The 72089-nt window shown below is 35.3% G+C and overlaps 3 protein-coding genes and 1 long non-coding RNA gene across 9 annotated transcripts; 3 read left to right on the top strand and 1 right to left on the bottom strand.

The window, feature by feature from the left end:
• Positions 1–21019: 21019 nt before the first annotated feature.
• Positions 21020–26368, top strand: LOC120076500 (kinase with adenine nucleotide alpha hydrolases-like domain-containing protein). 4 transcript variants are annotated; one of them, XR_005481561.2, is made up of 10 exons: positions 21020–21717; positions 21837–21919; positions 22292–22413; positions 22510–22722; positions 22826–23129; positions 23223–23324; positions 23582–24010; positions 24224–24991; positions 25176–25323; positions 26059–26368. XR_005481561.2 is itself a non-coding variant. In XM_039030346.2 (9 exons), exons 1-9 carry the CDS (start codon positions 21552–21554, stop codon positions 25209–25211), a joined length of 2223 nt encoding a protein of 740 aa, XP_038886274.1. In that variant the 5' UTR covers positions 21020–21551; the 3' UTR covers positions 25212–25746. The 4 variants fall into 4 exon arrangements, 1 of the variants encoding a protein (XP_038886274.1); XR_005481560.2 differs by having other exon boundaries at positions 26013–26368; XR_005481562.2 differs by having other exon boundaries at positions 21116–21721; positions 26013–26368.
• LOC150036677 (uncharacterized) lies at positions 23992–25271 on the bottom strand. The gene is made up of 3 exons (XR_016529367.1): positions 25133–25271; positions 24716–25000; positions 23992–24608 (listed from the first exon to the last, which is right to left on the bottom strand). It is a non-coding gene; the product is annotated as an uncharacterized LOC150036677 (long non-coding RNA).
• Positions 26369–27275: 907 nt separating the features above from the next.
• Positions 27276–28128, top strand: LOC150036676 (uncharacterized). The gene has a single exon (XM_090313318.1). It carries the CDS (start codon positions 27419–27421, stop codon positions 27947–27949), a length of 531 nt encoding a protein of 176 aa, XP_090169444.1. The 5' UTR covers positions 27276–27418; the 3' UTR covers positions 27950–28128.
• Positions 28129–38191: 10063 nt separating this feature from the next.
• ESP (separase) lies at positions 38192–59545 on the top strand. Of its 3 annotated transcripts, none has more exons than XM_039029556.2 (27): positions 38192–39026; positions 39290–39467; positions 39547–39660; positions 41450–41584; positions 41706–42169; positions 42914–43022; positions 43103–43228; positions 44159–44452; positions 44529–44645; positions 44740–44961; positions 45082–45192; positions 45379–45522; positions 45609–45977; positions 46073–46162; positions 47597–47860; positions 47962–48085; positions 48201–48917; positions 49244–49481; positions 49893–49995; positions 55960–56157; positions 56372–56415; positions 56501–56730; positions 56823–57066; positions 57442–57820; positions 57980–58219; positions 58332–58419; positions 58544–59545. In XM_039029556.2, the coding sequence occupies exons 1-27, from the start codon at positions 38374–38376 to the stop codon at positions 59062–59064; spliced, it is 6516 nt and encodes a 2171-aa protein (XP_038885484.1). In that variant the 5' UTR covers positions 38192–38373; the 3' UTR covers positions 59065–59545. The 3 variants fall into 3 exon arrangements, with proteins under 3 accessions (XP_038885484.1, XP_038885485.1, XP_038885482.1); XM_039029557.2 differs by having other exon boundaries at positions 45376–45522; positions 56826–57066; XM_039029554.2 differs by having other exon boundaries at positions 45376–45522.
• The last annotated feature ends 12544 nt before the right edge of the window (positions 59546–72089 follow it).

Raw genomic sequence — 72089 nt, 5'->3', positions numbered from 1 at the left:
TATTGTATCAAATACAATATAACCTATAATTTCTTTTCTCTCACCAATGACATTTAGTATAAATTAATTATATCACATATAATTAATTTAGACAATTCAAATCAATCAAAAAATTGATTCTCATGAATTTCCATTGAGCTAGAGAGGAGACCCCATGGATTTGTAGCTTGAAACTTCAACGGTACGTGAATAATTAATTAAACTCATTTGATTAAATTATTCACCATCTGTTAACTATCGGACACTCAACTAAAGACCAACAGCTGCACTCTTCGCACTACAAATATATTTTTGTGTCCATTGGATATAACCAGTCAACAGTACGATGACCCTTCACAAATTGCTCGTAAGTACAGTTGGACCTAAATTACCGTTTTGCCCCCATAGTTACATCTAACTCCTTAAGTACAAATGATCCCTCTAATGAACAATAAATCATATTCCAACTATGACTAAACCCCTCTCGTGATAGGAGAGGGTGTGACACCATATTGTTCAAGCCCCAAAATCAGTCATAATGGAGCAATTTATCTACTTACCCCGACATTGAGGAATGAGTGAATTCCTTCTTGTGAAGTTGTGTTCCCAGCTTCCCAATCAGACGAATCCTTAAATGGTAGGCTTATTGAGTCAGTGATCTGGCCACTCTCACCCATACAAATCAAAGGACCATCTTCATAGGCAGGAGTTCACAACTCACTCAAGATTCATGTAATTTACCTATGGTCATTTTGGTGAAATTAAAGTCTCTATTATGAACGACGTTATATAATGAGACTAATCATTTCATGGTTTATCCCTGCTTACATATCTCCACATGAATGATCAAGATCAGATCCTTTGTAGCACTTTACAACAATTGTAACATCTATAAAGCGGGTCATACTCATAGTGTCACCAGGATAAGGTATCCAGTCTTATCCATCTACTATAGACCATTTAGGTTATCACTTAAACATGATCCACCCGTATGTCTCTACATATATGTTTAAGCTACAAGATAACCTTAGATGTTAGGTTATTGGTTTGTGGTTAATGCAACTAATTTTAAAATAAAACATCACGTATGCTATGAAAATATATAGCATTTTTTATGTCATAGTGATGATAAATTCTAATAAAGTCATATATTGTTTATATTGCAGTTTATTTGAGTAACAAATTATTACAAATGTAGTTGTAAAATTAACTTCAATTATATATACATTTAATATAATCAAGTATACATTTACATCAAAATGAATTCTCAAGAGCCTAAACTTATATACTTCTCGTAATGTGATGCATCAATCACTACAACAATCCATATATATAAATAATCATATTTTTCTTGGGAAGGTTTACTGTGTTCTTCAGATTACATTAGAGTGAAGAATTATTTTTTCAAAAAAAAAAAAAAAAAGTAACTATCTTTCTAGTTTCTAGAATATATATGTATCCTTCGATCTTCATTAATGCAATGCAACATTTAATCTCCACAATCCCAATGATCTACTCAATTTCTTACCTTTGAGTGCTGCAAAAGGAACGTATATATACTATAAAATTCACTTTAAACTCATTCATAAAAAATTTAAAGACATCTCAATTAATACAAAACATAAAAAGAATGATAGTACCTTTATCAACATCATAGAAACCATGGAACTTAAAACTTATAAGATGGACATCGAGACCCCGTGTAGAAGAGCTCTATGCATAATAATTCCAAATCTTACGCAACAAAACATGGAGCTATAAATTCTAACCAATGGATTGTAAGTTAACATATCAAGCAACAATCCTAACATATAAATCTCACATAAGTACACAATTTCATATTTCTTTTCATAGCCCATCAATCTCAAAACATTGAAGCAATAGTCCTATAAAGCTTGAGCAAGAAGTGAAATAAAGGCACAAAAATCTCTTATAGTTCAAAGCATTTGTAATTCATGCCTAAATTATTTTTCATTCTACAACTTAGCTTGTCAAGCAAAAAAAATCAAAATGCATAATCGTGGCAAACATTGTAGTCTGTGGCACCTATTCTTCAAAGTCCTAAATAAAATTATTAATCGACCCATATCCAAATATCCACAAAAACACACAATGCCTAATCACACAATCTTTAAAAAGCACACAAATCCTTCTAGTATATCATTCAAGCCAAAAACACCATAAATCGAACAAACCGAAGACAAAAACAAAAACCTTAAATGTCAAGAAACCAACAACCTATGCTTATAACTCAAACACAATGCAAAAACCAAGCATTATTGAAGGTGGGGAGGGAGTAGCTTACTAACTATACGGGAAAAAAAAAAGCTAATAAAGGGAGAATTGTAACTCAAAAACTTAAAAATGAGGAAGAGAAATTCTAAAAGACGGGCATGGATGGACTATTATTGAAGTAAGAAAAACAAAGAGCATGATAGAAGGCTAGAAGAACAAAAAGAAACACCTAATAATCTATTTTAGAATCAAATACAATAAAACAAAACATATAACTTTCACTTTTCAAATCATAAGAGTATCCAAGTATTTGATTTCATCTAAAGTAACGATACTAACTGGAAATAATAACTAAAAAAGAAAATTTTCAAAGTGATAATAACATGTAGAATAGTCGAATCATTGCATGCATCTAGTTGAACGTTTCCCTCCTTTAAATAATGAGCACGCACTTGAAGAGAGCAGAGAAAAAAGAGCCCCAAAATATAGATGATTGAGGTTTTAATAACAGACTAAAAAAAAATAAAGGAATTCTTAAGTTGAACTTCAAACAAAAGTTAGTTTCACGGTGATAGCACGAGCAACATATTTTATATTTCACTTGTTCTTTAATTGAACTTTCAAAAATCAATAGTGCATTTTCTCTAGTAAAACTTATACCAAAAGGATGCATATTGGCAAATAGAAATTTAACAAGTGCAGACATGAAAAACTCGTCATCTGCAATAAAAACAAAACTCGGTAAATTACAATCCAACCAAATAAAACTCTCATATAACATTGAGCAACCCAATATAATCTTCTAAGTAAAACACCCCTCACATTCCACTCTTATTAATTATAAGTCATCAAAGATTAATGCAAACAATTACACTTAATCAAAACTACAATTATCATAACATAATAATGTCATAAAAAGAAAAGAAACATTCATCATTTTCCCATGGATTTAACTATTATAAGTAAGTCTATCTTTCACGAGCAGGTTTGGCAACGGGACTGGGTCTGGATCGGGGGGAAGGGGGTTCCCCGTCTCCATCCCCGTTCTCCTGGGGGGAATTTACCACTATCCCCGCTATCAATCGGAGATATGAGCCCTTACAGAGACCCATTCCCTGTTTCTCCTATTAATCCTTGCAGGAATTCCCCTATTAATTCCCCACGGGGCTTTTTTCGTTTAAATTATTATATCCTTTTCTTTTAAGTCTTATATATTTAACTTTTTTCGTATATGATAACATTTTTTTTAATTTGAGTCACTTTGTTTAAAATTGCACCACTTCATTAAAAATTAACAAAATTTAATTGACACAAATCCATGAAAGAAACATAATTCACTAACTCACAAATCCATGAAAAAGTTTTTCAACTCATATTAAATAAAGTTCAAATAAAATTTTGAAGTAAAATAAATTCAAATGTCTTATACAACAACCACAATCATAAACTTGTTTGTCATTCTCTCTTCACTGATGACTCTATGTTTAACTTTTCCTCCTTTCTTGACATCATTCTTTCCTTAGTTGTGAGTATTATTCCTATATTTAAAATATAATTAACAACTAATGTAAAAAAAAATAAGTAGACAACAAACTACTTAACAAAGTGTTAAAAGAAAATAATGTTAATAGTTGAGCATAACTCAGTCATCACTCCATCTTCATCAGAGTCATTTGGGTCTTCTAAAATAGTTGCTAAATGTTTAACCATTTTTTTCCTATGTTAGTACCTTATTTTGTCACATATTTGTAAAAAGAATATTTATTAATATGTTAAATAAGAAAGATAGATTGAACAACATAAACAAATTAACATACATGTCAAAACTTTGGTTGCAATCCAATTTTGAGGGCATATCAAAGCCTCTATTGTCTTCAGATGAAGTTTGTTATGATGTGGGCTTACAATCCTACCACAGGTACTGAAAAGCAAACTCTGATGCAACACTAGATAACGAGATGACTAATATATCTTTAACAATTTCTTCTAAAATGGGATACTTGCCTCCATTCAATTTCCATTAACTCAAAATTTTAAAATTAGATGATCAGGGTAAGAGAGGTTCATCTAAATATGCATTAAACCATCGCTTCTAATTCATCTTATTGCAATTTGATACAAATAAGTCATAATAATTAAATTTAGACCAAATAATCAAACATTAAATTCCAACAAAATAATAACAGCAATAGTAATAATAAACAACCAATCAAATCTAATCTAATTACAACACTTCAAAGTCTAAACAAAATTGTCAACTAAAAAAAAACGAAAAGGGAACCATTTTAATTAAAAAGAATGCAAACTAAACTCAGTTTTTTAAATTAAAAAGAAAAAAGAAAAAAGAAAACTAAACTCATGTTTGAGACGGAACTGATAGTGACGACACAACAATTAAAACCAGCGGTAGTGGACAATTCCAGCGACAGCTTCACTTCAGCCGTTCAAATCTGTTCAAATCTTCAAGATGATATAAACTGTAAAAGACTATTAGGGGTTTCAAAGTGTGGGATTTGGTTTAGGGCTTTAGTTTTGGGCTTTATTCTTGGACATAGGTCAAATCAGTATTAAATAAAATAGGTATGGGTGGACCAAATAAATTTTGGGTAAAATAGGTATAGGCTGGGCTAAGTAAATACATACACATACACACACACATATATAATATTATATTATATTTAAAAAATATATAAATTTGAAGGTTGGGGTCAAGGTGAGAACCTTAAAAAAACCCTCGATTTGACCCCTATCCCTGATTAAATCGAGGATTCCTCGACCCGATCAGTTCAGGGCCCCGCCCCTTGTCAATTTTTTTTGTCATCCCTATTCATGAGTTGTTCGTAATTACAATTGGTCAAATTATCGTTTTACCTTTATAATTACCTCTTACTCCTTAAGTACTGATCCCTCTAGTGAACAATATGTTTATGGTCTTACCATAAACCAAGTCTCTCTCGGGCCAATGAGAGGGCAAATACCCTTTGTTCAAAACCTGAAACCAATATTTAAAGGGACTACTCATCTACTTACCCTAAAGGCGGGAAGTAGTGAATTCCATCTTGTGTAGTTATGTTCCCAGTTCTCCACTTGGACAAATCCCCAACATGGTAGACTCATTGAGTGTTCACTAGAGGGATCAATAGCACTTAAGGAGTAAGAGGTAATTACAAGGGTAATGAGAGGGCAAATACCCTTTGTTCAAAACCTGGAACAAACATTTAAGGGAACTACTCATCTACTTAACCTTAAAAAAGCCCTCAATTTGACCCCTAGCCCTAATCAAATTGAGGATTCCTTGATTCGATCGTTTCGGGGTCCCAACCCTCGTCAGTTTTTTTTTTTGTCATCCCTATTCATGAGTCATTCGTAATTACAATTGGTCAAATTATCGTTTTACTTTTGTAATTATCTCTTACTCTTTAAGTACCACCGATTCCTTTAGTGAACAATATGTTTATGGTTCTACCATAAATCAAGTCTCTTTCGAGCCAATGAGAGGGCAAATACCCTTTGTTCAAAACCTAAAACCATCATTTAAGGGGACCACTCATCTACTTACCTTAAAGGTGGGAAGCAATGAATTCCATCTTGTGTAGTTATGTTCCCAGTTCCCCACTTGGACAAGTCCCCAACATGGTAGACTTATTGAGTGTGCACTAGAGAGATCAGTAGTACTTAAGAAGTAAGAGGTAATTACAAAGGTAATGAGAGGTCAAATACCCTTTGTTCAAAATCTGGAACCAATATTTAAGGGAACTACTCATCTACTTACTCTAAAGATGGGAAGCAGTGAATTTCATCTTGTGTAGTTATATTCTCGGTTCCCTACTTGGACAAGTGATGCGTTATGTTTATGCAATGAAATAATAATGCTTATGAGAGTTAACGCTTAGTTTTCTTTAGTCAAACCCAAGTACAAATCTGACCAAAGTTCCTGGTGAGTCCAGGATCGAATGCAGGGATTGCTCGTAAGTATGCGATGAAACTAAAAATATGATCTTCGCGTGAGTTAAAAATATTCAAATGAGTGATTGAATAAGTAAACTTAAACCTAAATATTGAAGGAAATCGGATTCACGATTTCCATGAGCAGCAGAAGAAAGATAATTCCAAATTACAATCATTAATAAACAATGCATTTACAATCGACTTCAAACAAGCAGTTATACAATTCATACATAAATTACAACATGAAAAACTCAAATGCACAAAGGGAAAAACTGTATGAATAATTGCAGAAGCGTCTCCACGCTCCGTTGTGCACGAACGCTTGAACAACAGTGACCTCGAACGCTTGATATACACAACCGCAACACCGCAACAAACACATCACGAATACTTCGCACTCGTCCTCAACGATCACCTTGGCCACGAACTCCTCAGCAACACGAACGGCCTCCATAGCACCACGAACGACCTCCACAGAATCTTGATGGTGTCGAGTTGAGTCTAACACCACCAACAAGGCTACCTTGGTATTATCGGTGTGAGAATCTAGAAGGTGGGCTCTGTTCGAACTTGGTATGAGGCAGACTATAACACACATTTTAGTCTTAAATAATGCGCTGATACAAATATGGATATGGATACAAATTTGATGAATGTTTCTATCTTAGGCATACGCATAGCGGTAAATGATATATATGATACTACTTTTAGATATGCGTTATGAACGAATGTTCTTGTAGTATGTTGTGCGTTGTCACAAGTTTCCTTGCGTTGAAACCAAGTATAATTTCACTGCAAGTTTCTCGGTGTGATCCGAGGTCGAACATAGGGACTGTTTTAGGTTATTGCGTTATGCTTGTGATACATGCGATCAGAGGTTTTTCAATTTATAAAAAAATTTGTGTACAAGAAATTAAACATGCGATAAAGTAAAGTAAAGCGGTAAAAATGCGATAATAACATAAATTGCATTAAAGTAAATCTAAGGTAAGATGATACAAGATACAGGTTTCATGATACAAGATACGGAGGTCAAGGCTGGCTGTGAAGATTATGCAAAGATCGTGTAATACGGTGACAAGTCTTATGTACGAAGCAGAAAGAAAAAAGATAATTAATACAAACATCGCAAGTTTCCTAATAGCGCTAAAGATATAAGTACGGTTCCGTTTTTCCCTTGGCATACATCTCTCGGTGATCGACCATGTTCCCACATCTCTGTGGTGAAACAGGGATGAACGTAATGAACGCAAGGTTGCTTACATCTCTAAAAGTACTACTCACTTTAGTTAACGCATTCTTCTAACCTTCTCTCGACAGATCAGAATGACATCTTTACTTCTGCTCTCGCAGGTGAAGATGTTGTCTAGCATGCTTTAACTAAACGCATTTATCTCTTTATCATAGATTAATTTACTCGTTACCAAGGTATTAAGAAAACTTCATGGAGAAATCGATAAACGTAGGAGTGAAGTGGAAATGGAAACGATCGAGACATTCAATAAAACTATTTAGCGTCTGCTACATGTTTTGTGAATGAAAAGGCTAAGAAGATGAAATACACTTGTTGAAAATAGAGTTAGAAACAAATACAAATGAGCACCAACGTCTTAGCGCCGATCTTGATAGAGATTTGCTTGCCGATGTGGATGGATCGTGCAGAAGGATGAGCTTCCCTCTCAGACTTGCTCAACTGGTAGCAGGGATTTAAGCACAGAGCTTCACGGCGGGGATCTGGCAAAATCGAACTGAGACTCACCTCTCGGTCGTGTCTCTTCTCTTCCCGGATTTCTTCCGTTCAGTACTTAGCTTAGCCTTTTCTCTCAATAATCCAGCAGCAATTAGCCCTCATATCAATTATACCCGTATCAAGTATATCTTCTCTGAATTCTATGGGGGTATTTATAGGTGAAAATCTTTGACTCTTGGCTTGTGAACCACACTTCTTGTTATCTAAATTTCGAAGAAGGAGGAATAAATATTCTTTCTGTTATGCAATCAGACTGTCAAATCTGCACAATGGTTAGTTGTACACATGTCGCAATCCTCCGCCTTTGCTTTGCTAAGCTGTATCTTTCGATCAGTTGCTTGCATGCGGTGTTGTATTTATTACCGCATGCAGTTCAAATTTAGCTCAGGATCGACTGTCGCATTGCGCTGTCATTGCGTTAATCGTCTCTTCATTGTTGATTGACGGGCGTAATGTAACAGAGATGCGTTGTTCAGTTTCTCGATCGCAAGCGGTGACTTGGTTTCCTGCAAAATAGAGTAAAAAATATCCTCTTCTACCACCTTGACGATGTTAGTGGGTTTAATTCATAATTATTGTATTTCAGAGCTAATTTTTCATACAATCAACACATATTCCTTCTCTTTTGGCCACAATATCTAGATAAGGCAACATAAATAACTTGTATTTCTACAAGTTATCACACCCCCAAATTTAAATATATGCTTGTCCTCAAGCATATCTTCTACTAAGACAATAATGCTAAATTCCTCTCCTATATTTTTGCGTCGATTGGCTACTCCGAATGTTACACTCAGGCACATTTCTTAACAACGCAATTTCCTTTTATCCTTGCTAATTCTGAACAAAGCCCTACTTTATTCTTCTATATAACAAAATTCTGCTCAAAGATGCTTTTCTAGTTTTGAAACCAGAATGTTTATCTCTTCTTTGTCAAAACAACTTGATATGTCTATATGCCGTGGTCAAACTTTGCGAATAGAGACTGTTAATCATGATTACACTCTTCGTTTTGGTTTGTTCCCACGGGTGTCATGCGAACATCCAACTACGGTTGTGTGCCAATTTCAACTTTAACTCATGATATTCAGATGAGTTGTCTCTTACACTCTTTCAGTTTCTTTTTTTTTTTTTCCTGTTATATTGTTTTTCTTTTCATATTGCGTTGTTCTTGGGAACCCACCTTCGTTTTGGCTTGCTCCTACGGGTGTCATACGAACATCCAACTACGAGCAGACTCCTTTCACAACTAAACTCTTATCAGGTTGGGAACATTTTTGAGGTTTTCACTTGCGCTGACATTGGAGTTTGGCATAAATTCTTTTCTTTTCTTTTCTTTTCTTTTTAATGAAAATGAACGCATTTTCTTGAAGATCGCATATTCTTGATCTTATCTGCTCATACCTTCCTCACCCCCAAATTTAAAGATAAGCAAGGTTCTCATTGCGTTGTTTAGATAGACTAGACAAACACTTAGAATAAAAATTTCAAAAAGAATGTTTGAGCAAAACTTTGAAAGATAAAAGGTAAAGTACTGTTAAACTAAGAATTAACTAAGTGTTGGTCAGAATTTACAAAGTATGGGAAATGTTTCTAAGTATAAACATATATGGCAACGCAATGAATAACGCAACAATAAAATATCAAAACATCGCAAATATTGACAAAGGATGATAAAGAAAAAGGCACAGGCAGAAAGGAGTGAATATGTAGACAATTGTATTGAATATTAACAAAGTATACAAAGAATTAAAAATTAACGCAATACAAAAATTTTTGCCTATACAAAGAATCAAAGAATTTTGTTAACTTAGAAAAATAATGAATTGAATAAAAATATAGAATGGCTGCAAAAATGTAAAACTTATTGTTGAGGAGCCGGAGGATCTAGAGGAGGTTCTGAGGTGATGCTGCAGGAGCTTCTTCAAAATTTGGTTGCTACTTGAGATGCGGAGGCACCATGGGCCCATGAAGATAACTTGTGAGAAAGTTAAAGTACTCATGGTTTTGTTCCGCAATCTGTCTTTGATGGCAATGGACTTTAAAAATATTGCGCTGAATATTGATCAACGTCTCCCTTGATGTGGCAACACTGCGCTGTATATCATCAATTTTCTCCATTACCACCTTAAATATTTGGTTGAAGAAGGTTTGTTGTTGAGCAAAGAGTTACTGCTGTTGGGAAAAGAGAGACCGCATTTCAGCTAACTCTGCAGCCAAGGAAGGGATGGAAGGTTGCGCCTGCGATGTCTCACCAGCATCGTGTTGGGGTTGGGCAGAGGTGCCTTCACCCAAATCGTGTGGGTCATCAATATGCAGCGTGGAATGGAAAATGGCGGTGATGAAACTGCAGGTGAGTAAATTGGTGGGTATGCGGTTAGAGAATTTGGAGTGAGGAGAAGGTTGGTGAAATGCTCATGGAGTGGAGAAGAAGGTTGTGCGGGTGAGCTCGAAGGGCTTAGAGGGCGGATAACTAAAGGTAAAGGGTCCAAAGGTTCCGGATCTTGCGTTGTTTCTTCTTGAACTTTCCCTTTTCCCTTATCATCTCTGCACTATCTCTTTGGCCTGGGTTCTTGCGGCGCATTGAGATCGATTGCAGGCCTCTTTAAAGGTAACTCTGGGAAATGCGGGGAGTCTTTGAGGAGCAACCTCAAATTTTGATATTGATGAGACCATGGACTTCTTGCATGGGTTCTTCCTTAATGCCTACCCCCACTGATAGACTTGAAATAGTCCATGGAAAGAAATATTGTCCTCTAATGTTCCTCACAAAGCCTCGAATTTGACTTGCGATCAACCGGCCCACATCGATTGGAATGCCGCGCACAATGCAGTATGCAGCCATAACTCGATCCCTTGAAATGGTCTTGTCATGGGAAGTTGGGATCAACCACTTTTTAACTAGATAAACCCAAAGCCTTGATTCCGGAAGCAGAGTCTTAGACACTAGGGTCTTGATGCCTTTTAAAGAAACCGACCACTTCGTGCCCGGTTGCATTAATACTCGCAGCGCATCTTCCAACTGTTGTTCTGTGGGATCATCAATGATTTGGTACCCGGTGCATCCGGGTTATCCTTCATTAGGTATAGCTCATTGATGTCCTTTGCGCTGAAAGGCACCACTTGCCTTTTTATGGTCACCACATCCCTGGTGCCATGTAGCCTCCCATGGTAAAAAATGCGCACTACCTTGGGATAACAATGGCTCGGCACTGGTAAAATATGTCCCAGCCATGCTCCACGATCACGCTTGTGATGAGGTCAGGTAGTGACGCTGGAGCAGGGTAAAAGCCCATCTCCATCAACAAGTCGCCATTTTCTTTCTTCCTGGATGGACGTGCCTTTGCCAACGCGGGCTTGCTACTTTCTGCGACCACTTTGCCCTTTCCTTTGACCAACGTAAGGCGGGATTATTGCCTTTGTTTTCTTTCCTGTTCCTTGCGTTGTTCCTCCTTCTCTCGCTCGGCAAGTTCCTTGCCCTTCTTCTTCTATAAGCGCCTTCTATTAGCTTCGCGTTTCTTCTCCTTCTTTTCTTCTAATCTCCTCTTCTCTTATTCCTTCTTCTTTTTCCCTTCTTCTTCTTCTTCTCATTCTTCTCTTTCAAAATCCTCCACAAACTACTCAAAGGCCAACAAAAGGCATTGTTCCTCTTCAATTTGCCTTATTTCTTCAAGCCTTGAGATCTCATTATTGCGGCGAACTTCCTCATCATGCAGTTTTCTTTTTCTATCACCTTCTGCGGTGATGAGTTTCGCCCACTCCATTTTCTCATGTCTCTCTTCCTCTTCCTTCCTCCTTCTTTCCTTTTATTCTATTGCGATGATCAATCTTTAAGGGTCAACAGTAGACCCTTGTGGCGCATTCTCCCTGCGACGCCACATCAGGGGGGGTATCTTCTCCTTCTTTGCCTTCCTCCACCGTAACCATTTGCGTTGTTTCAGGTTATACCGGCTCCATTAATTGCGTGTTTCCCCCCTGTCCTCCTGTACAGAGGTGCATTCACCATCATTTTCCGAGCTCGCAGCCTCTGCTTCTTTTCTTCTACCTTTTTTAGGCGTCTTTCTTCACGCCGGCGCATTCTCCTTTCTTCCTTCTCTTTCTTCTTCCTCTCTTTCTTTTCTTCCTCATATTCATCATCATTCTTCTTCTCTTTATTCTTTTTCTCCTTGCAATGATGAGATGACTCAGCTTCTCTAGCCTTTCTCACTTTTCCTTTCTTCTTTTTCTTTTTCTCTTCAGCTCTTTCTGGCTGCGTCTCTATTGCACCTACGTCCATCGCAACTTCAGGAGTCTTTACCACAACTTCAGCCTCCTTAGTCTCCTCCACCACAATTCTGGAGGGTCGTCATAGGTTTCTGCGTGGGCAGTTACCTCAATAGTCCCTAAGGTCAGAGTGTCTCTTCCTGCCTCTTCTTCAACCACCACCGTCTGTGAACAGTGGCTGGTTTACAACCCCTACCTCGGGTAATCCCCCTTCTTGCTCCAAATGACTCAGAATGTTGGAAAACACTTCCTTGTCATCACGCCTCTTCTTCTCGCTCTCAGTTGAGACGGCAGGAGTTGGAACTGGGTATTTTCAGTGTTGTGCCCCCTCTTAAACTGAGGAGGCTAGACGGACAATGGGTTTCTCCGGGTTCTACCAGCGATTCTCGGGACAGTATGGGGTTGGGCAGCAAGCCTGCGACTAGCAGCAAGGAATGTTGCCTCTCGCATGGCAATTTGGTCAGAGGAAAAGGTTGAGGGTGAAGCAGAAGATTGAGAAGCTTGGTCAGCCATGGCTAGTAAGCTAGGGAAGACTGAAAAATTTGCTAGGGTTTTGGGAAGAAGAAGGCTTCATATGCCGACACTAGGGTTTTTAGAGTGCAAATGAGGTAAAAAACTCACAGACGGGGAAGGGTTTCTATTTATAGGTTGGGTCGTAGTGGGCCCATCGCAATTTTTGCGGCAACAGACCTCGAGAAGCTCAAAAGGCCCGTCGTTCGAACTTCCCTCATTTATGAAATTTCATAAAAGCGTCTTTTCGTCTGCAGAATCATCATTGCTTTGGGATATGAAATGATTGGACTTCTCAAGTGCAAAAAGAATTTTTCTTTAATATTCTATTCGAATGGACGCAATGTAAAGATTAACGCAATGTGCTCATCAACACAAATGCATCTTCACAGAGGATGGGCAACATCGTATACGTCTCCGCAACACACCTCTTAACTAACACATTTCTGGAGGATACCTCAACATAGTGCATTTAGCTAAGGACGGGCAAAGGACATATATGCGCGCAACACACCCTTCAGTTTCAACGTATTTGAGTTGGATGAACGCAAAACGCGTCTTGTTTGGTTCAAGATGTGTCCATTATCGCCTTGCATACTTGTTGTTAATTGTTTCATTTTATTTATTTTATTTTATTATTATTTTTTCATCAACGCAAATTGCTAAGACTTGCGGCAATAAATTTTCCTTTACTTCTCAATCATTCACTAATTAAGGACCAACACATTAATTACAAAAAAATTAAAAGAATTAAAGATGGTATAAAAATGCAAAGGAAGTAAATGAAGAATTAATTCATAAATTCATGAAACGAATTAAATGCAGAAGTAAAGACAAAATTCAAGAATTAAATAAGACAGAAATTAAAGAAAGCATTAAACATAGTTGTGAGATATGGATCAAAAGATGCGTTTATTTGAATTAGCGCAATCCACATCTCTGCAGGCGGTCTGGCTTGCCTGTCCAATGTCCTAGGGACATTACTCCTTTCCATTGGATCCCGGGGCTTCTAAGTTGCTGGGCAACGTTCCTGGTGCTCTATTTCTCAGCTCAGATGTCAGCTGGCCCACTTGGATCTCCAAGTTTCGAATTGAAGACGCCTGCGTTTGCATCACTGCGTCATTTTTTCTATATATTGCTTAAGCAGGGTCTCCAATGAGCTTCCAGAGGTGTTTGATGATGAGGGTTGCTAGTTATGCGATTGCCTTGGTTGCCCCTGGTTCGAGTTATAGTGAAAATGAGGATTTCCTCGATTGCCACTTTGATGGTTAATTAACCCCCCTTGGTTAGGATTGCCTCCCCACCCGAAGTTAAGATGGCTCCTCCAGCCAGGATTATATGTGTTGCTGAAGGGGTTGTTTTGGATGGCGTATACTTGCTGGAGATTTGATGGGCACATTTCTATTACATGAGCCTCTTCAATTAACACAACTTATTGCGGTCACTTGAGCTGGTGCAGCGGGTTGCGCTGATTGTCGGGAGATGGCTTCTTGATTGATTGCCATCGATTGAAGGATCAAGGTCACTGCGGCCATCTGAGCAGCCAACGTGGTCATTGTCTGCGCAGGGATAATGGCAGCTTCATTCTTTCTTCTTTCGACACCTCAGCCTCCATAGCCATCATCAATCCAGTCATCCATGTTCCGCGGTATGCGGTCAAGAATGACTTTAGCCTCAGTATACATTTTTTCCATAAAACCTCCTACTTCGGAGGCATCAGCAACAACCTGCGTCGATTTGTTCAGGCCATTATAAAAGGTCTCCATCAAAACACAATCGAGTATCCCGATATGCAGGTAGTTTTTCACCAATCGTCTAAATCGCACCCAGGCGGTGCTCAGGGTCTCATTCTTCATTTGCTCAAAGTTTTGCACGTCCTTTCATCGCCTTGTGTTGACGATCGGCGGGAAAAACTTCTTCATGAATCGCTCCACCAGTTGATCCCATGATGTGATCCGTTTGGCTCTAGTGAGTGAGGTCACCTCTTGGCTTCGTTCCTCAAGGTGTAAGGGAACAAATACAGTCTAATACTCTCTGGGGTTACGCCAGGTAATGAGAAGTTGCCGCAAATTTCGACAAAGCTGGTCAAGTGGACATGCGGGTCTTCACCTTGCAGACCCCAAAATTTCCATGCATTTTGGATCATTTGTAGCATGACCGACTTTATTTCAAACCTTGCGTTCTCTTCAACAATAGGCCTCAAAATCCCAGGCGAAAAATCATATAGGTTGGGTGCCGCATAATTTCTCATGGGAATGTTGCGGTCAGCAGCCAGGAAAACAGGATCCTACACTGGCCTAACAGCCTCTTGATTTACTACGGGAACCGCATTGTCGTTATTATCTTCCATACTCGCTGCTTTCTTTCGCCTTATCCGATTCTGACGTGCCCGTGTGCGAAAGGTACGCTCGATCTCAGGGTCAGCTTCGAATTCTGGTTTAGCACCAGTACTCATAAACCGTCAAGCTGCTCTCCGCGTTGAACAGCCAATACAATGAGATTTGTCCTGCAAATACCACAAACATACTCAAACAATAAACCGTTAACCACTCCTCGGTAACAACGCCATAAACTTGTAACGCATATTTTAGTCTTAAGCAATGCGTTGATACAAATATGGATATGGATACAAATTTGATGAATGTTTCTACCTTGGGCATACGCATAACGATATATGATGATATGTGATACTACTTCTAGATATTCGTTATTAATGAATGTTCTTGTAGTATATTGTGTGTTGTCACAAGTTTCCTTGTGTTGAAACCAAGTATAATTTCACCGCAAGTTTCTCGGTGTGATCCGATGTCGAATACAGGGACTGTTTTAGGTCATTGCGTTATGCTTGTGACACATGCAACCAGGGGGTTTTCAATTTATAAAAGAATTTGTGTACAAGAAATTAAACATGCGATAAAGTAAAATAAAGCGGTAAAAATGCGATGATAACATAAATTGCGTTAAAGTAAATCTAAGCTAAGATGATACAAGATGCAGGTTTCATGATACAAGATACGGAGGTCAAGGCTGACTGTGATGATTATGCAAAGATCGTGTAATACGGTGACAAGTCTTATGTACGAAGCCGAAACAAAAAAGATAATTAATACAAACATCGCAAGTTTCCTAATTGCGCTAAAGATATAAGTACAATTCCGCTTTTCCTTTGGCGTACACCTTTTGGTGATCGGCCACGTTCCCACATCTCTGTGGTGAAACAGGGATGAACGTAATGAACCCAAGGTTGCTTCCATCTCTGAAAGTACTACTCGCTTTAGTTAACGCATTCTTCTAACCTTCTCTTGACAGATCATAATGACATCTTCACTTCTGTTCTCGCAGGTGAAGATGCCGTCTAGCATGCTTTAGCTAAACACATTTATCTCTTTATCACAGATTAAGTTACTCGTGAAATCCATATTAATTACCAAGGTATTAAAAAAACTTCATGGAAAAATCGATAAATGGAGGAGCGAAAATAGACAGAGAAGTGGAAATGGAAACGATCGAGACATTTAATAAAACTATTTAGCGTCCGATACATGATTTGTGAATGAAGAGATTAAAAAGATGAAATACACTTAATGAAAATAGAGTTATAAATAAATACAAATGAGCGCCAACGTCTTAGCACCGATCTAGATGGAGATTTGCTTGCTGGTGTGGATGGATCGTGCGGAAGGATGAGCTTCTCTCTCAGGCTTGCTCAACCGGTAGCAGGGATCTAAGCACAGAGCTTCACGGTGGGGATCTGGCAGAATCGCACTGAGACTCACCTCTCGGCCATGTCTCTTCTCTTCCCAGATTTCTTCCGTTCAGTACTCAGCTTAGCTTTTTCTCTCAATAGTCCAGCAGCAATTAGCCCTCGTATCAATTATACCAGTATCAAGTATATCTTCTCTGAATTCTATGGGGGTATTTATAGGTGAAAAACTCTGACTCTTGGCTTGTGGACCCCACTTCTTGTTATGGAAAAATTCGAAGATGGAGGAATAAATATTCTTTCTGTTATGCAATCAGACCGTCAAATCTGCACAATGGTTAGTTGTACACGTGTCGCAATCCTCCGCCTTTGCGTTGCTCAACTGCATCTTTCGATCGGTTGCTTGTATGCGGTGTTGTATTTATTACCGCATGCAGTTCAAATTTAGCTCGGGATCGACTGTCGCATTTCGCCGTCATTCCGTTAATCATCTCTTCATTATTGATTGACGGGCGTAATGTAACAGAGATGCGTTGTTCAGTTTCTCGATCGCAAGTGGTGACTTGGTTTCCTGCAAAACAGAGTAAAAAATTTCCTTTTCTACCATCTTCACGATGTTAGTAGGTGTAATTGCGTTAATTCATAATTATTGTATTTATGAGCTAATTTTTCATACAATCAACGGATATTCCTTCTCTTTTGGCCGCAATATCTAGATAAGGCAGCATAAATAACTTGTATTTCTAAAAGTTATCACAAACGAAAGAGGAAACACTGATCTTGTACACGACTGGGCAAGTGGGAGATGGCGAAGACCTATCGTATAGGTCGATGCCTAATCATTTAAATAAAGCTAAGGGATCATCTAGCAAAATCTATGCGATCGTTTAGCTTATCGCTTAGCTCGGTCTGTCGCCTACAGAATCTACAGAATCGTTTACTTTGGGCAAGCGATCATCTAGCAAAACTATGTGATCGTTTAGCTCGTACAGCCGTTGTTTAGTAAATCCATATTTACTTGACGACTCCTTGATTTTCTTTTGTGCGAGAGAGAAAACTCAAAACTTTTTACAAAAACTTCAACGTTTGTAAACCTTCTTTTCAAAATTGGAAAACCACTTTCCTTTTAAACTCACGGTTACCATGAATCCAATAATCACCCATTCACTTGGTTATTAAAGAAAAAGAATTAATTATCCAATAATTAATATTATTATAAATATAAATGATAACCAACTTATCATACTATATTTATAACCTATAGTTTTAATATTTAATCTCATGAAACATATAAACTATAGTTCTTTTTCTATTTTATGGTACTTAATGTAAATCTTTTTTACATCAATCCTCCACTAGATTATCTCATACATCATACTGATTATATCATATATAATCAAAATATCTCTTGTCAATTTGAACATTTCAAATCAACACCAAGAACTGATCCTCAACTGAATCCATTGAGCTACCAAGGGAATCTCATGAACCTGTAGCTCGAAGCTCCAACAGTACGTGAATAACTGACTAAACTCTTTAGTCACGGGATCCACCACTCGTTAACTGCCAGACACTCTACTAAAGACCGACAGCTGAACTCCCCTTACCATAGATATATTATGTGTCCATCTTAACCAATTAGTAATGCGACAACCCTTCACAGATCGCTCGTAAGTAATAACTCTTATGTCCCTATAGTTACATTTGTCTCCTTAAGTACCACTGATCCCTCTAATGAACATAAGTCATAGTTCTACTATGACTGAGTCTTCTCTTCCAAAAAGAAGTTGTGGCCACTATGTTCAAGTCTCGGAATCAGCCCTTAATCTCTCTACTTATCCCTGCTTCGGGAAATGAGTGAATTCCATCTTGTGGATTGAGTTCCCAGCTCCTAGATCAAGTCCCTAAAAAGGTAGGCATGTTGAGTTGACAATCTGGCCACTCTCACCCATGCTAATCAAAGGACCACCCTCAAAGGCAGAAGTTCTCAAAACACTCAGGATTGAGGTTGTGTCACCTATGGTCGTTTAGGTGAGATGCAAGTCTCTAGTATCAATGGCATTATATATAGAGTCTAATCATCTCATGGTCCAGGTCTTATACAACTCTTTGTATAAGACACCCCCGTTCGCACGTCTCCACATGAATGTTCAGGATCTACCATCTGTAGGAGTTTACAACACTTGCAAACCCTTACAAAGCGGATCGTATTCGTAGTGTCACTAGGATTAGGTATCCCACCTTAATCCTTATGCTACAGACCTATTTAGGTTATCACTTAAGGCATGATCCACTTGTATATCACATATACATGCTTAAGTTCACATAAGATAACCAAGGAGCTTTGTTTATTGAATATGAGTAAATGTTAGAATTAAATAACACTTATTTTATTCATTGAACGATGCGTATCTTTACAAAACAATAAGACTCCGGGAGAATTAGGACACCAATCCCAACAATCTCTCACTTGTCCTAATGACTCGGGAGACTAATGTATAATACAATATAAAAATGTACAATATACAATAAACTAGGGCATACCTCAGTATCAAATATGCGATGGGGATTATGTCTAAAATGAAACAGTGTGAGTTGGATAACAGTTATGCGATAGGAGGGTTGAGAAGAATTTTTACTAACATTTTCTAAACAACTAAATGAAATATGCGATCAAGCTATACACTCAATGTTACGACCAGCATTTCTCAGTGTCTTTTGCCACATTATCTTATCTCTAAGATGCATGCGATAGGTGTAATATGCAGAGAATGTACTTATTTCTAAGGAACATTTTCTCTCGTTTTTTGAGGTCTTAATCTAAATTCTCTCAAACTTAGATTAGCTTTACTTAAAACAATTTCTCAATTGATTCAAGCAACAAATATAAGCATGCATAAAATAAGTTGATCGCATGATTTCTTTAGTTATTTAGTCGTGTTAGCTACAATCTTCCCAACCCATGAAGCGATTAAGCTATGCATGTTATTGGTTAAAATGATAGATAAGATGTATAATAAATATGTATTCATACTGCAATTCTTTGTCAATATAAGAAATACAATACAAATACACAAAAAGAGAAAGGGTTAGAGAGTCAAGCCGTGGTTTGCAATGTCTTGCTTCCTCCGGCTTGTTTTACAGCTGGTTCCTTAGATAATTGAACAAAATTATCTTCTTCTTTCCCTAGAGTCCTAAGCTCTCACCAAGGAGTTTCTATGGAAGAACTATAGGGGTTTCAAGTAGAATCCCTTATCAAGATGTTCTTCTTATTTCCCCACAGTGTATCCCCGATATATGGCACGGTGTAAATTGAACTCTAAAGACTCAAAACTAAAGCACTAAGAACTTCGAACTCCCGACTAACTACCAACAACCGACTTCTTCTGCATGGTATTTGCATAGGTATTTATAGGCGTTTACGATCACTGCTTTTCTTAAGCTTATAATTGCATTGACGGGGCACATTAAATTCAATATCTTGTCGTGTCGACTGCAACGTGTCAGTGGTTCATTGAATCTTCAACACAGCTTTCATGTTGGCCACCAATGCAACTTGTGATGTGACACCCACCACCCATGTCATGTCATGTCTCATCACTTGCAGCTTATGCGATCGTCTTCATTTTCTTCTCAGGCCGCTTCTTGCTTTGAACGCATTAATGGATATGCGATCACGCGATCATCAGACTTCAGAAGGGTATACTGCACAGAAGTGGCGAAATTAGTCTGGAATTTAAGTATGTTATGCGTTAGAAGTGTATGATCACATGCTTTGCTTTTTTTTCTTTGTATAAATTTATTGGTAAAAATTATCTACATTGCATGCTTTTACCTTATTATTTTAAATAAAAGAGATATAATAACTTGTATTTTTACAAGTTATCAACAAGTCCCCAAAATTGTAGACTTATTAAGTTGGTGGCTGGGTCATTCTCACCAATACAAATCAAAGGACAACCCTCATAGATAGGGAGTCAATAACTTATTCAGAATTGAGATCGAGTTATATATGGTCATCATATGAAATATCAATATTTTTAATCAACGGTGCTACAAAAAAAGATTAAGTATTTCACAGTCTGGTCTTATACGATCTCATTATATAGGAGATCCTAGTCGCATGTCTCCACACAAACAATTTGAATCACATCCATAACATTACCAGGATAAGGCACCCAAATTATCCATAAACTATACCCTTTAAGTTAGTACTTGAACATTATCCATATGTATGTCCACTACATACTGTTTAAGTCTTACAAAGTAACCTTGGATTTTTTTCGTAATGAACAACTCATTATTGCATATTTAAAATAATCAACTATCATATCAAATAATAAATTATTTATGAAGCTTCAAGACATAAATCTTATATAAATATGGGTAAATACAAAATTTTAACAAACTATAAGGGTTTAATTTTAACAATTAGCAAACTACATGAGTAATGGACAATTTAAAAAAAAATTCAAGATAATTGTAACGAACTACAAAATTCAGGGAGATGATAGATCAGATTAAAAGTTTAGGATGTAATTGTAATAAACCTCTAATTCATTGGTGATTTCTGTAATTTTGTTCTTATTTATATGATATTTATATATATGATATTGTGTTGTTTTATCTTTACCCATATAAATAAAACTAGAAATATAGAAGAAAATGTGGACAAAAATTTAACAAGGGGAGTATGTATAACAAAGTGGGGGTAGGTGTTAATTTCTGGTAGATGTTAATTGATGAGAAAATATTTGAATCCGTAAAAGAGAGGGAAGCAATCAGGTCCCCAATCCCCAAACAAGAAGAAGATGAAGTAAACATCCAAAATCCTTGGAAATTCACACCGCAGGCTGCGCCAATTACAGCGAAGAGTTCCCCAAAATTTAGGGGAAAAGAAGAAAGATGACAACGATCTTAATCCACACAGCAATGGCTACAGACCCAAATTCTCCTATTTGGTCATGGCCTGGTCAAATTTGTCTAAATCAAGCCAATGGCGGAGAATCGTCATTCTTCAAATGTCTGTTATTTTTTGTTATCATCTTCTCCATACCCTTACCTTCATGACTCTCCTCCCTCGCCCTCACTGCTCTCTTCAAACAAAAATCTTGCCCTCAATTCAAGCGGCTGCGGCACCATCATCCTGAACCTCTTTGCAAAATGCCTCCCTCCTCGTATCCACCCGAAGATGGGATTCCCTTAAACACCACGGCGGTCGCCATTGACAAGGATAAGAACAGCCACCACGCCGTTCGCTGGGCTATTGATCATCTGGTCATTAGCAACCCACTTATCATTCTCATCCATGTTAGGCATAAAGCTAATCGTAGGTACCCTCTATCCGTTTTTTTCTAATCATTATCATTTATATTGTTTCCCTTGTTGGTCTAGTTTCTGATTGTTTTTGTTTTTGTTTTTCTTTTCCTCTGTGGGTCTTTTTCTTAGAGGGAGCGAGCGATTCTGAAAATGGTGAAACTGATGCCCAGCAGCTGTTTGTTCCTTATCGTGGATATTGTGCTCGTAAAGGGGTACTTCCATCTATTCAATTATAACGTTGCAAATTGCTTACATTTGTGTTATGCAACTAGGTGTTTGTGGATATGCCTGACTGAAACTTACATTGTTTTTCGAAGTGTTTTTAGGAAATTTGTATTTGAATTGATTGAAGCATGGTCTTAGATGATTGTGAATGCCACAAAGGGGAATATGAGCTTTAGCATTCTTCGTGAATGATGACATAAGTGAAGGATGGGAATTATGAGTTGCTGGTCCTAGAAAAAAAATTATAAGTTGCTGGGTCTGGATTGATTAGATGGTTAATTGTGGAAAAAAGTGCTCCAAGTGGTCGAGCAATGTTGAGAAAGTAAAACTTAATCAGGATATTTGCTTATGAAATTCAGGTTCAGCTGAAGGAGGTTGTTCTTGACGATCCTGATATTCCCAAAGCGCTTGTTGACTACGTTCACAAGAACTGCATCAACAATTTTGTAGTTGGAGCTTCAACCAGGAGTGCTTTAGCAAAGTCTCTCTTTTTGTTTGCTCTCTCTCTCTCTTTCTCTCTCTCTATTCTCTCATCTGTGTTGAGTAACTTAAGTTTCTAATGAATGGGGTGTTTCAGGAAATTTAAAGGTCCTGATATTCCAACCAGCATAATAAAAGCAGCCCCAGAATTTTGTTCTGTTTATGTAATATCGAAAGGGAAGATAATATCTGCCAGGGCAGCTCTTCGGCCAGTGGCTAATACTGCCATGCCACCAAGACAACCGGCGCCGCTTGGAGTTCAGCCAAATGTTCAACCTGACACCAGCAATGAACCAGAAAATGGAGCCAAGTAATAAATTCTGAGAACTAACTTCCTATTAAAACTTGGATTAGCTTCTGTGATAGAAGGATATAGTTTTTATATCTTTTGCATTATTATTTGGTAAATCCAGAGTGCAACCAGCAAAGGAAGGATGGAAAAGTGCAGGTACAGAGAGAATGCTCGCTGAAAGGAATGGTGGTGGAAAACCAGCAAAAGCATTGACCCGTGAGAGGCCAAAAACTTCTCCGACGAATATATCATTGGAAAACATAGAGGTTCCAAATCGAGGGTCTAGGTCTTCATTTAGTCGAGATTCGATATCTGATGACTTGACTGCACAGATGGCTTTTGGTTCAATGGACGTGACTGCTCAAAATTTAGATTTCAGTGTTAGCCCAAATCTGTCATTGGACTCTGCTTCCACACAATCTACTGTAAGTGCACATTGACCATTGGTTTTTGAAATTTCTATGCTATGTAGTTGCAGTTGCATTGATTTAACATCCCTGCCAACTTATTTGCTACAGCGGGAACTAGAGGCTGAGATGAAAAGATTGAAGCTGGAATTAAAACAAACCATGGATATGTATAGCTCAGCCTGCAAAGAGGCAATCTCAGCCAAGAACAAGGTGACTCTAAGAACACTCTACTCCATTCATAACGGTTACTAACAAATGAGTCTTTAGATTGGCTTCTCAACTTTGGGTGGTTTATATCCAACCAAATACTTTTCTAGTAAAGTACAATGATTTGTTAGTTCAAAAAAAAGAGAAAAGTACAATGATTTGATAAAGTAAATCTCGAAGGAAAATTTGTGGTTATGCTTAGTTGCAACTTGCAAGTATATAAGAAAAGAAATCTTAAAAAGTGCTGTTCTGATATTCAGGCGAGAGAACTTAGTCAGTGGAAGCAAGATGAGGCACGTAAGTTTGAGGAAGTCAGGCTAGCTGAAGAGGCTGCTCTCGCTATCGCTGAGATGGAGAAAGCCAAGTGCAAAGCTGCCATTGAAGCAGCAGAGGCAGCACAAAAGCTAGCCGAAAGAGAAGCCCAGAGAAGAAAACAGGCTGAAATGAAAGCCAGACGAGAGGCTGAAGAGAAAAAACGAGCCTTGAATGCTCTAGCTCAGAATGACGTCCGATATAGAAAATACACTATAGAGGAGATTGAGGAATCGACTGAAAAGTTCTCTGAAAAAATGAAGATTGGAGAAGGTGGATACGGTCCTGTTTATGGTGGCAAACTTGATCATACAGCTGTTGCGATTAAAGTTTTAAGACCTGACGCTGCTCAAGGACGGAAGCAATTCCAACAAGAGGTACTATCATATTGTTCTACCTCTGTGCATATAATGATGTAATTCAAAATGAAACCAATGCGTTAATGGGAACAATCACAAAATTGAAACTTTAAACTCAATTAAAACAAACAAGAATTTGAGGAATCACAAAAGATGTAATCTATGCTGTAGAATCTGACTGTTTTTAGTTCATGGATTCGTACTAAGTTTCCTTTCTGAATCGTTTTGCAGGTGGAGGTCCTCTGTTGCATTAGACATCCAAACATGGTTCTTCTTCTTGGGGCTTGCCCCGAGTATGGTTGCTTGGTATATGAGTACATGCATAATGGGAGCTTAGAAGACAGACTTTTCCGGAGAGGGAATACTCCTCCATTATCTTGGCGACGGAGATTCAAAATAGCTGCTGAAATTGCAACTGCACTCCTTTTTCTTCACCAAGCAAAGCCAGAACCGCTCGTTCATAGGGACCTTAAACCAGCTAACATTCTCCTGGACCGCAATTATGTAAGCAAAATCAGTGATGTTGGCCTGGCCCGGTTAGTCCCACCTTCTGTAGCTGATCAAGTCACACAATATCACCTGACTTCAGCAGCTGGCACATTTTGTTACATTGATCCTGAGTACCAACAAACAGGGAAGTTAACAACAAAATCGGATATTTACTCGTTTGGAATAATGTTACTTCAAATTATTACTGCCAAGCCTCCAATGGGTCTGGCTCACCATGTGCAAAGGGCTATTGAGAAAGATAGGTTTGATGAGATGCTTGATCCTACAATTTCTGATTGTCCATTGGAGGAGGCTATAAATTTTGCAAACTTGGCATTGAAATGCGCTGAACTGAGGAAGAGAGACAGGCCAGATCTTGGAACAATTATAGTTCCAGAGCTCAACAGGTTAAGAGATATAGGGAGGAGTTCTGACAAACGTGAAAGCCGAAATCAGTATCCACGCTCTGCTGCATCAAGTTCCAGTTCGAGGCCGCAGTCATCAAATGAGGTCCACAACCTGTTTAAGTGAAATATTGTTTTAATTTTATATAGTTAGAAAATCAAATTTGACTTGGCATTTTTTCTAATCATAATTATTGATTGAACAAACTTCAACAACTATATTCGTCAAAGATACAATGCTTTAGACCTGTTATTTCCAATGATGCTCAGTGTTTTTATTCCCAAACCAGGATTCCAGAATTAGTTATACTGATGAAGGAAGTTAGAGGCCAGCGTATGACAATGGTGACGGTATACAAAAGACCGGCTAACCCAGAAGAGGAAAGTTGCTTGATTTAATGACTGCTTACAGAAGGGTTATGGTAATAGAACCTGAAGGTAATGGAGTGTTCTTCATTTGAACGTGGAAAATGCCGAAGGATCAATAATGTGAAAAAGAAAAAACTTGTCTCTTCAAGATCTTACCAATGCTAGGAAAACATATGATCCCTCATACATGTATATCTGAAGATTCTGATTGATCTTTGCCACCAGGTAGAGAGTTATAGCGGATCCTATCAACTGCTAAAACTCGCTCCAGGAGTCAAGTAATTGACTCCATAAGTTATCTTGGATTACATCATCCAAGAAAAAAAAAACACCATTGTAAATCTGTAACAGCTTTTCTTTATTCTCAAGTCATGCAGATCGAATTAGTCTGTTTACTTGTATTCATCGCATGTTATCGTGGTATTACCGGCCGGATAGTAACACAAATTTATAGTTTATACTAAATCAATGACTCCTTTGATGTTTTATGCATCTGCTACAATACTATAAGTACCTGGTTCGTGGGTCTCACTTCTGCTGGGGAATTCATACCTTAATGGACTGATTTTGTTGAGAACTTTATGAATATGGGTGACTTAAGAGTGTCACATCGTTGTCCCAAGTCAAGGATTTTGAGTTCAAACCATCATATGAATTGGGTCTTAGTTCTCAAGTCATTTTGTTGGCTACCTAACATTGAATTTAGTAGTTTTATTGTGTGGAATTGTTTGTAATTGTAATGCATTGCTTCTTGTTAGGGTCAACCCTTGTGAAATATCCTTATTAAAATAGGGAATTTTCCAGGAAGGAATTGAGGAGCCCAGGTTGGGAAGAAAAGTATAAAGCAAGCATGAACAAAAGGATTAAAGTGCAGGAATTATACAAGGAGATGGGAATCCACATAAAGGTTGATTATGTTTTCAGAAAGGTATAAGGAAATGTAGTGTGAGAAACAAGCTTTTCTTGAGATTTTTGTTTGTATTTTCTTGAAGCACCCAATTCAAGCTTCTAGCTTTTGGATAAACTCCATTGCCATCACAAAGAAAATTGGAATAAAGATGCAAAATTTGAAAATTGGAATAAAGATGCAAAAATTTTCTTTTTAATAAATAAATTTGAATTTTGACATTTTAATCTTTAATTATTTCATTGCCCTATGTATAAGAGAAAAGAAAATACTTTTTATGCAGTTTAGTCTTCACTTTTTTCCTTTTTAATTTTATCATATTCAGTTTTAACTTTGAAACAAATGTTGAAATTGATACTTTGTTGAGTTTTTATTACTGTATTCTGAAAAGATCTGTGACTAATTAGAAGGATTTTTTTTTTTAAAAAAAAAAAAACTACTTTTTGTAGGTAGTACAGATGTTTTCTTTGATTTGAATATTGAAACATTTTATTGCTAAGTGTGACTCTTCCATGATTATCTATTAAGTTATATCTTTGTTTCCTCTCAATTTTCTTATTATCATTTTCATTTTTCACATCTAGAAAATGAATTCTTAGTCGAATTATTAAAAAAAAAAAAAAATTATGAAGTTTTCACCATATGACTATATTTTTTCTTTCTAAAAGGAAAAAAAAGGTAGAAAGGTTACTTAATTTTCAAAATTTGACATTTTTTTTTATATATAGGTAACAAAACTAGGAACTTAAAGGTGTAGTATACAAAAACTTAATATTCAAAGAGAAAAAGAAACTCCATTTGACCATCTTCTTTTCCAATTTTTTCAAACCAAATATTTAGAATGATTTTCATAGTCAACCAAATTCCAAAAATAAGTTGAAAACTACTTTTTAATTTTCAGAAATTGACTTACATTTTAAAAATACTTGAAAAATAGATTACTTAGCAAATAAATTCATAAGTACATATAATCTTAATTTACAGAAATAGAAAAAACTTATCAACCGATACCTAAATTGTTTTGTAGTACTTTTGATGCTATTCACATCAATGGATTAAGAAACACCCATTAATCAATATTAATGGAATCAAAGTACAAGTTTATAAGAAGGCAAACACATACACAAAAAATGTTATAATTATAAAAGTCCCAAAGGCAAACTCATAACCATATCCCCCTTTGTCTCAAGTCTCCTTCTCCACTTCAACTCCCACTTCTTCTTCTTCATCACAAAGCTTCACATTTTAACTTCATCAATGGAACATTTCTCCAAAACCCTTCATTTCTCTTCCCTTTTCATTCTCCTGTTCTTCAATCTCGCCGGAGCGGCCTCCGAAGACGATCGTGTGGTCGAGGTGGTTCCTCCGGTTAGCCTTCTCTGTATTAGCGAATGTTCAACTTGCCCCACCATATGCGCGCCACCGCCGCCGCCCACGGTGGCGCTCAAGTCACCCCCGCCGGTGCCCCATGTGCCACCACTGGCTTACTTTCCACTCAATTCACCCCCACCTCGATCAACCCCACCTCCACCGCCACCGCCGCCGTCAGCGGCGGTTTCGTCTCATTCTCCACCGCCTCCTGCATTCAAATATTATTTCAACTTGCCACCGCCCCCACCGGTGCTGATTCCAGTACCTGTGCCGCCGTCGACAACGGCGGCGCCTCATGGAAATACGAATAATGCTTATAATTACTACTTTTACGCTCCGAAATCGGGTTCTCCATCTCTTCCAGCGCCCTTTTTTTGGGGTCTGTTTCTCTTCCCTTTGATGTTGTTTTCATGGTGAAGTTGAAGTGAAGCTCTGTAAATTATTCATGGTGTTTTGGCTCAAAAAGCTGTGAATGGGTCTTTTTAGCTCATAAGGTTGATTGTTTTGGCAAGTAGAATTTTTGGGATTATTCTTTTTTAAAGTTTGGATTTTTATATTGATTGAAAGTATTATGATTTTCATGTGCCTAGGGTAATGATTTTTTTTCCTTTTCGTCAACTATATTCCAATCATACTTAAAAAAAAAAATGCATTTTATAAATTTTTATACATTTAGATATCATTTGATAACTATTTCAATTTATATTTTTTATTTTTGAAAATTAAATCTACTTCGTCCTTATTTCTTACAATGATTTGCATATTTCTTAATTACGATGATTGAATTTTTAACCAAATTCCAATAATATAAACAAAATTTTAAAAGCTACTTTCTTAGTTTAACTAGATAACAAAAGAAAAAATTTGAAGGTATAAGTAGTGTCTAGGCTTAATTTTTTTTTTAAAAAAAAAAATCAAATAGTTACCAATCGTGATCTTAGATATTTATTTCAATGATTTTGTTGATTATGTTTTGTTTGAAGTACTAATCTCATATTTACCATTCTATATGGTTAAATTCTATGATTATTTTATTTTAGGTTAAATTACAAGTAAACTTAGTTTGTTTCTAAAATACGTCAAAACATTTTTAAATCTTGAATTTTTGTTATCAAATAAATTCCAAAACTTTTAAAATCTATTAAGTCTCTAAACTATTAGAGATCTATGACTTATTTCAAACTTTTAAAATCCATTATTCAATTAGATTTAGAATGGAAGATTATGTCTAGCAGGGCCTTAAAATAATTTTCAACCATTTGTTTAGTAGGTTATTATTATTATTTTTAATAAAAATGTCAAATAGGACAAACAGCGACTGTGAAATGTAATAACATTTCAAAAGGAAAGATTTGATGACTATTTAATTTAAAATTTTGAAGCATTTAACAAGTAGCCTAGAAGTCACACAAAAAACCATTACATGAAAAACAGAAATAAATAAATAAAACTAACTATAAAATGCATCAAGATTAAGCGTGGTTGAGTGTGTATGATTTGGACACGTGACCATATGTTAACACCCTCCCTAGTTAGACAAGCTAAGTATGCCTAAAATCAACTTGGAGAGTATTGCTTGCAACGACTAGACGCAGACTAGCGTACATGTGTTCAAGGGTCATTTACACGTACTTCGATAATAATAGTGACTTACATGGATTGTCTTGAATCTCTTACCTAGCTTTTTTTTTTTTTTTACCTAATGACTTGGATTTGACTTAACTCTCTTTCCCTATACATGTAAATAAGAAGAAATTGAGTGAAAAACCTTGTAATATAGCTAAAAAAATCAAAATAAAATGAGATCAAGAGATAGAGAAGGGTTTTGGGGTGACAGAGAGATAGAGAGCACACAGAGCTCCAAGCATTATAAGGTCTAATTAATTTAAGAAAATAACCAAATTGCAATGCAAGAAAAACAACTATGTGTGCTCCCTCTCTTCTGTCACCTCCTATTACTAGGTTTTTTAGTAGATGATATGCAAATTTTGGTTATATCTTTCAATTTTATTTATATCTATATATAAAAACAATTGAATTTCATGTAGAAAACTTCTTTGTATAAAAAAAATATTAAGTTTCTTTTTCAATAATAATAAATAGAGAAAAAGAGATATATGTTAATGCACGATTTGATTTTTCTTTCTTTAAACGAAAGAAACCAAAAACCAAAAAGTGAGATGCAAGATATACGGACCTCATTCCATAACTAATTGACTTTTTGTTTTTTACTTTTGAAAATTAAATTGATTAAACATTACTTTCACTCGTTAATTTCAATGTGTAATAATGTTTTAAAAAACCATCTCAAGTTTTAAAAATTAAAAATATATGTATAATAGTTTTAAAAAATGTTTTTACTAACTATTCGAGCGTTTTTGTAAAGAAAAATGAAAACGATGATTAAAAAGTTAAGAGAAGACAAAAACATAAATTTCAAAAAACCAAAAATCCGAACCGAGAAGGAGATATAGACTCTAAAGAACGACCCTCCACACTACTTATGGTGCTTTATCTTCTCGATCTCTTTGAATTTTTTTCTTCAATCTCTCTTGATATTTTATAAACTGTTGGTTACAAATTTATGAAATGCAAGTTCAAAGGGCTTTATATATGTGTAACTTACAAATGGGGAAGCCATAAAGAGAGATGAGTTGCATCACGTATGGAATAAAGAAAATAAATAAATAAAGCATGGAAACTTTTATTTTGATAAGTATTTTTCTAATTTATTCCTTTGATCTTGATTTTAATTCCCTCATGTGGATTTCCTCTATATTCATTTCTTTGATCTCTTTTTTTTTTTTCTTTCACACCTTTCAAAATATGAAAGATAGAGTACTTCCCCTATATTTCAACCTCATCTTCCACTTTCTAAACTTTAAATTGATACAAAAAAAAGAAAGGAATGGATATAAAAAAGAAAAAAAAGGACTTCTATGATAAAATACACGATAAAATCTCGTGATCTAAGGTTTGATTCCCCCATTCTCACTTTAATTACAATACCTTTGAAAAAAAAAAGAAAAAAAACTTTGAAGTTTCGAAAACTTTTATTATCAGGAGATTGAGATTGAGATTGATATAACATCATGTTTAATTAAGTTTGTTAATTAGTTTACGAAAAAAACTTAGGTGCATCTTAGATAACACCTATTTTTGTACCTCCTATCCTACCAAACTGTCCAATGATAATTTGACATGCGTGGCATATTATTTTTTTCCTTTTGAAATAATGTTTTTTTTTTCTGCGTGGATAATGAAAAAGGGATGCATAGAGATGAGTTGACTAGTCATTTTATAAAAAACGATGTGACATGTTCTAAAATGCTACATTATTTTTAAAAATGGTGGTATATCATTTTAATAAATGAAAAAAAGTAAGTAAGTCTATTTAGAAAGTTGCGGTCAAATAGATTTAGGGATTTTAAATTAGTAGTTCATAACACGTGTGATGCATAAAAAATTTATAGTTTTATTTTAGTACATTGATAAAAAAAATATTAAAAATATTGTAATTGATGAAATGGACTTTTTACATTATTTTTATGTGAATTGTTGTAACTATTTGAAGAGAAAGTCATAATATAAATTTATGAGATTTTAAAGGATAAAGACGTGTTCAAGCATTGTATGTATCCACTACTAGATTGTAATGTTTCATATCTATGGTTTAGCTCATACTCATATTGGAAATGACATCTCATTTCAACATCAATGATTATAATGGAGCAAAAGATGTATTGTTGAAACACGCCTAAAATGTGCTTGCCCTTCGTTTATGATAGTTTTCATGTGATTTTGTTAGATTTGATGTCGTTTGTTAGTGATTTTCAAGTTTATGTTCAAGATTGAGATCCAATGGAAAATGAGCCAAAAAAAAAAACTAAATATGCCCAAGGAGGTCAAGGTCGAGCCAAACTTTGAGAGGAGGGAAGAAAAGAGGAGAAAAAAACCAAAGAGCTGAAAATGGTTGAGATATATTTGAATGGTCAACTATGTCCCTGTATAATATTATCTAGTGTTGTTGCCCGGCCCCTTGACTCCTTGATGAAGTCAATTAACAAGGGAGATATTTGACCGTTCAAAATATATCTCAACCGTTAGATTGTAATTTTTAATTACAATATAAATCACACCTATACACAAATGGATATATACCACTCCATCATATAACCACTTCGATTGAATAGTTGTTTGTTAAATAAATATTCCTATCCTTAGATTGTAAGTGATGCATGCGTTTCATATCAATGGTCTAGTTTACATCTATACACAAGACACCACTTGACCTATATAATTATAAAGAAAAAAAAATAAGTGATTAAAAGTGTAATAGTAGACTGAGAATGTAATTTTTTTTATAAATTTTCAAAATCTAATGGAATAAAAGTGTTATTTTTAAAAGCTCAGACCAAATAAATACAAACTTCAAATTTAATTTCATATGTTGTAGTACGATCACCTTTTACAAATATAGTCTCCAAAGAAAGGAGAAAATGGAATTAAAATTTTAGGTTTAAATTGATACAATTGGTTATTTATTTCTAGACACATAATTAAAACACCTTACAAATATTAACCTAAACTTGTAATTTAATTAAACTAGGAAAATATAATTAAAGAATATAACTATTTTCGAGATCACTAGCCAAAAAAATATTCTACATTCTTTTGTGTGTGTGTTCTTTTTAGCGAATAAACACAAATACATCGGGCACTTAGCCTGAATTACACACTTATCATAAAGCAAACCCAAAGTATATATGCCTTTTGTTTTATTTTAATAGAAAATATGTGCTTTTATATTAATTAATTGAATCTATACATTTATATGTAAATATATTAGTCCATAATAATTGGACTAAACTAATACGAACGTAGCTTAACAGACATAGTATTTGTACTATTAATCTCGAAATCAAAAGTTTAATTCCCTCATCCCACACTTTAAAACAATACTTTTGCAAATAATAATAAATACAATATCAATTTTGAATTTTTTTTTGGTCTAGTAGACATCTAAACTTTAAAAGTCTCTAATAGGTTTTTAAACTTTCAAATTTTAAGTTTGACTTATCCGACATTTTTCAAGAGCAGAGACCTATCGGCAGAATTGAATGTTTAAAGTTCTATTATTTTTGTCTAAAATTTTTTTCATCTCAAAGTAATTTTTTTAAAAGCTTTGCGGCTTTTTTCTCAATATTGATTTTGTCTCGAGGGCTTTGCAGTTTATTTACAACATTAAAATTCTTGAGTTTTTGGAAGTCATCATATTTTTGGATTACAACATCGACATTTCAAACCTTAGTTACAGTTAATTAAATAGGCTTAAAAAATAAATTTTAACTAATTACAAAATATGTGTGTGTTTTTGTCATTATAGAATACAAACTAAATATAGAATATTGGTAGTTCTTTAATATTAAGTGTTTATGTCATTATCTCCATGAGGAGAATAAAATGACTCATGCTATTACAACTTTGACATCCTCTTTAGGATGTTTTCTAGTCTGGAAAGATGTAACTTTCCCGAATAGTTTACCCTCCCTCATCGTTAATAAAATTGTTAGAGAATAGCTGGTTTTGAGTCTGTATGAACTTTATTATTATTTTTTTTAAAAAAAAAATTGAAATAAAAGTAGAAATCAAACTTTGATAGTAAAGATATCTTGACCTAACACTAGGTCTTTTATCCAAACTTCATAATTAAAATCTTGTCTGATAACTATTTTATTTTTTCAATATGTTAATTTGTTTCCAACACGAGTAACTAGTGCATAGGGGGTCATTTGTAAATTCGTCTTTATTCTATAGAAGGTTCCAAAGGATTATCAAGGGACCCACCTATAAATTGGTAGACTTTCCCTTATTAGGGAGTGATAAGAAATGACAACATTGAAGAATTCCATTCCAAGCAAAAGAGGTTTGAACTTTGAAGGAATTAATAGATACCCAATAATTTATTGGATAAGGATAGAGGAAACTTCCACTTTTCTCACCCTTTATAACACACACACACACACATATTGGTTAAACACGATATGCATATCATATATTATCTTTCTTTTTCTCCTTTTCTATGCTTTTCTTTGGTACCCTTGTGGCTATGCAATGTACCTATCTTGTAACCTTATCTTTTACTTGTACTAGAAAAAAAATAAATTTATCGCCTATTGTTTTTTCACTTGTCACTACTATTCCTATTGCAAAATTTTTTAATTTTTTATTTTTGAAATTTATGCTTGTTACGTTTGTTAGGATAATTTTTTATCTTTTTTAAACAAACTTTTTAGTTCTTGGTCAAATTTAAAAGAACAAAAATACATTTTTAATAACCACTTTTTATCAATGGCAAAGCTTGTTGTATATATAATTTCTTTGTAAAAATTTTATCAAGTTTGTATTTAGTTCTGCTGATGTCATATTCAAATAGAGAAAAATGTATCCAACCTTCATATGGTAAAACAATTATAAATTTTTAATTTGAGAAAAAGAGAGAGATGGAGAATTATAGAATAGATTAGAAGTTCAAGTTCTCATATTAAGATACTTCATATCGACTTATAAAATGACCTTGAAGTTTATCTTTTTCTCTTATGATTAGGATGAGATGAATCTTTCCTTATCGTACATAAGTTAGAATTTGATTTGATTATCTTATCACGTGGGCTTATTTGATCCTAAATCCACTTTATCTTTGATTTATCTTCGTGGCCTCTAATTCACCCCCAATAAGTTTATTTGTAAAATATTATCAACTTTTATCATTATTATGAAAGTTATTATTTATGATTCTATTTGAACAACAATATAGTTTTCATATAATTATAGTTGAATAGGTGCAGCCTGATGCAAGCTCATGGGGCTAGTTATACTAATTGGTCGAGATCGAATATGGTTTGGCTATCAATTTTACATATTATTTTAGCTAATCGAGAAATGCAACCAATTTTATCTAAGGATTGAAAAATGGATGGTTCACTAACCCTAAAGATGAAAAGAAAATACGAATTTCAGGGTTAAAACATTATAGGGTGTCGATTTCAATGATTGATTCACAATTTCATTCAAAGGTATTCTAGGTTTATATTATCATCAAAGCACATGAATTTATAAACTAAGATTTGGGTTGTCCCCTTTCGAGATCAACCTTTTCTGATACGACGTAATCAATTCCTAATTTTCTTGAATTCAATTATAAAACATAATATTAAATTAAATTGTGATGAATTCCCATTATTTTCCCAATTATTTCCATAATAATCAAATAAATTTCAAATGCTACAAACCCAATCAAATTACAATCTCATCAAATTCACAATTCAATCTCATAATATGACGACCAATCAATAACAATTAATACAATACCATTGAAATGTGATTTGAATTCAAGACAATCCATAAAAAGCCTAAGAATAAAATAAAAGCAAGATCAATTCCATCAACACTCTATAATTCTAATGCCTAATCACTCATCGCTATCAAATACATCATTGAATCATATAATGCAAACATATACAGAAATCAAGAAAAGCTATGACAATGAATAATCTCGAAACTTATCCCCCTCGATAGAAACACTCAACATATCCTTGATTTTTCCTCATACTTGAAGATCAACCTCCATCAACCCTTCTTACTCTTTAAACCCTCATTTTCAAGTATCCTTAGATATGTTCATTTGTCTGCAGGGTCCGATACTATGAGGACCCGCCCCAAACAAGACGAGAAATCTATTATTGGACGGTAAATGGAGGAGGGAGCATGAAGAAAATTTTTCTCTATTGATTAAACGAAGATGATGATAGAGATCACTTTCCCTTTCCTGATCTCGTTCTCGTCTCGATGGAAAAACTATATATTTATGTATATATATATAACTCACTTTCTGTGTGTTTATTATAAACTCACAGAATGTAAGTTTTATGTTAATTAGTTCTAATTTATTTATTTTAAAATGCTTCTGCAATTATTTTTTTTTTTTTTTTTTTTTTTTTTTAAATCATCTCAATATTTCAATACTTCAATATATATATATTTTTAATTATTTAAGACTTTATTACTTTAGGACACAAATGATGTAATCTTTTAAGTTGAAGAGTTTACTTTGTAATATTTAAATTTAAATTAAAAATCCTGGGATAAATATTTTAGTTACATATTTGCATGTAAAGTATTATTGTTTTATTAAAAAAATTTATAATTTTTTAAATAAAAAATGAATTGAAAACAATCCATTATAAAATTTTATCAAGTTGGAGAATAAAATTATAAGTTTAAAAAATAATAAATTTATAACTTAAAAACGGAGAATTTTTTCTTCGCAAGTAATCCAATCTCCACAGAGAATTTTAAAGGAATGAGAATTGAAGTAATAGGCGGGAATGGAGACACGGAAGCCTTCCTTATCCTCTCCCCGTGAACATTTCTAGTTATCTCGTAGATATGTGAAATTCGATGTCTTTTTTGTATTACCATCGTCTATACTTAAAAAAAATTATGTGGTTGTTTCACGACGCTACCAAGCATTGGCCTCAACTCAACTTAACATCGAGCGAACATTGATGGGATGAAAGTTCATAATGTCACAACGCTATCCTATTTTGAGCTTTCGGGTTTTGAGCATCATGCATCGCTCCCCCTTTGGAGTTTTGGCCTTGTTCCCTCCCTTAATTGTAGCAATAGCCTGAGGTACCCTTAATAGGCACAAATACATCAATTTAACTCCAATTCTTGCTCTTTGGATTGATTGTTGTAAATCACTAATAAACGGCATCAAATCTCATTATATCTGGTGACAATAATCCTAAATTAAAGGCGCAAAAAAAAAAAAAAAGAATTATCTTCGCAAACTTAACCCTCACCAAAGTATATTTCATTTGTTTTAGAAAAAAAATATTTTTTGAACATACAAACTAAACTAAAGTGGATGGCTCTTTAAAATCCTAACCCAAATCAAATTGAAAATTAATCAAGCCCTATCCAATCCCTTGGTTGCTTGAATTTTATAGGTTGTCGGATTTTTGAACACTTCTAACAAATACTATTTAATTCAACTTACTATTATAACCCACAAACTATAATAACTACGTGGATTCTATGCCCAAAGACTTTAATTAAAACAAAACAAGTTACCTTAATCACTTGTGAAAAACAAGATAAACAAGTTGTTCTATCATTTATCTGTGTTTATGTTTCTATTATTGATTTTTGAACTTGCATGGTCATTGAATATATCTTCCACATATATTAAATGGATTTTCTATATTTTGACTATGAGTTGGAGTATTATAAAAGATAGAAGGTAAATTATATTAGATGATATGATATTAAATTTATCTTCACCCATCAATTTAAACTTCTAAGTCAATCATTAATTTTAAAAAGTTCAATATAACACTCTTATGAAGCACGCATGCAACACATTAGTTTCCTCTATAAAATTCCCTTTATTGAATTCAAATTTTTTGTTCATCTCTGTATTTGGATTATAGGAAATAATAGGTTATTGAAATTTTAGTTTGTATAATCTATGTCTAAAGTTATACCACTCTAATTTGTGACTACAGTGCTTCTTATTTGAAGAGTTTGAAGTTTAATCTTCTCTACGACATTGACAATATTTGTTTTGTAAATATTTATAGATTAAAAAATAGGCTTTTTTATCCATATATTTTATTATTATAATATTTATACTTTTAAATATGTGACAATTTAGTTTGAGAGTTTAGTATACGACCATTTAGGAGTAATTTGTTAGATTGACCTAAATAATTTGGCCAATCTTTTTATTTGACGTGGTTTTTCACCATAAAGAATTATAACCGTTTTCATTTTTTTAATATTTCTTTTCTTTTTTCATTTATCAATCAAACCCTTGTTCTATTTCTTTCCAACAAATGAGAAAGTGAGTAAGAGCAAGAAAAAAAGTGAGAAAAGAAAAAAAAACAATTAAAAAAAATAGAATCCGTTTGAATTGACTAGAAAAAAATATTTTTCAACAATTCATTATTATTTAAACCATTTTGATAAAAACTAGTTAAAATATACTTCAAAAGTTATTTTGATTAATTGTCAAACGTTTCATTTCAAAATGATTTATTTTCAAAATTAAATATTTGAAAAGTTAATCCAAACACACCCTTAATGATACTAGCAGAAAGTTAGAAATTTTCGTTTTAAAATTTTTTGTTAAATTTTATTTTTCCATGCAATTTATCACACTTTAGGACATGCCACTAGGGGGAAAATAATAAATGAATGATAATCTAAAAAGTAGACTCCAATAGATTACGTTTATTTTTGTTTATCATGTGTGTCGTACTTGAACTGATATATGGGCTCCACTGCCTATTTTGTAATAAAAATGTAAACTGATTGACAGGTGAAGAATGATCAATTTATTTGTGTTTTAAAATTATGTTATCGTTAGTGTAGTGTTACAATATGAAAAAGTATGAATTTGTTATATTTATCATTATAATTATTATTTAGGATCAAATAATAGTGATAATGGTAATAATGAAAAATTCATACTTCTAATTATAATTCAATCACCTTTGTGATTCTTGGCCCATCATGATATATTTGTTACGGATCGATAAATATGACCTTAATCTTTATTACAAAGATTTTCATCGAATTTGAACTTAAGAGGAAAAAGAAAGAGAAAGAGAAAGAAAGAAAGAAACGCACGCGTACTACTAAAAAAATAAAAATAATAAAATTCAAAATCAATTCAATTGGCGGGCATCTCCAGTAGCGCCCTAAGAAGAAACCTGGCCAGTCAGTCCCAGTCCGTCTCCAACCGGCGTCTGCTCCCTTCCATTTCGCCGGCAATGGCGTCGCCGTCACAATCCGCTCTCATCTCCGCCCTCGAAACAGTCGATTCAAAAGGTATATTCTCCCTGGTCTCCGATTTCCTCAAGCCTTTCTCCGATATCAAAAAGCCCAAGATATGCAAGAAATCAGCCAAGCCTAGCGACGATTCTTCTACAATCCGTTCCTTAGCAAAGGAGTTTCTCTCTTTTCTCAATCGTGCTCTCTCTATTCTCCCTAAGCGCCTCAGTGATCCTTCTAAACTGGGCAAAGATCTCGATTTCGCAAAAGAATTATTTGAAACCTATAAGCTATGTTTAAGTTGCTTGGAATCATTGACGTCGCAGCTTTCGTGCAAGCCCTATACTGTCGATGTCCAGAGGATTCGAATGGTGCATTGCATGGAGGATTGGGGACTCTTCAAAGACGCGGAGGCAGAGGGATTAAGGATTTTGGAGAGGCTTCGGGATATTGATTGTAGATCGAAGGCTGGGAAATTGGATTGTCGTGTTATTCATGATAAGGATAAAGGTGGTGGCGATGAAGATTTTTGTTTGTTATTCGTGGAGGTCGTTGCAACGCTTGTTAAGTGTACGGCAAGTGGTCGTAGTAAGGAAAGTGGCGACTATAGTAGGGTTCTTGGTTTGGTGGAGGAGGTTAGACCATGGTTCAGGTGAGAGCTTCACTATTTAAGTATCGAAGTCGATATGTTTTTCATTTTTCACTGTTTTACAGTAGCTTAGCTTATAGCTAGATTGGAGTATATAGAAATTGTTGAATTAACGTGTGGCGCATCTTTACTACAAAAAAGGAGTATGCTTGGAACAGTTGTTAGTGGAAAAGTTCCTGAGATTGCTGACTTCAAACTAGTTCAGACCCTTAATCTTTAATAAAAAGTAGATAGTTTATTGATATGTTACACATTCGTTCGGGCAGGTTAATAGATGCTAAGGTATCAGAGAAGACTCAGAGAGCACTGGTTACATATCTAGGTAAATGTACTATTTTCTTGGTAGAGGAGCTAGTTTATTTTGGTGAGAGTCTTGTAAGTCACTTCTGCCTCACAACGTTTGCTGAATATGCCAAGTCATCCCTGAGAGATCAGATTTACAAGGTGATGTATCAATTTTTTGTTTTTTTTTTCTTTGTGGATACTACATCATATGTTAACATTGTTCTTTATTTATTTTCAGTTAGCTCGTCGGATTTGCTCCACTCTTTTCTCTCTACAACGGGAACATCATACATCTATGCTCATCACAAACATACTAGCATGTCTCTTGAAGTCTCTTACCCTAGAATGGAAGGTAGTGTTAATGGAGAAGTTACACTCAAATAATTCTCCAATACCCATCCTACTAAGAAGATCTTTCATTGAGTGTATGATATCTTGAACAAATGCTTGTGTGGATCCATCAAATTAGAATAACTTAATGGTGCAGTAAAGGGTGCAAAATAAAAGAATTAAGGCCGACTTTTTTTTCTTCAATATATTTCTTTATATGATATTTTTTTTATTTTGCTACATAATTTTGCCAATGGTTGAATAGAATGGCTGCTTCTCTGGACCAGAGGCTAAGTAGATTTTTTTTTTCCAGACAGAATGTTAGTAGAGCAGCTAGTCTCTTACGTAGCTACTTTCTCACCATGTAGTTGCAAGAACTAACGAATTCTTAATCTCGGGTTTTCAGAACAGCTAATATTTCCTCCATTCCTTAAATAAAACGGGGTTGGTGATTTCCATATTAAGGATGTGATGAGCATAAATACCCTTTTTAACTTTTATTCTACTGGATTTGACATTGATTGGAACTTAGGAATAAAGGGACAAGAACGAATGAACAAAATAAAGTAAGCTTTTACTCATGCAATGAAGAAACCAAGCAGGGCCTTCAATTGAGAGTTAGTCAGGTCATATATTGACAACTATTTTACTTGAGCGAATTATTTCATGTTAAATTAATTATTGGGTCGTAGGTTATGTCAGGGAGTTGTTCTAGGTCATAACACATTAGATATGTTGGCTAGCATGCCAATTTGCCAAATTGGCTCTATGTCATTGCATTATGTCCCTCAACCTTAAATCCTGTGGCATGATGAGCCAGGACATAGGAAGCATGAACACTATAGTTTGAATAGATCTTAGTGTTTTGCATGGACATGTGCCGTGCATGTGATATAAAGCGTTTGATTGATTTTGTTTTTTTCAACCTTGGGCTCGTTGAAGACATGCGATGGACACTGGAGGCAACCTTTTCTAGAGAAGATGGCTAGAAAGGAAAAAAAAAAAGAAAAAGAAAAAGAAAAGTGATAGCTTTTTAATCAGGTCTAGAATTATTTACTTCTGAAACAGGAACTTGGCTCCACAAAGTCTCACAGATGGACTAGAATATTTTACTTAAGAAACTAAGATGTATCAAGCATAAAAAATTATGGAAACTAAACAATGAAAGAAAAGAAAATAAACAAATTTTACTTGAGAAAATTTGATGAAGTGGTAGAAGTCAGGAAAATTATGTTTGAGATGCATGGTTTTGACCCTTCATTTTATTTTGTTGTTGGAAAATGTCATTTCTATTTTTGTGTGTCTTAACCTGAGAAACAACTCACAAGAACCTGTACTCTCTTATAGTTCTCCCTTGTACTTATATTTTTGGTGATTGAATAGTGGATTAGCACTAGGGGTTTGCCTATTGCCTCTTCTTCTTTTTAAAAAAATGAACTATCGATTGATTAATGAAAAGGACAAAATGTTCAAGATAACAACTCCAAAAGGAGTGAAAAAGGGAAAAATGCAAAAACAAAAACAAAGAAACTTAAGAAAGTGAATGAAGGCACCTCAACCTCAAATAATACAAATATCACCAGGGACTAAGACTCAAAAGCATCTTTTTATTACCTATTCAGTGTGAGCATTCTTCATTTGTTTCTTAAGCATCAAATTCTTTTCTTACAGTTAATTTTTTAATGTTTCTTTTGCTTCTTTGGAATTTGTATCTTTGAGCAATAGTCTCTTTTCATTCTTTTAATGAAAGCTGTATCTTGTTAAGAAAAAAAACATTTTGATGCTAAACATCTAATTGGAATTCTTTTCAGGATGAAACAGAATGTACAGTTGTTGAGTTTCTTCAGCTCATCTGTTATTGTGCAAATAAATGTCAGAGTGCAAGTCCCGACTGTTGTTGTGTCTTTGCTAGACATTTTGAGGAAATGATAGGTGATTTCCACCAGGTATCTTGTTCTAGCTTTTAGTTTATGTACCTTCTCCACGTGTCATTTTCATTTGCAACATTATCTAATATCAGCTTCTCTTTTTCTTTCTTTCTTTCACTTTTTTTCTTCCATAAAATAGGAAACAACACCATTGAGAATGAATCTGAGGCTTTATGCTGTTGGGTTGAAAATACTTTCTAAACTACCCAGAGGTGAAACTCATGGCTCTGCATTTAGTATTTTACTTGATGATGAAGATACTATGCAGAGTTTGGTTAGCTTAAATGGTTCCCTAGGGAGTTACTTTTGTATTGACTGCAGAAAGGGTAACGGGTCCTGCAGCATTGAGCAAAAAGATTTTGTTGGCCAGCAATGTTCACATTGGAAATCTAATCATGAGCATGAGGTCCCTTCTCTACTGAGCTGGACTGGGGCTTACCTGTCCTCTTTCTTGGATGCAGTTAAGTTCTTATGCCAGCCACTTGCTGAATCTGTAAATTCCGAAAGAAAAGAAATCCTTGCCGAGGATAAAGGTTCTTCTGTTTTGTATAGTATTCAGAATACTTTGCATCAGTTCTGTGATGTCTTTCTTTTTTGTCGAAGGTAAGTTATTTTGTATAAGTGTTTCTTTTATGATCTTATCTATGAGATTCGTTGTGCTTGTCCAAAAAAGAATAATGGTTCTATTTTCATATTATAACTTATTGAGTGATATCCTTGTCAAAATTCTTTTGTGACATATAATCTATTCGTTTTGACGAGGGAGCAGCTTAACTTGCGTTAACCCAAGTTTTTGTCTTAGCATGGTTACATCATTAGAACTCTTCTTAATCACCTCATGGTTAGAGGGGCAAGTTGAGGATGTCTTTGAAGTTATGGATAAAACCATGTGACCACTTATTTAAGATATAAAATATTTTATAAGTTGATTGTCTACATCAATTTGCATGACTGCAATGGTAAAGCCATCAGATTTGAACAAACATGGTGGATTATTTTTTGGTTTAAGCTTCATAATGAATGAGGCTATCTTTGAAGAAGGGTTGCCCTTTTTATTAGTAGTAGAAACCCACTCTTACTCCAACAGCATGGCTCTATATTGAATCCTTGAATTGTGTATTTTTGTGTGAATGAATGGAATTTATTTGCACCCAAAAAAAATAAAAAAATCAGTTGATTTTATGTTGTCTTTCTAGAATTATAATTCAAATAAAGTTCTCTAATCTTGGCTTATGAACTATTGAATATTTTATCTGTTGACGAGTATAGAATTTTACATATGTTCGTTTCTCAAGTAATTTTTGCTGTGTATTATATTTGATCTGACCCTTTTCTTTCTTGTTTCAGACGTGGATATGATGCTAAGAGAGATGAATGCAATGAGAATGTTAATATGCTATTAACCCTTGTTGTGGCCGCTTTTACCCTGTCTTTTAGAACAAGGGTGGACGTGAAGGTTGTCACAAGTCTGGGACACATTAACTAGTTTGAAATGGTTGCAAGTTACCTAATTGGTTTTTCTTTTCTTATTCGCAGAGGAGTACGGATTTGATCAAGGACATTATCTCTAGCACTTGGATTCAACCTTTTGCTTTGAAACATTTATTTGCTTCTCTTAACAACATTGGCCTAATTTTGTATAGAAATAAGCAAATAAAAGAGGTATGTTTCCTCACATCTGATAGATGAATTTTTAAATGTGATGTTGATTTATAAGGATCAAATATGGCGCCCCTGGGTCACATCATGGAATCACAAAATGTTGGATTATTTCCTCTAAGAAAAAATATTAAAGTTATCAAGTGTGCAATTTTTTTCCCTTTCCTTTTCTTTTCTCGTTGACATGGAAGCGTTGATGGCATTGGTAATTATTAGTTAATATTGACTTGAATATAAGCTAGAGTATGTAAATAAGCCAAAAATTACGTCAAATGTAAATGTAAATGTAAAAATTATTAAAATTTAATTATAGCACGATCTAATCTAATCTAACATATATGGGTCCATAGTGTATGTCAACAATAAATTTACTAAACTTTAGACGTTTTCTATTGACTTCTTAACATGTAACTGATAATATTTCCCATTTTTCTCTGACATCAATTTGTTCTGTATTATTGATATGTATTGATGTGAGTTCACTAGTGTGCTTGTAGGCATGTAAGTGATGCATATACTTAAATTTATGTTCCAAAAGAATACTATAAAAAAGAAAAAAAAAGAAGAAAGAATTTACAAAAATAATATTATATAAAATTAATTATTCTATGCAAGTTACTGTTATATTTTATGGTTTGCCCCCGATATCAATTTTTGACTTCGTTTTATCTTCACACATTCTTAGTGGATTTCCTTAAAAGAATTTCATCCACATTATATCCTATAAAATCTTATTTTCATTCACGATTCAAGAAGGGAATATTTTGTTGGGTAAAAGTTATCATCATATTTACGTGTAATTTCTACCTTTTTCTTCTACCCCAGCCTTAATGTTCGTTAGATTCTCCTAGGGTGCGTAGAATAAAATATGAAGAATCTGATGAACACTTGTATCTATTATTTACCTTGTCCATTATTTCTCCATATGTACAGGCTTCAAAGGCATTGAAGTTGAGTTGTAGAGCATCCTGGACCTGTGTTAGACATTTTTGTCAGATTCTTGACGACAAGTCCAGGCCATCAGATAATGAATTTTCTGAAGACACTGTTCTAAATTTTGTTAATGATGTGATTACGAGAAGTGCTTTCCTTGTTGATATGCTCTATCAACGTGGCATGTATAAGGTAGAAAAAGCAATGACCGAGATTCTCAAGAACTGGTCTATGGCTGCAAAATTATTTAATAGGTTGCCAGTTCCTGTGCAATTGGTTAAACAATGGGTTAAGGTATCATCTAAAGTCATTCAATTTATTAGGCCGCTACATATTTTCCCTCGGTACTGATTATAGTATTTTTCCCCAGATGCAATGCAAGCATCATAAGAATGCAGTTCTCACAAAAAGCACATTGACCTTGAATTGTTTATTGCGATCTTTTGTGATGATGTCAAAGGCACAAATTGGTGATCTCATGGAGCAGGTTAGGTTCTTTGTCCTCTGTTCACTTCAAATTAGTTGTCCATAATTTCTTCATTAAATTGTTTGGTAATGTATAATACTTAAATATTGTTCAGGAACTTGTTGAATATGAGGAAATGAGCAGTCTATATCCAGAATTTTGTCAATCATTACAAAGGAAGATCTTGAGTACCCTCCTAAGGGATGTATACATTACACCGGATCATAGACTAGAAAAAGCTAGAGTGTTCATGAAAAAGGCGAGGGTATTGAGGTTTTGTGAAACTGTATGTATGGATGATTGCATCCAATATTTATCAGAAGCAATATCTACAATGGTAAGTTTGTTGTTGTGAGATGTTTTGTGTTTTCTATGATTTAAACTTTAACAGAAGAACCGTTTGCTTGTGTTGATGTTGGATACACATTATACAATTTACATATTGCAATTGAAACAGATTGAGACTGCTGGTGGAGCTTGCAGCTCTGGAATTCTTCATTCTCATCAGTTAGCTGTGGCATATTGCTTGCGTGCACTCTGTACTCATGAGGCTGTACCAAATTCAAAGGTGTTAAACGCATGAAAGGCTAGTCTCCTATATTGAGTAATTAAATTTGATAGCTTTACAAGTTTCTCTTTATTTCTCGATGTGAGAAAATTTCTCTCTCTCTCTCTCTCTCTCTCCCCTCTGGTCTCTATCTCTTTCTGATTTTTATTTTTCTCTGTAAATGGTTTTTGGATGACAATAAAGCAGCAAGTCTTGCAAGATATTGCTTCTGCGTTAGGCATATGGTTGGAAATTTCAAATCTGGATTCCTTGCTAGATGATCAACGCTTGATACTTTCCGAGTATATGTTGCTGCTATTATGTAATGCTTTTGATTTGTTATCAATCAAGGTCTGTCTCTTTACCTTATCTCTATTTTTTTTAATCAAATGGGTAATACTCAGGTTAATTATTTTATTACTTGGTTTCACTTTCAGGGTTGTATGGATTACAACCATAGCATATACAGTCTTATGATTAGATTATTCAAATGGAAAAGTGTTCAATTGGAGAAGTTGTTGGCCATTCTGTGGGAAAGCAGAAGGATGAGTCATGCAATGTGTATTGCGCCAACAAATGACATAATTATAGCACAACTATCCGAGCATCTCGGTGAGCTCCCCAAGAGTTTTGATTTTTGGACAAACTGTCTGAAGACATTGCCAGGCATGCTTGTTGGATTCCAGCAGAATTTCTCGTTTTTATGCCCAAATTATACCCAGAGTTCTTGTAAACACAAAAAATCTGTTCGATTATATGTGACGGTCGATGAGGTTAAAGAAACTGCCTCGAAACTCATATCTCATGTAATTCTCTGAAGTTCCAAGTGATCTCCATAAAAGTTTTAGGCTGTCGTTGATTTATGCAATCCACTCTTTTTCTTATGCTACTTCTCTTGCAGATTCCTGCATGCAAGAGTTCTATTTTCTTGGCTGGACATCTTTACTATGATTTATGTGAAAGACTTATGTCAGAAGGCTGTCTGATTGAGGTGAGCCCATCTAGCCTGCTGTGGTTTGGTTAGACATTGTTAGGCATGTGATCCTTTTAGATTTTAGAATCTTTATATTTGAACCTTATACTATCTTTCTGAATGGGGTGAACGTGAAACTTTCCCTGTCTTGTACCACGAATGAAATATTTAAAGTTTGACTAAGACTTGAAGATGAGGATTGTGTCCAATTTACAAGATTGAACTGTTAGATTGAAATGATATTTTGAACAATAGATGGAGCAACTTTCTCCTTTCCAAGGTTCCCCAATGTGTGGATGAAATCAATAGATACTCATAAGTCATGAGAAGAATATAATATATTGAGTCACATAGTAGTCGAAAATACTGCAAAAGGAAAAAAATGTATTTAGCTATTGTAACTATATATACCAGTTTACGTTTTTCTTGTTAATTTATGGGTAAAAGATTAAATTTAATGTAAGCCATTTACTTAAGCTTTTGGGTTTATGGATAGCTTAATATCCTATTAGAGTAGAAGGTATTTTAATATTTGTAAATGTAATTTTGCTCGATCAATATTCTTAATCCCTTGTTTGATCTTTGTGTTAATTTTCAAGCCTTTAAGTGTGAGGAGTATTCAAGTATGAATAGAAGATAAAGTTCACCATCAACTTAAGCGTTGGAGTTTAGTTGTAAATTAACGATGTTTGATATATGAATGAACACAAATACTGTATGCTGTCTTCCTTGTTTCAGTTTCTGTTCATTCCTTTCTAATCTTGAATTCTATGCCACCCCTAAAACTATGAAAATGAAGTTACTAATAGTTCTTCAATTAGCACAACAAAGAGCCTAGTGTTTGAGCCCCCAAAATTAGCACGATATACTGTAGAGGTGAAAATTACAAGAAGGTTTTAAACAATTTGGTACAGGAAATAACTACTAGAACAATATGATCGCAAAAAATTGCCAATGTGTCAGTTTCATATAGTTTCTTTTTCAAATTTCTCTCTAACCAAATACTCCATAAAGGCAGTAAGGCACTATCTTTGAAACAATGCAACCGGCATCCCTAGACAAAGAAGACAGATTATTGTTTTTGCTAGGAAATGCAACGGACCATTTGAAATAGGGCAGTGAAATTCCCAGAACTTGGAGCGAAAGAGCAGCTGTTAAAGAGGTAGTCTTGAGTTTCATTGTCTGCTTCACGTAGAGCTCTTAGAATTCCTATTTTGGACTAAATAGTGCGAGTACCAGTAGTATGTATTTCACAACCAGGCACCGTTTAACAATTTTAAGAATATAAAAGCTTGAAAGATGTGAAGTTGATCTTACGAGACTTAACTTTCCTTTTTTTTTCTTGTCCAGGGGGGTATTATGATCACTTTCCCTACCATTATTGCATATTTTTGTCTATCTATCAATATTGGCTATTCTTCTTTTAACTACTACCTGATTTGTACATAGTAGGCTCTCTCGTGTGCAAAAGAAGCTCATCGTCTACGTTCTAAACTATTCCAAGAGAAGTTTATGTACTCTGTTGAGCAGCATGTTGAAAAGGATTCTGAAATTACTTATGTTAGTCAGAAGCCTGCATATAGCATTAAGAATCTCCAGAAAAATGGATCAGCTGCTCGTGAAGTGTGGTCATTTGATAAAATATCATGGGACGTGGAAGGTTGCTATCTTAGTACTTTTAATGTACTTCAGTGTTATCTTGAAAGCACTCTTCAGGTACAATTTTCTTTTATGTTAAAACAGAAGTTGCAAAATCCCTCAACTTGCTAATGCTAACATATTTCATATGGGTATGCTATTGCTTGCATAACATCCAGGTTGGTCTTGTTCATGAGATCATTGGAAATGGTTCTGAGGCTGAAACACTTTTACAGTGGGGAAAAAGTATCTCCTGCTTGCAAGGCTTGCCACTGTTTGAAGTTGCTTTCTCTTCTGCTTTAGGTACATATGTAGTATGAATTGTTTGCTTGGTTTCATGTTCCGTGGATATTGATTATGGAATGTGTACTTGCTCGAAGGAACTGTATAATAGGCAATTGTTGTGTACATCTGGCAGGAAAAGTATACAGAAAGAAAGAGTTATGGAGTTTAGCACAAAAGGAACTTGAAGGAGCCAAACAGATATTAAAGGATAGCATTACGTCTTGTTTGAAGTGCAGATTGGTGCTTGAAGTAAGAGTTCATCAACATCTTGGGGATTTGTTCCGCAATATGTATGTGAATGCTAAAGGGAATATATCTGAAGAGCGATTAATAAATGCAGAAGAGTTGTATAATTTAGCTCTTGAGAAATTGAATCTTTCTGCATGGACAAATTCTATTAGTGGTCTAGATGAAGAAAAATATCTTTCATCTTTGACAATTCAAGTGGAAAGGCCAAAGGCCAGAAAGGATGGTAAAAAGTGTAAAAAGACTACCAGTGCTCCTAAGTCTTTCCAAACGGATCAGTGCGTAAATCAGAGCAATATGAGGCTAACTCGCTCCAGATGTCGGTCGACTCAGGGTCAAGGCGCAACCAATTCTAAAGAAGTAGAAGTTGACCTTTCTTTGCATGTGGAAAACAACATCCCTGATATTGGCCAAAAGCCATTGCGCTTGCAAGTAAATAGCGCACATACTTTCGAATGTGGAGCATCATGCAAAAATGGGAAAGTTGGATGTTGGCAATGTCTCCCAATGGAACTACTAGAAGCTGGACATATGAATAATTTCATATATCTCAAATGGGAGTTTGTTCGTAGACGGCTTGTGTTGAAACAACTTTCTGGCTTAGGTATCAACAAAACTTAATACCACAAAGTTCTTTAATTTAGTGATTAGCATACATACAAACACTTATTTTTTGCCATAGTTCATGTAATTAAACAAATGTGCATTGTCAATTTTGTATGATGAAGTTCTAAACATTTTGTTGTGCCAATTTTGAACAAATATGTCAACGTCCAATTTAGTTAAGAATCGAGTTATTTGATCTCGTAGTTCAACATGACCACTGTTTCGCTACACTTTGTATTAAACATCCTTCATTGCCTATTGGGTGTGGGGTATTATTTTAATATTAATTGTATTATCATTGCTCTCTTTGTTGTTTGTACTTAGGTAAGTGCTTGGAGATTCGTGGTCAAATTCATCACACACATGAAACTATTTTGAAAAGCATATCCATCTTAGTAAGCAGAAATCTATTCTTTCAAGCGCACGGTGCTATTGAACCCTCAGTTTTGCTTAATTTAGTTGGAAAGGAAGTCCATGCAGATGTGTTTGCAGTTGAGAGGGCATCACTTCTCTATAACATTTGTTGGTTCTCTTTGAAGAGTTATACATATGACGATACCAAGTATGTATAGTTAATCTAATGTGCTTCATGGTCTATATATACCACATAATTGGTTATGTCTTGTATTCGTCTCTTATTTTATCTTTCATATAAATCAGATATTGCCATCTCCAAATTGTGTACTCACCAGCCACCATTGTGTTGTTGATATTTAGTATTTTAAGCAAAAATCAATTTCTCTTCAATACTGGATTACAATGAAATTCTGTTTCCTTTCAATATCAGATAATAATGAATATTTGTTTTAAGAAAATTGTATTCTTGTTTTGGAGTGAGGATTAAACGTATTATTAGATAACAAATCAAGTTATATAAAATTTCAGTTTTTTGCACTTCAGGGTTTCTGCTAAAACATGGAAATATTGTCTTTCTGCGATGCTATAATTCCCTTTTCTGGTTACTCCTTGGCAGGATTAGTTGCTGTCCTTTGTCTCATGTTCACTCTGAAACATTGGTTTCTTGGCTGAGGGTTGCTCTTGTACTCTGCTGTGAGGTTCCTGTACTTTTCCAGAAGGTCTTAGTCATATCCACTTTAACTATTTTTTTTTTTTAAATTTGGAAATTAATTAAGATGTTTTGCCCCTTTTCCTCTTTAGATGTGTTCCATATTTAATTAGTAATCTACTAATTAATTTTTTGTTCATAAGCCTGTTAGTTAGCAATTTGCTTTGACGATTGTACATTCTTTCATAATCCATTTATGTCTGATTGTTCTTGTAGTATCATTATTCATGCATCTTGAAAATTTCCAAAAATATCACATAGCTTCATGTGATACATGCCATTTAGGGATTCAGTGCTTGTCATTTAAATGAATTTGAACTCCATTGTAGTTTCAAGTTGAATGGTCATGGTGTTTTGTTGAAAATAGGGTTTTTACCCTAGGGGCATATTTGTCTTTTCCTCTGTACCCTAGGGTTTTTTCTTTTTTTTTTTTTTCTATTTAAGCTTGTAGCCTCTGTATATACTGTGTATCAAATTCTAATAAGAATTCTTCCTCCAGTGGTTTTTTCTCCCTTATTAGGGTTTTTCCACGTAACTTTATGTGTTATTTTCTTTCCACTTAACTTTGTGTATGCTATTTTCTTTCTCCTCTGTCTTTTTCATCATGGTATCAGAGCATGGAGACGAAACCCTAGCTACCATTGAGGAAAACCCAATGGGAGAATCCCAATTACTAGTAGGTGAAACCAATGGCACGGATATAGCCATTGTTATCCAAAATGCCATCGATCGTTATTTTCAATCCATTCTTCCACCTTCAACGTGACAATCAACCGATCAGAGCCGAACAACTTCCTGACAACGTGACCACGACGCCGCTGATCATCCGAGCCACTTCCAACAACAGATGATTGGCACCCTATGGCAGATCCCTTCCGTGCTACGCAATTCAAATCCGATGCAGCTCCAGTCGGTCGATGCTTTCTAGGTCACGTAGCTTCAGACCAGCGCGTTCCCTCTCGTGCGGCCCAGTCGATCGGCACCCTCTAGTCAGTTCCAGCTGCTGCAACCAGTCGGTGCAAATCCTCCGTCAGGTATCCCTCAATTGATCGGCGCTGGTTCCTCTCAGCCGCTGCCTAACCGGGGACCTCTGGCCGACGCCGTCTTCAATATCGCTGGAGCTAGTCCAAGCCGCGATAGGTCTCATTAGTTGAACCGACTGAGAGTTGATCCAACTAGTGGCTGCCACTTCATCAACCGGAACCCTCTGTTCCAACCGGATTCGAATGGTAGTTTGGGTCAGTCTTCGCTAGAAATTGGTGGATTCGTAGGTGAGGAGTCGTCCTCTCACCATCGAGATCAAGGGAGTATAATTCAAGACTAGTTTACTCAGTTACAACTCCAGATCAAGTAGCAAAATGAGTTTGTCCAGCAACAGATAGCTGCCATTGGGGAAGCACTGGGATCGACATCCAATGCCCGACCAGATCTAAACTCGAATCAACCTATTTACTCTGGAAATTCAGTAACCTCTTTCCCGGCCTTATCTTCAAATTTATTTTCTGGAGCAATAGGAAGTTATGCTAGCTTTATTGTAAGAGAAAAGCTTTACTCCAAACGACAGAATGCGTCCGGTTATATACCTTACGCAAGCAAGTCCATGAGTGTAAGTAAGGGGCAATGGATGTTACAGCCTACTTCAACAAACTGTCGCTTCTCTGGCAAGAAATGGATTTATGTTGTGAGATGATCTGAAATTGTTCATATGGAGGAATCTTGCATTATCAGTCTGAGGAAACCGACTGAGTATACGATTTCCTTGTTGGACTAAATTCTAAGTTTGATGCAGTACGGAGTTGATACTGGGAACTCGTCCAATACCATCCCTAATGGAAGTTTACTCTAAAGTACGTATTGAGGAAGACAGGTCCAGGGCAATGAATAATACACTGGTGTCGTCGACAGACTTCGCTGCCTTCAAAATCTCTGGCCCTGTTCATGATAAACAGAACAGTAAGCCGACTCCAGTTTGTGAACATTGCAAGAAGCCTTGACACACGAAAGATCAATGTTGAAAGTTGCATGGCCGTCTGCCAAATGGTAAAAAACGACAGTTAGGTCGAGCACTGGTAGGTGAATCGACAATCGGAGGTCCACAACCTCAGAATCAGGAAAACAATCAGAGCACTTCTAGTATAGTGGGAGTAAGTACAATCGTTCAATCAGGTACCCTTCACTCCTTTGGCCTTGTTAGTATAACTGGTAGTAAATTGTGGATTTTAGATTTAGGGGCTATAGATCACTTGACTGGTTCTTCCGACCAGTTTCTTTCATATCAACCAAGTGCTGGGAATGAGAGGATCAGAATTGCTGATGGGTCCTTTGCCCTTGTGGTCGGAAAATGATGCTTGTCACCCTTTGAGGGCTTAGTTCTTCAAGATGTGTTGCATGTGCCTAAAATCTCTTACAATCTTTTATCTGTTAGTAATATTACAAGGGATTTGAGATGTCGAGTTATCTTCTCACCTGATGCTGTTGTTTTTCAGGATCTGAACTCGGGGATGACGATTGGCACTGCCCGACATGATAGGAGGCTCTATTTCCTCACTGAAGAAGCTTCATCTAGGATATGTGATAGGACTAGTTTACTTTCATCTTGTTTTTCTATTTCTGAAACTGATTATATATTATGGTACTATCGTTTTGGACATCCTAGTTTCCATTATATGAATTATCTATTTCCTCATCTTTTTCACAATTTTAATCTTTCTAAATTGAATTGTGACGCGTGTGTCCAAGCCAAACAACCTCGTGCATCATTAAAACCTCAGCTTTATAAGCCTTCCAAACCATTCACCCTCTTCCATAGCGATGTTTGGGGTCCATCACCTGTTACTACCGCCACTGGCAAACGGTGGTTTGTAACCTTTATTGACGACCATACTAGGTTAACTTGGGTTTTTCTTCTGACAGACTAATCCGCAGTTCTACTGCTCTATAGAAACCTAGTTCAATGCAAAAATCGCTATCCTATGTAGTGACAATGGTCGGGAGTACTTTAATAATTCCTTCAGGGAATTCTTAATTTCTAAAGGAATCGTCCATCAGAGCTCCTGTGCGTACACTCCCCAACAAAATGGAATGGCCGAATGGAAAAACTGTCACCTTATCGAAGTTGCTCGGTCCCTTATATTATCAACTTCCCTTCCATCCTATTTATGGGGAGATGCTGTTTTGACAGCAGCTCATCTGATAAATCGAATGCAATCCTGGGTTCTAAAATTCCAAACCTCCTTAGATTGCTTCAAAAAGTCCTACCCTAATAACCGACTTATTTCTGATGTTCCTCTTTGGGTATTTGGGTGCATTGTGTTCGTCCATACTAATGGTTCTAATCAAACCAAGTTTACCTCTCGTGCCCAAAAATGCGTCTTTGTGGAGTACCCTCTTCATCAACGTGGGTACAAGTGTTACGATCCTTCTTCCCGAAAGTATTTTGTCTCAATGGATGTGATTTTCTTTGAAGATTATCCTTTCTTTCCCAATAGTTCTCTTCAGGGGGGAATACTAGTGAAGAAACTAATTGGGGTCCAAGCTTGTTCGTCTTACTTGAACCTATTCTTGACATAAGTATCAACAAACCCATTCTGCCTACCGAACAAGTCCCATGGATGACATATTATAGGAGGAACGGGTGTCAGTTCTAGGTACTAGTAATTCTATCCCTGACAATGGTAACATTTATTATGAAACTGATGCTTGTATTGAAAATGATGAAAGCAAAGACAGAGGAGACAATGATAGCTTGAATGACTGCACCAAGAACATTGGACCGAGGCAGGTGATGATAATTGTGAGACACTTGTTCCAGCAGAGAACACTATTGAAAGTGAAAAAGATATGTCAAAGCATGAGACCCATGAGCAGGAGATTGAATGCAGTAGGGAGTCCGAGGAGAAGAAAGACTGTGATGCCTCCCTTGACCTCTCTATTGCCTTGAGGAAAGGTACCAGATCATGTACAAAGTACCCACTGCAGAGTTACTTATCTTATAGCAACTTGTCTCCTGGGTTCAAGGCCCTCACTACGAGCCTAGACACAGTTGTAATACCAAGCAGTATACACACAACAATGAAGATTCCCGAATGGAAAGCCGCAGTCATGGAAGAAATGGGGGCACTTGAGAAAAATAATAGGTGGGACCAAGTTACTCATCCAAATGGACACAAAGTAGTTGGATGTAAATGGGTATTCACGGTTAAGTATAGGCTTGATGGAACGATTGATAGGTACAAGGCCCGATTAGTTGCCAGAGGCTTTACTCAGACCTTCGGAGTTGATTACTCCGAGACTTTTTCACCAGTAGTAAAGTTGAATATAGTACGTGTTCTGCTCTCAGTTGCAGTTAACAAAGACTGGCCCTTGCATCAATTTGATGTGAAGAATGCTTTTCTTAATGGAGGGTTGGAGGAAGAAGTCTACATGAGACCTCCCCCAGGATTCGAGAAACAGTTCAATCACCGAGTATGTAGACTAAAGAAGTCCTTGTATGGGTTAAAACAGTCCCCGAGAGCCTGGTTTGGCAGATTCACTACCTTTGTAAAGTCACAAGAGTATAGTCAGGGACACTCAGATCACACTCTCTTCACAAAGAGGTCAGTATCCGGGAAAATTGCAGTTTTGATTGTGTATGTAGATGATATTGTCATTTCAGGTGATGATGCTTCAGAGGTTGACCGCTTAAAGGTGAAAATGGCTGAGGAATTTGAAATCAAGGACCTTGGAAAGCTGAGGTACTTTCTTGAAATGGAAGTGGCTCGGTCGAAAGAAGGGATTTCGGTTTCTCAACGGAAATATACTCTGGATTTGCTTAAGGAGACAGGTATGACTGGCTGCAAACCAGTTGACCCCCCTATGGAAGTAAATGCTAAGCTCAGTAATGTGAGTGACAATGTACTAGTTAATAAGAAGAGATATCAATAGCTTGTTGGGAAGCTAATCTATCTCTCATACTAGACCAGACATTTCATATGCGGTTAGCGTAGTTAGTCAGTTTATGCAGTCTCCTTACGAAGAACATATGAGAACGGTGGAGCACATCCTGAAGTATTTGAAAACATCTCTAGGTAGGGGATTGATGTTCAGAAAATCCGATAGATAGTGCATCGAGGCATACACAGATGTAAATTGGGCAGGCTCTGTGGTAGACAGAAAGTTGACATTAAGATATTGTACCTTCATATGGGGTAACCTTGTCACATGGAGGAGTAAGAAACAAGGGGTAGTTGCCAGAAGTAGTGCCGAAGCCGAGTATAGGGCCATGAATCTGGGGATAAGTGAGGAAATTTGGCTAGAAAAGTTTCTAAGTGATCTCGATCAAGGTCACGATGGTTCGATGAAACTCTATTGTGATAACAAAGCCGCAATAAGCATAGCAAACAACCCAGTACAGCATGACAGAACGAAGCATGTAGAAATTGATCAGCATTTCATCAAGGAGAGGCTTGACAGTGGCAACATTTGTATCCCTTATATTCTTTCCAGTCAACAGATTGCGGGCGTCCTGACAAAGGGGTTTCCCAGATAGTTGTTTGACTCTTGTGTTAGCAAGTTGGGTCTCATTGACATTTACGCCCCAACTTGAGGGGGAGTGTTAAAAATAGGGTTTTTACCCTAGGGCATATTTGTCTTTTCTTGTACCCTAGGGTTTTCCTTTTTTCTATTTAAACTTGTAGCCTCTGTGTATACAGTATATCAAATTCTAATAAGAATTCTTTATCCCGTAGTTTTTTCTCCCTTATTAGGATTTTTCCACGTGACTTTGTGTGTGCTATTTTCTTTCTCTACTCTGTCTTTTTCATCATATTTTTTGATAGATGAAAAACTATAATTAGGAACCATGCCTAATCAACGGAAATTGTTTTTCCTCGAACCCTTCATTTTGTTTGTGTTTCTGCAAAAATATTTTCCTCCTGTTGTGTAAATTTATGTAATTTCTTGGTGGTTAACTTTGATTCCTATTGTTATTGAATAGGTTTCAAGGTTGCTTGCTGTTATGCATGTAATTTCTTCATCAAGTGAGCTATTTTCTTTGCCATCTTCCAACAAAATACTAACAGACAGTCACTGGGCTTCATATTTTCATCAAGCTTCGATTGGAACTCATCTTAATAACCAGTTCTTTCCATATACGATTGGAAGATTTTGCGTACAGGATCTTGATTTTGCACAGGTTCGCTGGAACTTGCACTTCCTTTTTTGTAGGCTTTTGCAGTTTTTTGTGCAGTTCTCATAACTGGCTTGCTGCATATGTTATATTATCAATTTTCGTTTTGTCCTTTTTTCCCTTTATTGATTTTCTGTCACTTTTCCTCTTGATTGTTAATATTTGTATGCTACATTTTATGCATGAGCTCATGGATGGATTTGACAAAGTCTATTTTCAGGATTTTGATACAGGAGGACGAAGATTAAGGTTAAAGTTGTTTAGGTAAATAGCATCATGTTTGAATATTATTTGCGACACACTGATTAAATTCTTAACCTAGTTAGTTTTTCTGGCTTACATGTTGTAGAAGGGGACTTTTTTCTAGTCCAGATCTTGAAGAATATGTGAGAACGTTCTTTGATGACCTTCCATCCGTGACTGTGGTTTGTATTAGTTTGATTGAAGGAGATCTTGCTTGTTTACTACAACAAATTCTCCATTTTTCTTCGTCTGTTCATGCATGGTTCTTGATGTCACATTTAAATTCAAAGCGTCAGCCACTTGTTTTACTACTGCCGGTGGAGACAATCTTAAAAGGTACTGCAGCTAGGAACTCATATCATATACATATTACATGGTAATATTTATAGCGTAACTTGTAATGTACTTTATTACTTTTGTGCTTGTAGAAGGTTCAGAAGATTATTCAAATCCCCAATCAGTTGATATATGCGAGAGAAATGATTTGAGTAAGCATTGGCAATGTCCGTGGGGTTCCTCAGTCATTGATGAAATTGCCCCAGCATTCAGAAGTATATTAGAGGGGAATTATTTATCATCTTCAGAGTTTCCTTCCGAGGATACAAAAGCAAATAGGAGGTTATGGTGGAAACGGAGAACAAAGCTTGATGATTGCCTTGGTAAATTATTGGGGTAGGTTACATTTATCGGCTTAAATTCAATTATTTTGGTCATTGTTAACTTTTTCCTTCTTTGATGGGTCGAACATAGGTTTGAAAGCTTGTTACTTCGTTGCTACAATTATGTTTATTTTCCTCCTTTAATCACTTAATCCATTTTAAAAGAAAGATTTTATGACTTGTAATATGACTCTAGTCAAGTGTAGCTAGTGCGCTGGATTACTAAACCCATTTTCCTAAAGTTTGTTAATGGAGTGAGTATTTTTGCCCGTGCAAATGCTTGTAGTGGTGGGTACTAATCAACTTCTCTATACTATTATCCAATTGGCTGCCACAATGTTGAAAACTTATGCTGTGGCATGTTTCTCGTAATTTGCTTCTTTAACAGAACTATTGAAGATTCCTGGTTGGGCCCTTGGAAATTTATGCTTTTGGGGGACTGGTCAAATAGAAAGCATGTTGATTTTGTACTTAATTCATTGGTGCTGAATTTGAAATCCAAATGCAAGCTGGACGTCAATGAGAGTCTATTGAAAGTTATTTTAGAAGTTTCAGAGGAAGTTCTAGAGGCATTTGATTCAAAATTGTATTCGAGGAAGGGTTGCATTGTTGGTAGAGCAAGTTTTTATGATAAAGAAAGGTCTAATGAATTGGACCAAGTTTCTGGATTGGCCTTTAAATTAATACAGGATGCGAAAAAAGAGCTCCAAGGGGAAGACAATACCAGCAGAGAGCCCATAATCCTTGTCTTGGACTATGATGTACAGGTAAAATTTTCTTTAATAAGATCATTGATCTTGCGAGTACTCTTAACTGAGAGCTTTATCACCTGACAGTGAACTGCATGGTAGAGCATAATTGAAGATGCAACTATTATTTTAAATAGTGTTTTGTCATTCCCTTATATAAATTGATGAATTTGCCAGATGCTTCCATGGGAGAATATACCTGTACTTCGAAACCAGGAGGTTTATCGCATGCCTTCTGTTGCCAGTATTTGTTCAACACTCGATGGAAGATGCCGTCAGCAAAAACAAGACGGTGGGATCATGGCTGCCTTTCCTTCAATTGATCCCTTGGATGCTTTTTATTTATTGAACCCTAGTGGTGATCTCAACAACACACAAATTGAATTCGAGAATTGGTTTAAAGAACAAAATCTAGAGGTAAGTTTTTCTTTCTGTCTTCTTATTAGAGATAACTCCCTTATCGTATATTAGGTAATTATCTCCAATGAATCCGTGATCCTTGTCATAGAAGGTTTCTTCTGAATAACAGGGGAAGGCTGGATATGCACCCACATCCACAGAGTTGATTGAAGAATTGAAATGCCGCGACCTCTTCATATACTTTGGCCATGGAAGTGGTAATTTTTCTTTTATTCTTTATCATATTAAGTTCTATCTTTTGGCCTTTCTTTTGAGACTTTCATTATATATCATGGTTTCTTGCTGTAATTTTGCAAATATGGGCTGGTGGTTGGGTTACAGGAGCACAGTATATTCCCAAGCAAGAGATTCAGAAATTGGATGTATGTGCTGCAAGTCTCCTAATGGGATGTAGCAGTGGTTCCTTGACATTAAATGGTTATTATGTCCCACAAGGGACTCCATTATCTTATTTGAAGGCAGGTTCTCCTGTCATTGTGGCCAACCTATGGGAAGTGACTGACAAAGACATTGATCGTTTTGGGAAGGCAATTCTTGAAGCTTGGTTGAGAGAAAGGTCGTGTGCTCTACCTAGTTCTGCTCAGTGTGACATTGTCACAAAAGAGTTGGAGGCCATGAAAATAAGTTCTAAACGTGCCAATAAGAAAGTTACAAGTAAAAGTCTACCTGCAACATGTGAAAGTAGTGACTCATCAAGTAGAGGCCATTCTGTTCATAGTCGAATGATCGGTTCATTCTTATGTGAGGCTCGTGAAGCTTGCACTCTACGTTACTTAATAGGAGCATCACCGGTTTGTTATGGTGTTCCTACAGGCATAAAGAAGAAGAAAGACCCGTCTTAAATAGTCATGGGCGCAACCTGCTGTAATAAGCTCAAGAAGCATAAAGATTGAACCTTCCATGCACCAAGTCTTGTGAAGCTCTGATACTCCATTCCTTTATAGGAGAGTACTGACAGTCTCTTGCTGCATTCCAACTCCCATCAGGTATCAGAAGACGCAAATGTCTATCTCGTCACGCGATAGAACCTTGTTCTTGAACTCACAAGTTTCATTTGGTAGACATGGGAATTTGCAGAAGGGTATAACTGCAATATGAGAAAGAGTGCAAAGGTAACGTTTGTTTATAGCAGTTTTTGTTTTTCTGTGGTCCTTTTAAAGCATAAAGCTATCACCTTTTCTGGCTGTTTTTTCTTTTTACTTCTGAAGTTGTTATACCCACAACCTTCCCTCGTTAAGGTTTCTACTATTCACGAAGCTTTATTGTAAAGAACTGGATAATATTCAATTACTGATTTGTAAATGAAAATATATTTTGTATCTATGATTCTCATGAAAGCTACTGAGTAGTATGGTCGTACAACTCCATTCTAAAGGGTTGATTTGAATTTGTTTATTTGTAGTGAGAAAATTGGTCTAGGACATGTTTGCAAAGCACTCTAAAACATGTGTTTAATCATTCCAAATCAATTTTAATGTTACAAAAATTAGATATAATAGTATAAAATTAAATTTTAAATTAATTATAAATGATTAAATGTGTATGTCTAATTGATTTTGAACTTGATAAAAATAATATTAATAATTTCAAAGTTACTTTCAAACATGAACTTGGTAAGAATGGTGACAAATCATTCTAAGGATTCAAAATTATAAATGGTATGAAATCACATTTTTAAAAGTACAAAGTCAACATTAAATTAAAGATATAGTTTAGAGCAATTTTAAATAAAAAAAAGTGTTGAAAAAAAGATTGGGAGTAATGGAAAAAAAATTTCAAATTCATCTTAAACGTTTTGACGTATACGTACGTACCACTTCATCTTTACAATATTAGGTCAGTTTTATTTAAAATTTTTGGATAAAAATTATTTAAAATAAATTCATTTTTTGGACACTTATTTTTAAAATTAAACATTAAAAAAGTTGAACCAAACACATCCTTACTCTTTTTCTTTTTTTTGGGTCCTTAATCAACTCAAGCATGAAAATCTTTTAATTATGATTGAACCAAAGATTAGTATGCATAAACGACCGTCAAGTGCACGCGTTAAACGATCCACGAGCATCTCATCGTCTACACGATATAATACTCAGCGATCGCGTATCCGAGCGTCAAAACGATACGATCAACTCTTGATCGCATACCCCATTGTTTAACCAATGCGTTCAACAGCGATCGCATACTCCATCTTTACGATGCGATCAACAGCGATCACGTAGCACATCTTCTGCACGATGGATCAACCTTAGATCGCCTTCTTCTTTGAAGAACCGCAACGCTTGCCCAGAACTTCGGCGAATGACTCAAAACTTCAAACAACTTTGAATACAGACTCGATAACGATTATTAATGCCCAAAAACGCAGGGGCCTTTACAAACAATCGCAAATGTAAAAGGATCTAAATCAAACCGAGGCTAATCATCCCGAAAACATCCATTAATCTGTGTAGAAATGCAACCACCATGAATGTAAATCTCATTTCGTTGCAACAGATGAAATCGGAGTATCAAAACCTGTCTCTAATACCAATTGAAGGATCTCTAACCGAAGAGTTCCATGAGCACATTCGGATCACTCCGATCTCACCGTGACCGAAATACATATTATACATTCAAAACATACAGTTAAGCAAACAACTCTTAATTAACGGCATGCTAAGAACAAGGAAATAACAAGAGAATGAGTGCCATACCAGTTGAAGACAATCTTTACACTTGGGAACTCAACGCAGCGGAACCCTCTAAGCGATCTACTAATGTCCAGCGGAAACATCGACTGTAGCAGCACGAACAACCGCAAATACGAACGCCGTGGGGACGACACCACCATTAAAGAGCCCTGAGTATTCTCGGAGTGAAAACTCAAAGGGTGGTCTTTGGTGAATTTGGTAGAGGAAGGAGGAAACACGAATCGTATAGGTGATAAGCAAGTGGGAGGGGAAAAAAAAACGCTATCGCATAGCAGACTGCTTATCATTTAGGAGAAGCTACACGATCGTGTAGATTTTACTGAACGATCGTTTAGGAAAAGGTACACGATCGTTTAGTAAAATCGGCACACTATACGATCGTTTAGAGAAGCTATGCGATCGTGTAGGAAATAACGTCCGATCGTTTAAGCGCGAGGTATACGATCGTTTAGGCGGAGAAGACTATCATATAGGCTCTCGTTTTACGTAAGCGATCGTTTACAATTCTCCAACACGCTCTCGAATTCTTTGGGCGATTGAACTCTGTGGCATTCAAAATGAAAACATTTTCCATTTTAATTCTTCGGTTACAATAACCTACGTTGCCCCAGTAACCCACGTCCAAACGTGAAATTTGGATTAATTATCATATAATTAACCAATTAATTAATAATAAATATAATCATATTATATTTTTACCTTATAGTTTGATATCACATATCTACTATATTATTTTCTCCTTTACTTGATATAAATCATATTTATATCTAATTTCCTCCAAAATAATGTATCATTTAGCTAATTATATCATATATAATTAACCAGTCCAATTATATCATATATAATCGAACTTCCTCTTGTCTATTTGAACATTTCAAATTAACCCAAACACTGGTTCTCGACTTTATCCAAGCTACCCAGAGGACCTAATGGACCTGTGACTTGCAGCTCCAACGGTCCGTGAATAGCTGACTAAACTCTTTAGCCACGAGATCCACCATCCGTTAACTTTCAGGCATTCCATTAAAGATCAACAGTTGAACTCTTCTGACCACAAATATATTTCTGTGTCTATCAGATATAACGAATCATGAGTACGATGACCCTTCACAGATGCTCATAAGTATAGTTAGGCCAAATTACCGTTTTGTCCCTATAGTTACATCTCACTCCTTAAGTACCACTGATTTCTCTAATGAACAATACAACATAGTCCAACTACGTGTGAACACCTCTCAGGCCAAGTTAAGGTGTGTGGCGCCACATCGTTCAAGCCCTGGAATCAGCCCTTAAGAGAGCTATCTATCTACTTACCCTTGCCTCAGAGAAGGAGTAAATTCCATCTTGTGTAGTTGAGTTTCCAGCTCCCAAATTAGAAGAATTCCCAAAATGGTAGGTTTGAATCGGTGAACTAGCCATTCGCACCCATACAAATCAAAGAACCGCCCTCAATGGTAGGAGTTTCCAACTCACTCAGGATTGAGGTCATGTTACCTATGGTCATCCTAGTGAAGTGAAGTCTCTGTCATGCACGGTGTTATATAACGAGACGTTAACACTTCGTGGTTAGGTCTTATACAAACTCTTTGTATAGGACGTCCCCAACACGAATGATCAGGATCAGACCATCTGTGACAAGTCACAACACTTGTGACCATTCCACAAAGCGGGCCGCGTCCGTAGCGTTACCAGGATAAGGTTTCCCTCTTATATCCATATACTACAGACCATTTTAATTATCACTCAAGACATGATCCATTTGTATGTCACTACATACATGCTTGAGTCACATACAGATAACCAGAGATTTTATGTTTATTGGTTTGTGGTAAAGCAAATAAAATAAGTAAAGATACAAGATGTGAAGTAAATATAATATATTAACAACACAAGCATTCGTACAAACTGTTTACAAACTACAGAACACGAGAATTTAGGGTATCGACCCCAACAATCGTGGCCGAACAAAATAACAAGTTATTGATGGAGAATCACAAATCTCGACCAACTGGAGCAACAACATTTCTGAAGTGAATGCTGTAAATTTTAATAATAATCGTGGTCGAGGTCATGGTCGTGGTCGAGGTCGTGACAGCGGTAGAGGAAGAAATAATTTCTCTTTTCGTGGTGGACATTATAATCATTCAAATTTTAAGAAAACCACACAAAATTATGACCATAAGGAAAAACTCCACAAGGTAAGAATTTAAAAGGTGATGAACAAAAATGCTTTCGATGTGGTATGACTGGGCACTTGTCACGTATTTGTCGTATATCAAAATACTTAGTTGATCTATATCAAGCTTCACTGAAGGAAAGAGGGTAAAATGTGGAAGAAAATTTTGCATACTAGGATAATAATATATTTGACCTATCCCATATGACAAATTTAGATGTAACAGACTTCTTTGAATCTCCTGAAGAAAAAATCAGCACAATTTAGTGTTTCTTTTGACTTTGAGAAAATCTAGATTAATTTTGTTATTGTTGTTTCTTAAATATCTATCTTCATGTTTTTTTCTTAATTAATGTTAACTTTTGTATATTCCAAGTGTTGTTTTTCTTATTGTAAATATTTCTTTTAATGAAGAAACATGGATCATTTTTATGTGTTAGGTAATTAAAAAATGAGCCAAGAAGTCTATGTCTGATAGACAGTGTAACTATACACACAATACTTACAAGTAAAAAAAAAAAAACTTTTCTAAATTGACAATGCTGGAATCAAAATTAAATCCAATATTAGCCTGATTGAAGAATTTGGAAAAGCAAATATTATTTTGCCTAGAGGAACAAAATTTACAATTGATAATGCATTATTCTCTAGTCAGTTAAAGAGAAATCTTCTAAATTTTAAAGATATATGTTGTAATGGTTATCAATTGAAACTGATAGAAAAAATTAGATAGAATATCTTTATATCATATCTACTATTTCACATTAAAATCGTATACCAGAAAAGTTGCCTGCTTTATCTTCTAGATTATATTATACTCATATACGAGTAATTGAAACATATGCAATAATAAACTTGAAGTTCATGAATCTAGACATATTTACAATGTGGCATGACCGATTAGGTAATCCAGGGTTTATAATGATAAGAAGAATTATTCAGAATTCACATGGACATCTACTGAAGAGTCATAAGATTCTTCAATCTAATGAATTATCATGCGATGCTTGTTTTTAAGGCAAATTGATAATTAGATCATCACCAGCTAAAATGGAGACTGAATCACATACATTTTTAGAACGAATTCATGATGATATATGTGGACCTATTAATCCATCAAGTGGACCATTTAGATATTTTATGGTATTAATAGATGCATCTAGTAAACGGTCACACATGTGCTTATTATCAAGTTGAGATCTTGCATTTGCAAGATTATTTGCTCAAATAATTAAGTTAAGAGCACAATTTCCTGATTATAAAATTAAGACAATTTTTCTTGATAATGCCGGTGAATTTACATCCTAAGCTTTTGATAGTTATTGTATATCAATTGGGATAAGTGTTGAACATCCTATATCTCATGTTCATACACAAAATGATTTGACAGAATCATTTATAAAGTGTTTGCATTAATTACTAGACCATTACTTGTGAGAGCTAAGCTTCCTACATCTGTATGGGGTCATGCTATTTTGCATGCAACATCACTTGTACGCATTAGTCCAGTAGCTTATAATATGTACTTATCGTTATACTTAGCTTATGCTCATGAACCAAATATTTCTCATCTGAGAATTTTTGGATGTGCAGTATATGTTCCAATTGTTCCACCATAATGTACTAAGATGGGTCCTCAAAGAAGTTTAGGAATATGTTAGATATGATTTTCCATCAATTATTTAATATCTTGAACCTTCAACGGGTGATCTATTTACTGCACGATTTGCTAAATGTCATTTTAATAAGACAAAATTTTCAATTTTAGGGGGAGGAATTCAAAAATTGGAAAAATAAATTACATAGAATGCATCGTTATTGTCTCATTTAGATCTCCATACAGATCAATGTGAACTTGAAGTTCAGAAAATAATTCATTTGCAAAATATAGCAAATCAATTGCTAGATGTATTTATAGATGCAAAGAAAGTAACTAAGTCACATATACCAGCTGCAAATGTTCCATCGAAAATTGATATCCCTACATAGCAAGTTGTCACTAATGAGTCTAGAACACGTTCGAAACGTAATAGACTAGTGAGTTCCAAAAATAAAAATGCTCGAAAAAGAAAATTAGTCAATAGTAAAAAAGACTTGGTTGAGGATATAAATACCTATGAAGAAATTCTTGACATGACTAGTGAAGAAGGTGAAATACCTAAAGATAATAATGAGATTTCAATAAATTATGTCATGACAAGAAAAAGATGGAACCGAACTAATGTAATTATTGACAACATTTTTGCGTAGAATATTACTCTTGATATTATATCTAAAAATGAGGATTTTGAACCAAAATCTATTGAAGAATGTCAACATAGAAAAGATTGACTTCAATGGAAATAAGCAATCGAGGCATAATTAAACTCACTTTCAAAACGTCAGACTTTTGGATTAATAGTCCAAACACCAGAAAGTGTTAAATCTGTGGGATAAAAATGGATATTTGTGAGAAAAAGAAATGAAAATAAAAAGATCACAAGATATAAAGGAAGGCTAGTTGTACAAGGTTTTTCACAAAGACCTGATTATGGGGAGATATATTCTCCGGTGGTCCATGCAACTACATTAAGATTTTTAGTTAGCCTGACCATTTATGAAAGTTTGGACATGCATTTTATGGATGTTGTCACAATATATTTATATGGATCTCTTGATAATGGTATTTAAGAATTTAAGGTACTTGAAACATAATCAAATTCTCGGGAATTGTATTCAATAAAGTTACAAAGATCACTATATGGATTAAAGCAATCTGGACGAATGTGGTACAATCGCCTGAGTGGATATTTGTTGAAAGAAGGATATCAAAAAAATTCAATATGTCTGTGGGTTTTTATAAAGAAATCACAGTATGGATTTGCTATTATAACTATATATGTTGATGATTTAAATATAATTGGAACTCTTAAAAAGCTTCCAAAGGCAATAGAATCTCTTAAAAAAGAATTTGAGATGAAAGATCTCGGAAAAACAAAATTTTGCCTTTGCTTGCAAATTGAGCATTTAGCAGATGAGATATTTGTTCATTAATCAACTTATACAGAAATTTTTTTGAAAAGGTTCTATATGGACAAAGAACATCCATTAAATATTCCACTAAAAGTTCTTTCATTGGATATAAAGAAAGATATATTTCGATCTAGAGATGATAATGAAACTTCTTGGTCTTGAAGTATTGTATCTTAGTGCAATTGATGCACTTATATATCTCGCTAATAATACAAGACCTGATATTTGATAGGATATACAAGCATGCAACGGAAGCAAACAGAATCAATAAGCACTCTAATACATTTAATTTGAGTTTTAAAAGCATGTTTTGACAGAAAATCAAAAGAGGGTTTCTTATGAACATACTTTTGATGAATTCTCCCAACTTCAAGCTGCTCTTCACGTGATTCCAGCTCTAATTCAGCAATGAACCACCAAGAGATATTCTCTACTATTCTCAATCTTGAATTTGAATGGTGGAACTCCAATTAGAGTGAATTTGCGAAAGGTGTTTGTATGGGTTTTTGGTCAAGACGAATTTCTGCATCAGTCTTTTAAAGAACTTAGAAATTCCTCTCTTCAATCTCCAATATAAGAGTTTTTATACACAAAGTGCATGCAAACATTCAAACTCAACTCAATGCCAGCAACAACTTCATGAAGAAGTGAGATTTATGTGTAATTTGGGAGGAACACCTCCCACTTGGTGTAAATGTGGGAAAAACCCACCCAAACCACGATTTCAATTTCAAAATTTAATCAATTCTAAAATTAACTAAAATGTGATTTAGTCAATTCGTAATTAATTAATCTAAAAATATCAAAATTCAATTTCTTAAAATGAATTGAAATTGAAAATTAATTTGATTTTTAGTTAATTAAACATATTTATTTAATTAAATAATTTAATATCAAATAATAAATTAATCACACACCCAATTTAATCTTGAATCTTATTCATGTAATTAATATTTAAATCATTATTTAAATATTATAAACTCTTCAATTCCGTTTAATTTCAATAAATTAAACATTAATTATATCAAATATAATTATACAAACCCTAGTTTGAATTTGAACTTATTAAAAACAACCTTAATTTCAATTTGAACATTTTCAAATTGAAATTCAATTTGAACAATTCAAATTGATATCATTCCAAATTCACTCAATTTATTAATTCAAGGTGTTCATGTTTTACGAGCTAATAAAGGGACCTTATGGACCTATAGATCATGAGCTCCAACGATTTAAGATTAATTAGCTAAAACTCTTTAGATCACATTAATCAGTATTCGTTAATTATCAAGTTACACCACTATAGCTCGATAGTTGCACTCTTCTCAATGTAGATATATTTGTGTTCACTTGATTTAACCATAATCAGTTACGGTTGGGTCAACCCTGCGATAGGCAACGCATGCGCCTCTGTTAAGATTTGGAGTGTAGCATTGCAACGCTACCCAATTTTTCAACATTATGGAGGCTACTGTCTTGTAGCATTGTGCAATGCTCCATCTAGGGGCATTTTCGTCATTTCAAATCTATTTTGAAGCTCGGTTGTTCAATTTAGCTCCTAATTTTTCCAACTTAACCTCGAACAGCTCGTAATGACTAATTTTACCTTAAAATGCTTGATACCTATAAAATCATTAAATAAACACATTAAATATAGTAACGACCTAGAATTAAGAGGAAAATAGCACTTTCGGTGCTATCAAACACCCCCAACTTAATTCTTGATTGTCCTCGAGTAAGGTAAAATCATATATTCACACAAAAATATGCTTGTTCAATCACAAGTTGTTGGTTTTAGCAAGTTAACAAGAAGAATTTAGGATCCATAAACACTCTAATTCATTAATTTTAGCAACAAATTAAGCATGTCCATACAATATGAAGAGGGTTTCAGAAATATATTTGAATAACTCCTTTGATCCACGGAATTTGCTCTAATCTTCTTAGCTACAAGTTGTGAACCACCTAAAAATCTTTATCCTCTAGGACCTTAAATTGAGTTATGGGACTCGTAATGAGTTAAGATTAGGGAAGAATTTGAGTGGAGAAGTATGGTTTTACATTCACCATATGGAGAACTCTTCTTCACCAATTTTTCAAGAAGAAAACACTTGCATAACCTTTCTCTAAGCTCAAATTTGGCAGCCTCTTCATGCAATCACATGAAGACATCAGCTACTTGGCTGAATTAAATGGATTTGAGTGGGAATTGAGTTGTTATTCAAAGTGGGAAAATCCCACATTTTAGTGGGTATTTTCCAAAAACCATTTTCTCTTTAATTTTGAAATTATTTTCAAAATTAATGTTAAATTTCAATGTTTAATTCTATGATTAAACTGAAATTTTATTAATTTTACTAAAATTAATTCAATTAATTAATTTTTTTGAATAAAATTAATAATTAATAATTAATTAAACAATTTAATATCAAATATTAAATTAATTAACCACCAATTTCACTGCCATGAATCCCTATTCATGAAATTAATATTTAAATCATATTTGAATATTATCCAATTATCCAATTTCGTTTAATTCAATAATTAAATGTGTAATAGTATCACATATAATTACTAATTTCCTTAATTTGAATTTGAACGTTTCAAATTCACTCATCAAGCTATTCTAAGGTTTATTCCGTTTGTGAGCTAGTAGAGGGATCTAATGGAGCTACAGATCATGGGCTCCAACGATCCAAGATTAACCAACTAAACTCTTTAACCTAATTAATCACCATTCGTTAACTATCGGGTCACTTTATTAAAGCCAAATAGTTGCACTCCCCTCACTATATATATATTGTGTCCACTCGATATAACCATGATTAGTAAGTTAACCCTTCACAGGTAGTAATAACGGCTGGGTCCATAGGTGTTTTACCCCTGAAATTACCTTTTGTTCCTAAGTCCCACTGATCCTATAATGAACAATTGGTTTGAGATCCAATTATCAAACTGAGTCCCTCTCGAGTCAATGAGTGGGTGGGGCCCCTTGTTCAAGACTCGAAATCAACACTTAAGAGAACAACCTCTCTACTATTGAAAGCGGATAGGAGTTGATTCCATCTTGCACCCTATGTCTCTAGCTATCTACTTGGTCTTACCCCTGAAATGGGAGGCTTATTAAGCTGGCGCTGTTGAGCCAAACCTCACCCATGCAAACCTAAGGATAATCCATAATAAAGAGAAGTTCATAGTTAGCTCAGAATTAAGGTTAAGTTGCCTAGGTCATCAGTTTGAAATAGTTAGTCTTAAATAGTAAACAACGTTATAAAGTAAGAGTGACTTATTTCTTGGTCCGATCTTATACAAACTCATTGCATAGAACGTTCACACTCTTCATGTTCCCACATGAACTAATTAGGATCACTTCATTTGTAGCACTTTATAATGATTGTAACAACTACAAAGTGAACCGCATCCAATAGTGTTACTAGAATAAGGTACCCAGCCTTATTCGTATACTATAGACCATTTTGGCTACCTACTCGAACTTGATCCACTTTTATGTCTCCACATCATGTATTCATGTGTTAGCCATGGATATTTAATTTATTGGATTTATTTCTAAAATGAAATGAGCAATTCATATATTCAATAACTACTTTATTGAATCAAACATAAATAACATCTTTATTGATTAATAGAATAAGTTTATTGTTTACAAACCACGAGTTTTAGGTCATAAAACCCAACACAAGGGTCGTTACTCTAGTCTCAACATTATCTAAGGATAAGATTTGCAATAACAAATGAAATCCAAATACAATCAATCAATGAAGCACATTTTAAAAACGATTCTATTCTATCCATGCATGAATGAGTCCAAAGCTCTATTAATTAAGTCCGCAAAACCCGAAATGGTTTTATAAGGATCTTAATTCATTTTCCCCTACTTTGGCTCGAAGGTTCAAGAGCTAACCTTCCTAGACTCAACAACGCAATGACATACTTAAGGAAACCAATTTTTTTTTTTTTTTTTTTTTTGTCTTTTCTCATTTTTTACTTTACACAAAAGAGGAACCCTTATCTAGACACGTCACCTTTGTTTTGGTTTGTCCACACAGGTTACGTGAAAGACATCCAACTACGAGTAACATCTCCTAAAAGATGCCGAAGCTTACTCATTCCTCGGGGTACTTTAACTCAGAGGGAAACTACGGGTGTCATAGTCGCCCTAGGTTAATCATGACCCCAAGAAAGAGGAGTAATCCCTTTAAAAATAACGTACAAACTTGCTTTTACTTTCAACATGCTTCACCTTTTACAAACTTTCTTTTTATTTACTCTACACTTGGCTTTTACAATACAAAGCAAGAGTTTGGCAAAAAATTTAGGCATGCATTACTAGGTTGAGCTTTCAGTCACTTAACATCTATCACCTAGAATTTTTGGGGTGACAACAAATGTACAAGCCGCATAATACAATTCTAAGTAAGAAAGACCTAATTTCGTTGAACAAAGGACTTAAAGATGCATGAAAGATAAGAAATTTTTTTAAAACGGATAAAAATCATGATCATGCTCTTCAAACATAATTTCATGCAAACCTAATCACAAAGAGGGTGCATCATTAACTACTTATCATAACGAACCAAGCAAAAGAGCAAGCAAGCAATTCAAGCACACAAACATTGTCCGAGCACAGTGCTCAAGGACCCTGAGCTATCACAACATACCCCGCCCCCAACTTAAAATGATACATTGTCCCCAATGTATCCCTAATCTAAGCCCAATAAAATAAAGGAGTCAAGGGAATAGAAAAGCTCCGCTGATGATGTTTTCGTACATGAGATGATGGTATGAGGGCTGCGTTTAAATTGATCTTCTTCTTCTTTTAGGGCAGAGGGAAAGAGCCTACAAAAGAAAAACAAGAAGCTAGGCTAGCAAAGGGTAAAGAAAAGTAATAAATTTTATCACCTGCCTCCCTCTAGGAAGGGAAAATTTTTAATGTCAGTTGCTCGATGTGACCTGTTCCTTGTCAAGGAACAAAGAAATTCTCGTATTTCTCTGGTCCCTTCTTGGATGAGTCGATCTAGTCTGGTAAGGCTTTAAGGCTCCTTATATTTTTTAGGGAACCATAAAAAAAAAAAGATAAAAAGAAAGAATGAAAAAAGTTAAATGACTCAAAAGAGCCGAAACAAACAAAATACTCTATAGATTCAAGAGAACTAAATGAGGAGAATTAAAAAATATACGAAATACCAGGAGTTAGAATAGGACGAGGTCTTTCGACCTCTAACTCTATAACTTGGATGTCATCAGGTTTAGGCTCGAGATCCTCCTTAGGCTCACAAAGTGGTAAGCACGGAGTGATGTCCTCTTCATCACTAGAGTAGTAGCACTATATAAGGAACTCTGCCTATGAAGTACAAACGATGGGCTGCTCTGGCATACTCTCCAATCTCTACATGACCTCTGTCAGCTGGGCAACATGGTCGGTCATGCTTTATAGTTGAGTTTGAACGTCCTGTTGAAACTAAAGAGATCTATTAGCAAGTTTAGAAATTAAGAACTCCAAAGTCATACCTGGGCACAAATATCTAGGAAATGGTTCCTTCTCCTCCACCGCATCAACGTGGACTACCTCATGCCTCTAGGCATCTGGGAAGTCAAGGGAATGGTTTAACAATGGCTTGTCTGGCTTCCTAATTGAAGTTGCTAGCTGAGGAGAAAGGTCACTCAGACTTTGCAAGTCAATTGTAGTCTCTACCTCGGGCAAAGACTCTCCTGCTGGAAGCGCTCGAACTTTTGCTGCCTACGGAGGGCAACCTGCTGAAGCTCAAAAGTGTTGTCAGCAAGCTCCATAACTAAAGCCTCTAAAGACTTACCTAACACTAAAGATTGAGCATGAGTCGAATGGTGCTGTGAAATCTTGGCTGTCTAAGCTCTGTTGCCATCCCGAGTATCCATGGTCAAAGAACTCCTCCCACCAAGAATGGTGAGGCTCATAGTTCAAATGATCATAATACCCTTACTCGAAATG

The sequence above is a fragment of the Benincasa hispida genome, chromosome 4 (assembly GCF_027475165.1).
Source record: "Benincasa hispida cultivar pf3 chromosome 4, pf3_genome.v1.1, whole genome shotgun sequence".
Classification (NCBI taxonomy): domain Eukaryota; kingdom Viridiplantae; phylum Streptophyta; class Magnoliopsida; order Cucurbitales; family Cucurbitaceae; genus Benincasa; species Benincasa hispida.
The sequence above is the reverse complement of the archived record's forward strand: the minus strand, read 5'-3'. Positions and strand labels throughout refer to the sequence as shown.

What these genes read in the sequence shown, in the direction of transcription:
- LOC120076500 (XM_039030346.2), top strand. Translation starts at nt 21,552, where the DNA reads ATGCCTCCCTCCTCGTATCCACCCGAAGATGGGATTCCCTTAAACACC. An exon ending in GATATTGTGCTCGTAAAGGG is followed by an intron (nt 21,920 to 22,291) that starts GTACTTCCATCT and finishes TATGAAATTCAG; the next exon opens with GTTCAGCTGAAGGAGGTTGT. An exon ending in GAACCAGAAAATGGAGCCAA is followed by an intron (nt 22,723 to 22,825) that starts GTAATAAATTCT and finishes TGGTAAATCCAG; the next exon opens with AGTGCAACCAGCAAAGGAAG.
- LOC150036676 (XM_090313318.1), top strand. Translation starts at nt 27,419, where the DNA reads ATGGAACATTTCTCCAAAACCCTTCATTTCTCTTCCCTTTTCATTCTC.
- ESP (XM_039029554.2), top strand. Translation starts at nt 38,374, where the DNA reads ATGGCGTCGCCGTCACAATCCGCTCTCATCTCCGCCCTCGAAACAGTC. An exon ending in GAAATAAGCAAATAAAAGAG is followed by an intron (nt 43,229 to 44,158) that starts GTATGTTTCCTC and finishes CCATATGTACAG; the next exon opens with GCTTCAAAGGCATTGAAGTT. An exon ending in CAGAAGCAATATCTACAATG is followed by an intron (nt 44,962 to 45,081) that starts GTAAGTTTGTTG and finishes CAATTGAAACAG; the next exon opens with ATTGAGACTGCTGGTGGAGC.